This window comes from Acanthochromis polyacanthus, chromosome 8 (assembly GCF_021347895.1).
Source record: "Acanthochromis polyacanthus isolate Apoly-LR-REF ecotype Palm Island chromosome 8, KAUST_Apoly_ChrSc, whole genome shotgun sequence".
Classification (NCBI taxonomy): domain Eukaryota; kingdom Metazoa; phylum Chordata; class Actinopteri; family Pomacentridae; genus Acanthochromis; species Acanthochromis polyacanthus.
In genome coordinates this window covers 9,209,216-9,278,625 of record NC_067120.1, presented here as the reverse complement: position 1 = coordinate 9,278,625, position 69,410 = coordinate 9,209,216, and the positions used below count along the sequence as shown (strand labels likewise).

The 69,410-nt window shown below is 40.9% G+C and overlaps 6 protein-coding genes across 9 annotated transcripts in view; 2 read left to right on the top strand and 4 right to left on the bottom strand.

Annotated features, from left to right (window-relative positions):
• ppp6r2b (protein phosphatase 6, regulatory subunit 2b) overlaps positions 1-16,590 on the bottom strand; it is a 17,048-nt gene extending 458 nt beyond the window's left edge. The window contains exons 1-27 of one of the 4 annotated variants that reach the window (XM_051951427.1): positions 16,468-16,590; positions 16,182-16,386; positions 14,745-14,922; positions 14,454-14,609; positions 14,244-14,342; positions 13,827-14,013; positions 11,929-12,066; positions 11,764-11,829; positions 11,515-11,627; positions 11,314-11,427; positions 11,040-11,160; positions 10,505-10,666; positions 10,180-10,413; positions 10,008-10,072; positions 9,802-9,917; positions 9,595-9,680; positions 9,412-9,489; positions 9,224-9,321; positions 9,083-9,140; positions 8,750-8,871; positions 8,469-8,641; positions 8,219-8,375; positions 7,905-7,984; positions 6,544-6,754; positions 6,316-6,339; positions 5,405-5,551; positions 1-3,487 (exon numbers count right to left, since the gene is read on the bottom strand). The exon at positions 1-3,487 is cut by the window's left edge and continues 458 nt beyond it. In XM_051951427.1, coding sequence (XP_051807387.1) covers positions 3,454-3,487; positions 5,405-5,551; positions 6,316-6,339; positions 6,544-6,754; positions 7,905-7,984; positions 8,219-8,375; positions 8,469-8,641; positions 8,750-8,871; positions 9,083-9,140; positions 9,224-9,321; positions 9,412-9,489; positions 9,595-9,680; positions 9,802-9,917; positions 10,008-10,072; positions 10,180-10,413; positions 10,505-10,666; positions 11,040-11,160; positions 11,314-11,427; positions 11,515-11,627; positions 11,764-11,829; positions 11,929-12,066; positions 13,827-14,013; positions 14,244-14,342; positions 14,454-14,581 — 2,811 coding nt within the window. In that variant the 5' untranslated portion in view covers positions 14,582-14,609; positions 14,745-14,922; positions 16,182-16,386; positions 16,468-16,590 and the 3' untranslated portion in view covers positions 1-3,453. The other 3 variants (XM_051951429.1, XM_051951428.1, XM_051951430.1) reach the window with 3 other exon arrangements.
• Positions 16,591-17,739: 1,149 nt separating this feature from the next.
• On the top strand, positions 17,740-23,276 carry dnaja2b (DnaJ heat shock protein family (Hsp40) member A2b). The gene is made up of 9 exons (XM_022191945.2): positions 17,740-17,909; positions 19,095-19,154; positions 19,535-19,761; positions 19,841-19,921; positions 20,078-20,211; positions 20,316-20,512; positions 20,634-20,778; positions 21,383-21,510; positions 21,601-23,276. The coding sequence occupies exons 1-9, from the start codon at positions 17,832-17,834 to the stop codon at positions 21,787-21,789; spliced, it is 1,239 nt and encodes a 412-aa protein (XP_022047637.1). The 5' UTR covers positions 17,740-17,831; the 3' UTR covers positions 21,790-23,276.
• A 136-nt stretch (positions 23,277-23,412) lies between these two features.
• LOC110949738 (uncharacterized) lies at positions 23,413-31,733 on the bottom strand. The gene is made up of 20 exons (XM_051951426.1): positions 31,305-31,733; positions 30,383-30,499; positions 30,157-30,294; positions 29,963-30,055; positions 29,717-29,878; positions 29,538-29,626; positions 28,719-28,894; positions 28,449-28,587; positions 26,651-26,782; positions 26,376-26,495; positions 26,156-26,246; positions 25,862-25,991; positions 25,547-25,770; positions 25,155-25,455; positions 24,695-25,086; positions 24,318-24,608; positions 24,068-24,232; positions 23,871-23,975; positions 23,691-23,782; positions 23,413-23,616 (listed from the first exon to the last, which is right to left on the bottom strand). The coding sequence occupies exons 1-20, from the start codon at positions 31,332-31,334 to the stop codon at positions 23,541-23,543; spliced, it is 3,063 nt and encodes a 1,020-aa protein (XP_051807386.1). The 5' UTR covers positions 31,335-31,733; the 3' UTR covers positions 23,413-23,540.
• Positions 31,734-32,622: 889 nt separating this feature from the next.
• kcp (kielin cysteine rich BMP regulator) lies at positions 32,623-67,380 on the bottom strand. The gene is given in 46 exon segments (XM_022191946.2): positions 32,623-33,036; positions 33,039-33,128; positions 34,149-34,449; positions 34,560-34,724; positions 34,811-34,912; positions 34,994-35,105; positions 36,304-36,476; positions 36,729-36,871; positions 36,967-37,069; positions 37,543-37,631; positions 37,729-37,828; positions 37,952-38,034; positions 38,122-38,242; positions 38,924-39,006; positions 39,119-39,292; positions 39,364-39,495; positions 46,569-46,833; positions 46,955-47,134; positions 47,711-47,884; positions 47,959-48,035; positions 48,110-48,200; positions 48,280-48,362; positions 48,444-48,617; positions 48,758-48,928; positions 49,043-49,225; positions 50,309-50,402; positions 50,501-50,583; positions 50,667-50,840; positions 50,936-51,029; positions 51,106-51,212; positions 51,286-51,435; positions 52,408-52,501; positions 52,805-52,890; positions 53,028-53,127; positions 55,133-55,223; positions 55,314-55,399; positions 55,485-55,564; positions 55,646-55,739; positions 55,827-55,909; positions 56,949-57,042; positions 57,162-57,235; positions 64,119-64,293; positions 64,379-64,626; positions 65,270-65,342; positions 65,626-66,158; positions 66,662-67,380. Coding segments are annotated over 46 exon segments (6,195 nt in total). The 5' UTR covers positions 66,747-67,380; the 3' UTR covers positions 32,623-32,908.
• LOC127535218 (uncharacterized) lies at positions 59,354-64,025 on the bottom strand. The gene is made up of 6 exons (XM_051952548.1): positions 63,809-64,025; positions 63,246-63,272; positions 61,917-62,634; positions 61,482-61,801; positions 60,206-61,365; positions 59,354-59,793 (listed from the first exon to the last, which is right to left on the bottom strand). The coding sequence occupies exons 1-6, from the start codon at positions 63,953-63,955 to the stop codon at positions 59,601-59,603; spliced, it is 2,565 nt and encodes an 854-aa protein (XP_051808508.1). The 5' UTR covers positions 63,956-64,025; the 3' UTR covers positions 59,354-59,600.
• Positions 67,381-68,775: 1,395 nt separating the features above from the next.
• Positions 68,776-69,410, top strand: part of LOC110949745 (cadherin-related family member 5) — an 8,172-nt gene continuing 7,537 nt past the window's right edge. Inside the window, exon 1 of the mRNA XM_051952670.1 lies at positions 68,776-69,410. This exon is cut by the window's right edge and continues 116 nt beyond it. The gene's annotated coding sequence lies outside the window, so the exon portion shown is untranslated.

Sequence of the window (69,410 nt, the reverse complement as noted above, 5' to 3'; positions counted from 1 at the left end):
GAAGGAAACACACACACACACACACACATACACACACAATGGTAAGGGTCAGATGCAGTGCTTAGGTTTGGTGACGGAGGGGACGAAATATTCTGACCCTGTACACAACCCTGATGGAAAACAGCCCTATTTTTTCCTCTTCTAACCCTGACACGAAGCGATGCGAACTCTCTGTGCAGTTCCACTTCAAACAGCTCAAAGCCCTGAACAGATAAAAGCAAAAAAGGAAAAGGAAAAAAATAGGCTGTGATCTAAGATGAATCTTCAAAGTCTTTCTCTGACTTGTGTCATCCTCTCCTGCTGCTCATAGCTCTTTCACAGAACTTTAAAAGAAACAAAAAAAAGATGGTAAAGATCAAACAGAGATTGCTTGAGATAAATGTAGACCTGTAAGACCGCTGCAAGAAAGGAGGCTACTTCACAGATATGGAACCCAGTTGTACACTGGTGGGAAGACACACTTTGGCAGAAAGCATTGAAGAAGAAGAAGAAGTATTCTAAGTATCTACATGACTCACCCATTCAAGTCAAACATTCCCGCCTCTTTGAGAAGGGAATAACGTGGCGGCACTTTGCACCACCGAATACAAATCAAAAGTGCTTCTTGAAAAAGTGCGATTTAAAATAAATACAACAATCTATGTAAATCATTCCATAGGCATATACCGTATGCAATTAAAGTCAACTCCTGCCCTGAGAAAGAGAGAGACGAGGAGAAAGTTAAAGTAAAGCATGACTGTCTGGCACATGCAGACTTAAAGAACAACTCTGGTTTATTACAACTTGGGTCATTTCTACTGGATATGATTAGAAGGTATTGAACATGTTGATTGCTGATAACATGCAGTTTGATGAGGCAAGAGAATGAATCTAGTGATGTGTTGATGGTGGTTTCACTATCAAAATTGTTTTCAATATCGATTCAAGTGTGCAGTTTTTGACCTCTAGTACTACAATGGAACAGTTTTTTTTCCCTTTTAAACATGCACCAGCATTGGAGCACGCGCAAGAATGCCAGTAATGTGATATGTAATCATGCCAGCAGTCGCACGCATTCGGCTAATCAACAAAGTTTGATGAGAGAGAAAGAATTCGGCGCATGTGCCAGAGCTGCAGGATACGAACACAAACACGGCGTTTGGTTGAGTAACACTGCATGTAAACATAATTTTTGTTTGCTTACAAGAAAAATTCCACTGGGAACTTCTTGTTAGATTAACAGATTTATGATTTGATGAATAACCGGCCTGAAGACATTAATAAAAAAAAAGCCCTTTGCAATTTGTTAAAACCCGAGATGATGCTTTAAAACAGCAACAGTCCAAAACTCAAGGACTTAAAGGCTGGAAATTCTCACAACAGACAAACTAAAATTGATATATATGGTAGTTTTAGCTTGAAAAATGACTTTAATTGATCATTATAAATTGTTACCGAATATGTGTCTGTTGATTGACTACTGAAAAGTTTGGGGTCACCCAGGCAATTTCATGTTTTCCATGAAAACTCACACTTTTATTCATGTGCTAACATGACTGCAGAAGGGTTTTCTAACCATCAATTAGCCTTTTGACACGATTAGCTACACAGTGTAGCATTAGAACACAGGAGTGATGGTTGATGGAAATGTTCCTCTGTACCCCTATGGAGATATTCCATTAAAAATCAGCCGTTTCCAGCTAGAATAGTCATTTACCACATTAACAAGACTGTATTTCTGATTAATTTAATGTTATCTTCACTGTAAAAAAAGAAGCTTTTCTTACAAAAATAAGGACATTTCTATATCAGTGACCCCAAACTTTTGAACGGTAGTATATTCGACAGATTGATACAAATGATATGCACAAATGATATGACAAAAGGTCCAAGTCAAACCAGTGTATCATCTCTAACTGTGATGGGTGTTATTTTAATCATTACCTTCATTTCTTACCCTAATTTCACTTGATGAACTATCATTCTTCCCAAAGCGATGAATGAAAATGACGCCCAAGTTGTAATAAACAGCCTTTAAGTAAACATTACGGAAGACATACCGCAGACAACCGACTCAACAGTCACAACGTGCACACTCCTAAACCTCCGTGTCGGAAGCATGTAGCAAGGGAACAGGAACTGATGCTGGCCTTTTAACCCAAACAAAGACATCATTATTGCCTCATTTCAACAGTACAACACACATACGATACACACGTTGCAACCTGCAAAACAACCGCCTTTCTGTACGTTGGATTTATTCCAAAAATAGATATAATGTTTATATATATACTGTTTACATTTATATTACGTTTACATATTACCAAGAATAGCCACAACCTAATACAGGTTCAAATTTCACAATATTACATTTAAACAGCTCTGAGGGTGGTATGAACTGGTATGTGCACATCAAAGTCTTTTTTTTTTGCATGTGTTTGTAGATATGCTTTGTGTATACATGTGTGTACGGCACTGTGTGTGTGCGCGTGCGTGTGCGTTACACAGGTGTGCTTTCTTTGCCTCTGCATACTTCTCCTATGACCTGAGAATACACTCTGCACCTCAGACAGAGCTCAAACACATGCGCACACACACACACACATGGATGTACACACATGGATACAACAGCACACACGCCTCTACACTACATGAATCTGTCCGAGGAGGAAGTGGCACATGATCCTCCCAAATCTAATGCTCCAAATTAACAAGAGGGCATTTATGATCATAGAAAACAAATTTATACTTGATTGAGAAATGATTTATATTGGATGTAAGGGGGGAGAAAAAAAAAGCCAAATTATTGTCACTCACACGTTTTCACTAGTAAAATGTCTGCCTGGCACGTACACGGAAATGCTAAAGACAAAATGGTAGCTAGCTAGCTTCGCAAGCGTCTTGGCTTTCGTAATTTTGGCTAATTATGCGAATACAGTTTTCATTACTAAAGTGTAAACAGTCAAATGCTCTGCTAGAAAAATTCGCTGGGCTGTGATTTAATGCCCAGAGCGCAGACAGGCTCAAACAATCTCAAATTCTGAAGCTGAATTGAATAAAAACGTCTAATTTTAGATTTCAGTGTTTGCAACGGGCACTCAAACATACTGTGTCGCCTCTGCTCGTCTTAAGGGTCTTTACATTTCCTAAGTTCTATGAAAAAAATCCATATTTTACACAGCTGGGCTTTGGGGTTTCTGACACAATCAGATGTTCTATAAAACGTACATTTCTCTTTGAAGCGGTTCGGTGTTACTATGTCATGAAGGCGCAGTAGAGACATCAGTTGTACCCATGTGTAGATTTCTGATGTCCAACATAAATACTGTTTGATCTCAGTGCTGAGGATCTCCCACTCACTTACATGTCTTCAGACACAACAAAATTGGCATTGGAGGGCTGCTAACAGGAAGCAAAGGTGGCATGGCTGTGTGTTGTATGAACAGGTGTGAAGTGTGTGCCTGTACCGCACCATTAGGCCGGTCCGTTAGCTGACGACTGCGCCTCTCTGTAAAGTAAAAGTAGAAAGAGACAAAAATTCAGACATTTTTTCATTTTATCTGAGATCTCATAGGCTCAACCAAACCTAAAGAAGGAGAACTGAATTGGCACTAAAAAAAGTGTGTTTTTAATAAATCTACAGCAGCATGTCTTTTGAATAAGTAATTATTTAGTGGACACTAGCATCCAATAATCAGATCTTTGCAAGGAAAGGTGAGGAATTCTGTATGTTTATTGTGTTTATTTGCTATCAGTTTAATTTCAAACATGTTATTTTAGGTTTTTTGTTACCCATCTGTGTTCATAGTCAGATACATTTTGACTTGATGCAGCACTAAAGCACAGGTAATGACATTAACAACTGCCTTATCCCCCTTAGGTATGCCAATAGTCCATACCAGCAAGCTTCAATGCATAGAAAGTCTGCGGCACACCTAAATGGATTGCAGCCAATTCTAAAATTACAGGTTATACCTCTGCTTGGGAGGTTAGAAATGTCTGTAGGTTTTAGGGCTGGCCCGAATAGTGGTTTCTGGCCTCCGAATATTCGGGCCCTATTAAAGACGAATATCCGGATATTCGTTCCGCCCTGTAACGTCCGACCGGGGGGTGGGGCCGAATATTCGGATCCGTTCGTGTGGTTCGTGCGGCGGCAGCGGCGGCGGAGACGGCCCGAATAGTCGGATCCGTTCGTCTGGTCTCCCGGGTCCACATTTTGCCCTCATTTAGTCTTTAGTTAAACTGAGGAATTCCCAAACACCGGTCTTCAGCATCTTGTCTTGTGTTTATGCAACGAAGTGAAGCGTGGCTCCAGAGTCGGCAGCCACTCGGCCATTCGGGTGGTGTTTACTAACACGAATGGAGGAGCCGAAATGAGCCAAAGAACACGGCGGGATGAGCCGAAATGGGCCGAAGGCGCAGGGAAGAGACGAGCTCCGAATATTTTCGTCTGGGGGGAGGAGGGGGTGATCACATCGACATATGTGTATATGTTATAGACATATGTGTATATGTTTATGTGATCACAGGACGAGATGAGCCGATGTGGGCCGAAGGTGGAGGGAAGACAGTAATGCTGCATATTCTTTCCGCCCAGTGACGTCCAACGGAGGGAGGGGGGGGAGTGAATATTCAGATACCAAAATTAATATCCGGATAATGCTGTAGCGAACGAATATTCGGATATTCGGGATATTCGGGTCCAGCCCTAGTAGGTTTAATGATATTTTGCCTGACAACTGTTGCTGACACAAGTGCAGTCTTTTGCATGTAAGAGCTGATTAGTCTGTTGAAATATCCAGCAGAAGTTCATAATATACAGCTAGAAAAATGCAGTTTTTCACTTCAGTGTAACAGGAGTATTGTGTATGCCAGTAGGTGGAAAACATTCACACTGAGTTAACTAAATTATACCAACATGAGTTAATGATTAAAAGTAACATTAACAAGCAGACTGTTAAACTGGTTACAAATTCAGCTTGAATTGGTCAGAGCATCGCCTTAATTATCATTCAGAAAGTTTGAGTTTCAGAGCACAAGGGATTTAGTGATTTGGAGGCTGCTGATAAACTCGATTGCTTTATTTTCACCCTTTCTCTAACTGATGTTGGAAGGAGTAGAAGCATTAACAACATTTTCCTTGAGTAAAATTACTAATACCGCAGAGTAAAAGTTCTACATCTAGGTGAAGAATAAAATGTGGGAAATTTAACCACAGGCTAAAATTTCTAAAGAAATATTAATTCTTTTCCTAATTTGTTTTGTTTCTTCCTCTTAAAAATAATAAAATGAACCAATGAGAGCACAGTTAAAATACCTGATAAGCAGCATCCATTAAAGCAGTAATACTGTTAAAATCCTAGCAATACCCATCCCTAGAAAAGGGCTTCAATAGGAATGCATCACTGGTCTCATGTTTACTTACTGTGTGGCAGCAGCCGACTGGTTAGTTGGACTGGCGGTAATTGGATTGGAACAGTTTCCATGTTTCTTTCCTTTTTCACTTTCTTTATCGCTGCTTTTCCCCTTGTCTTTGATGGACAGTCCTTCTACTGGCACCTTATCCGCTTCGCTGAAAAAAAGAAGAAAAACTGTAACAAACTTGAAAAACAGCCAAGAGATTGTCAACTGAATTCATGTCATCAAGAAAAAATGTAGATGCTAGATTCTGCTGCTGGCTAAACCTCCCCACAGTTATCTGGTCTGGGCTCAGTCCACAGTGGTCAGCTCTTACAGCGACCTGTGCATCCACTGCTCTGTTTCTGCTAGAACACAATTTTGTTCTGGAGTCCAGAATAGGAGCTCTTTAATCACAGCATGCATGTTGGTGCGCTGTTAGTAACTTGCTAATGTACTGGTTTGTTAGAATGTTGATATGTTGGACTGGTTTGTTCATAGCATGCTATCTGACAGACTGTTAGTGGTGGGGGGGTGTTCTCAATGAAAACAAATCATACTGACTTGGTTCCTTTCAGTGAAAATAATTATCTGTTACATAACCACAATCATTAATCATACACTGCTGTCATCTTTTGGTGTAACTGAATTAGTAAGGGAACAAATATCTCTAAAATGCAAAGTGAACTGTGTCGTGATGTTTGGTAATTACAGGACATGTTGAGAACACGGGACAAACCTCACAGACATAAGTCCTGTAGGTCCTTTACACTAATTGAAGGTTAGTGTGTTTTTATGAATTACAACTATCCTGAATGAAAGGGTTTATTACTCCACTTTGCAACAAGCAAACAAAAAAAAAACATGTTTTGAAATCCTTCATACAACTTTAGGAAAGCATTCCACACTTCAGAGCACAGGACCTCAAGCACAACATACCGTCTGACTGCAGGTCTGAATACTCTGGAGTCAAGGGGAGATGAAAAAGGAGGGAACAGACAGGATGAGGATGATATCAGAAGAAAAACAGAGAAGGGGGAGGTACAATTGTACAGGAAAAAGTTTGGAGGGGCAAAGGAGGGCTCAGTAAAAGCATGTGAAACGTCAACAGTTTCACACTGCACCAGACAGGGCAGCTGCTCCTTAGTTGTGTGTGAGAATGTGTACCTGGTGAAGACTGCCCTCTCATTTTTGGCGTCCACTGTGAGCCGGATGGTCTCCTTGCCAGCACCTGTGGTGATGGTCTCTGTGGTGACCGTCTCGCTGGAGGTGGAGTCTGTCTTGCCTTCTTCCTCCTCGCTGTCTGAGCTGCTGGAGGACGAGCTGTCTGATGCCACCAGAGGAGCTTTTCTTGCCACGCACACACTCCACACACACGCTGTGCAGAGCGAAGGGGGAAGAAATACTACAGTGATGCACTGTTGTTGCATGAGTAAGCATTTCTGCTCTAGCGGCTTTATGTGCCTTACCGGGACATTACTTTGTGTTTTTCTAAGTCAAGGTCTGCCAACTAAAAGACCCCAGGTTTTAATCCTGAGCTATTTTTTCCCCCAAAACTGTCAGAATTTATCACAAATGATTTGTTATTACTTTTTAATCAACACTCTGAACCCCAAACTGCATCAGCAGGTTTGAAAGACAGGTTATCATTACAGAATCACTAAAATTACACCATCAGTGCTGGAAACTGTAACAATAGAAAGAGTTGATGGATTCATTGGACTTTCTGATCCTCCAAATACTCATGTGTTACGTGCAGTTACATGTGATATTTCATTAAGATGACTTTGTCCTGCAGGTCTCATATAAATCCCCCCCACCCCGCCCCCCCGCCCCATGTTTGCTGTGTAGCTCATTAATAACAAAAAATGTTTTGTTCTTTGGCAAAATTGGGAAGTCATTAGTGAATCAGCTGTGACCAACAGTCACATGACAAAAATTAAGAGACTTTGTCCTGAACTGCTGGCTGCGTTTACCCAGAACAGGGAGCAGATAAGTATAGAAACAAATTAAAAAGTAAGCAGTAACATATCTATAGTATGTAAAACCACCATTTTGTTCTAGCAGTGGCAACAACTGTGGGCACTTAGAACAATACTGTACATGCTGATTCCAGTGGGTTTTTTCAATTATTGTAAAAGTTTTAGTTCTAAAAAGTTTTAGTTATCATTCAATTGAATGATTTATGGCATTATAATGTTGTTTTACAGCACTGAAGACACTGATGAGTTCCTCCTACTTCTGTCCCTGGTTTTGCTGTTCCCATGGAGGTGCAGGACGTTTTTATTGCAATGACAAATGAGCCCACAGTGAGTGAATATTTTTTACGATGCACCCTTTTTATGCAGCTAAACGTACACAAATGTTCACATTTCGACCATGACAAATGGAGATAAGAGTATTGTACGGCAATAGTGGCTTTTACAGACTTGTATTAATTTTGACCATTTACTTCAGTTGTTCGTTTGGAAGCTAACAAATATTTCCATTTTGCATTATCTGTCACATTCCACTCTGTGGAAACTTACGGTTCTGGTTTGGTTTGGTGTTGTCTGATCCACTGAGGTCCGAGTCCACAGGAGAGCTGCATCTGGGGCCTGTTTCAGAGCTGAGGGACATAAAGCCACACAGATAAGAAAATCTGCAGAAAACACATTGCAGCTAATACATGACATGAGTTTGTATTCGCTATTGCCTTCATGTGTTATTTTATAATTACTGAAAGAATAATGCAAATGATGATTAGTATATAATATCACAACAGTTTTAGAAAAGTTAAGTTTTAAGATGCTTTCAGGCAACTTCCCAATAAGCACTTCATATTCAGACCACACAAACTCACCAACAGAAAGGCTGGAAGTCAGTGAACTTGGCCCACCCCTTCTCTTCGGCCTCTGTTGCAGCTGGCTGAGAGACTGGAGTGTCCCAGGCTGCAAAACCAACTCCTGCTGCAGGAGCCTTAGAGTTCACTTCTCCAAAGTCTGCTACCCAGTCAGTGCCTGAGAACAAACAGCACCACAAACCTGCTTTAGTCCAAGGTATGTGTGGAGCAAAAACATTTATACATTGCTAAATGATATAACATATCTCACTCTTAGTTGCCTCAGTCTGGTCCTGACTTGAGAAAGGATCCAGGTCATCTTTAGGGTCTTCTTCCTCAGAGTCTGAGTCTGCTGCTCTGTCAGAGACCTCAGTACCAGAAGTTGCTGTCATATCACAACTCTTATTGGCAGCTTGGCTTTGGGAGGTCCGTGACCCACCAAACCTTAAAAACAAACAAAATAATTTAATGTCGGATTGAGCAACATTATAAAACTTCAATTTTAACTCGTGATGTTGAAAGAGTGTCTCTGTTTCGGGGGCATGTGTCTACCTGTTCCGGGACTTGGTTTGTGTTGCATAGTTGATCTCTTTTTCCTCCCAGATGTCCTCTTCATCATCATCAAAGGGCTGAATCCTCTCCTTGGAACAAGCCTCAAACACAGCTGTGTTGGCCTGCAAAAAACAGGTGGCTAATTTAAATGTGGTCCCAGCCGCTCTCCTTGCTCTCTAAGTCAACCATTTGTCAAGTCAATATGGTTTTCTGCCCCCTTGTGGCTAAAAAATCATTAATTCATCTTTAAAAATTTGCAAAAACATTTACACCCTAAGGAAATACAGAAATAAAACTTCATGCAGATACGTAAAAACATCTAAATATACTCACGCTGTCCTGGCCTGCATCAATGTTGATATTGATCTCTGCAATCCGGTCAAACGTTGCCCTGCAGTAAGAGCAGGATTCAATTAGTCAGCACACAATTAAAAGAATACATTAGCACAGAGAGAAGAATGTCACGTAATTTACCCAATGCTGTCGTCATGATCGGTAAACTCCTCGTCATTGAATCCGAACTGATCCACAAAATTGGCCGTCATCTGCTGGATCTGATAGTCTGAGAAGGCCTAAAAACACACCAGAAATAAAATAGTTAGAATACAATACTTTATAGTAGAAGGCCAAAATATTTTGAATGTGTATTTATATCTGTAGACCTGTTGTATTGTCAGCTCTTTGGGGAAGGGGCTCTCCATATCATCCTCAGAGGAAGGACGAGGGTTTCCAGTGCCAATCTGAATACGGAAACACGAATGTAAATGCAGCTTTTTTTAGTCTGACTGTGTGTCTAATTTAAAACAGTGACTTGATACCACATATGTGCCTATGTGAGGGTTTACCAGGTCTATGGTGTTCTTCCTGTTGGTCTCTGACAGTGTCTGGTCCACAAAGGTTTCCCACCGTCCTCGGTAGTCCTCTGGCAGCTCTACATCAAAAAACACAAAAGAATAGCGTTATGAAAGCAATATTCAATCAGCCTGGCAAATATGAGAATTTTGCCTTTCGCAGAGCTTTCTTGGCACATGGGAATGGGTGAGCACACACACCTGTGATGAGGCTACTAATCTGGGTGTGAACCGGGCCTTTCTCCAGGTTGTGGACCACTGTGTTGGCAATCCTGGTCAGGTGTCCCATGTACCCTCTTCTCATACCACCTTCTGACCTGAACAAACAAGTATTGCACGTATGGAAATCCATAGTATTTTGCCCATTACGAATAACAAAACCACGTCAAGATCTTTAAGTTCCTTACTGCATTTTATCATTCTCTTCCCAAGCCTCCAGAATCCTCTGAACAAGGTGGCAGTGCTGAAATAACTTGGAGAAAAAGAGACAATGATATCAGTCATTCAGCTGTTTGAATTCACAAAAAGCACCACATTGGCCATTTCAGTGGACCAAATGGCACAAACATTGACACCTACATGAGTCACCATTAAATTATGTGCAGAGTTCTCAGAGGTGGCTGAAGGCTCAGACGTCAGAGTCTCAGTCAAATCCTGCTCTTGCGATGCATCTTGCTGAGGCTTGAATTTTTCATGGGAGCCCAAGCCAGGCTGAAGTCTCATTTCATGGGCACAGGGCCGGAGGATGGCAGCAACACAAAGCTCCACTTGGAGGTGCAGGAAGTTGTTCCATGTGTACTTGAAGAACAAGTCCTGAAAAGAAGGTGCGTTTTCCAAAGGGCATTTAACAACTGTTACTTTCTCAATACTGGACTTGGGAATGTTGTGTGTTTCACCATCTCACCAGAAGGAGGTCCATTGTATTGAGTCTGCAGAGCTCCTGTGCTACGACTGCGTGGCTAGCAGAGCTGGTATAAAGCAAAGAGGCCACTAGTCTGGCCACGTGCAGACGCGTATTCCCCAGTGGCTCCTCCAGCACACCCAAAGTAGTCAGCATTGGATCTCGCTAAGAATGCACAGATAAAGGGCTTAGAGGAGTTTGAAACAACACACGTTTTACTGTACAGCCGAGGTTTCTGAACTGCAGAGAACAAAACATAACTTCTGAAGAAAGGGGTTAGTGCTCATCAAAAATGAGAGCATGTTTCACATTCATAGCTTGTTCTCATTTTACACAAGCTTGCACTTGTAAGTTTAGCGGTAGGACAAGACCTTTCATAATTTTTGATGCTTTTCATGTTGTTGACTAAACCCCCAATGAATTACACTCTGGGATCTCTGACATTTCTACTGAACTCTTTCATTATATGTATTTATCATGTTTATGATATTATCTCTTACTACAACAGTTAGCAATGATTAGAAGTTTGTTTGTGTACCTTGGGTGGCTCCAGAAGTAGCTGGTGGAAGTGTATCAGGTGTGGCTGGATGGCCAGCAAAATACTGCTGTTAACAGTGTAACTTCTCTCAAATCCCTGAGCATCCATTACACCGTCCACCCTGTCATAAACACAGATGGAAAACACGTCTAAAACATTTAGCATATAGAGGAAACAAATTCACATGATAACAAGTTTGAGAAATAAAGGAGGTTTGTGAGCTAAAATCCAATAGGATACTATGTTTAAATATGATTGGAAGTCCATCACTTACACAGGCCTCCTGATTTCCAGTAAAGTAAGAAGAACTTGAATCCCATTGACGATACAGCTCTCAGTCCTCTCCCCTGAGAACATATTCTGCAGCAATTGCTCCACACACTCCTGTCTGTAGAAACACAGAGGAGGAGATCATTGCCTCTGCATCCTCTTAACAGAATGTGGACATCGGCGTATGCACATCTGCCTGACTTACGATTCAAGCACAGTCAGCAAAGGGTCAGGCTGTGACATCTCTTGGAGCTGGTTGGCCTGGTCTCTGCTCAAACGTATGATGTCACACAACGTTTGAGATGCATTTGACTGCCTCTGTGAGAACAAAAACAAACACACGTAGACATTCAGTCTTTTAAATTGTTTAGAATCTTTGACTGCAAATGGTTGTACATTTTATCACAACATTTGTTACGCGTATCAATATATAAATACTGAAAGTCTCCCCTACCTCTTCATCTCTCTCAGGGTGAATGAGCTCTATGAGTCTTTGGGCCAGTTTCTGGTCATTCAGCCACTGTTGACAAAAATATCACATTGTAACGCCACAGAAAATCAGCACAAAGAAGCAGCAGATTTGTGTAAAGTTTAAAATCTATTTCCATTTTTCTCTTACAGTAAGAGTCTCGAGTCGAAGAGGGGGTGGCTCCACACAGCTGATAAGGCGTAGGAGCACATCCATCATGGCTGACGTATCAATATGCTTCAGGACCAACGAAAGGAATCCCTCCTTCCTTCGCAGGAAAGTAATCACCTTCACAAATAGATCAGAGGAAACACCACTAGACAAAATAGAAAACTGAAAAATGGGACAAAGACATATAGCCTTGCTGTCAAGAATTGTCTCTAGGATTATTTCTTAAACTGAAAATATATTATGCTGAATAAGTGGGAAACGATTTCTTGAAACACATATTTCTGTTCACCTTCTGTATTTGTCAATGCTTTCGGCTACACAATCTGAGCTGCAGTCACCTGCAACCTTTTAGGGTGGCAGAACAAGGTCAAAAAGCAGATGTTGCAAAACCTGTGCACATATAAGCAAAAACATTCTTCTATATCTGCAGTTTATATGTACAGCACAAACATTTCCACAGCACAGTTGTAACAGTGCAGTATTTGAGACTTTTGACATCAACAGTACAAAAATATGAGTGATACTATTTATTAACAGCTGTGTCAGTTGGCTGCCTCTAGTAAGACAGATGTCCTGAGAGTTGCCTCACTGAAACTCTCAAAGGGCCACTTAGCAACTGCACCCCAACCCCAGTTTCCACCCTTAGACCTGAGCACTAAATCCCCACAGACGAAACTGACGTCACAGAAGTAGTGCTTGAGGGTGTGAGTTTGTGAGGGACTCGAAATGGTCTCAAAAGCAGAAATAGGACACACTATCCTGACAACACATGTAGCTTGAAAACAATGCTTCCGCATTTTAAAATATTTATTTGGACTAGTGGTTTACTCGTAGTTTGATCAGTAGCAGTGTTTATGCATATTAGCAAAAACAAACAAACAAAAAAATCAGGAAAGCCATGCACATCTGGAAATCCTCAGTGGACTTTTGACTGAAAACGTAAGCAGCTCTACAAATTTATAATAAATACCCACAGCAGTGAGAAGAAAGATATTACTTACAGATAACTGAGTAAATTTCAACAACCACGTTCATGTCACCAATTTTGCTATGAACTATGGACAAGTACCTTTGGAAAGTCTACAGATATGTGGGCTCACAGAGAGTGTGCATGATAAGTCGGCATCAGAAGCCTCATACATTTAACCAGTGGATAGTGGACCAACCCTATTACCTTGCACACTTAGCAGGAACAAGTCCACAAGTGTGGAGATAGGGATTGGGCCATTAAATCTGACAAATGCATTGGCTAAAACCAAGTGCTTACACAGACAGAGTATGCAACCTTATATAACTTGTATCCACGCACAATCATACATTTGTGTGCACAGTTCCAAACAAACGTCACCAGTGGAGGTTAACACAAAACAAACAAAAAAGATTTCTTGCTTGTTTTATGATGGAAATGTTGCTCTGACAGTGCTGGTATTATTCACAGCACGTTCAGTGCAGTCCTTTGTTTTTTAGCTCAGCTGCCTTGGACCAAAAACGGTGGTCAAGGTCAGGGAGTCACCAAAATCATTTCAAACATCCCCTCTGAAACAGTAATATGCATACTGAATATAAAAGCTGCCATTTTCAAGATTTGTTGGTCTGGGCTTGCAGGATAAGCAGTCCACCTTATCCTGAAATGATCAGTGAACGATGTAAAAACTATATGTATGTGCATGTCTTTCTGTGCCGCATGTTGGTGCTACAAGAGAAACAAAACTTTACAGGCATCTCAGGTGAAAGTATGTCTCACTGGGAGCTTTTTCCATTATCTTGCCATAAGCACCCTCAGACTTTGTGAATTAAATCAGAACAACACAAAAATGCAGCTGTCATCTTCCCTGAGATTGCCCTTTGATTTAGCAGAGTGAGTGCATGTGTATTACCTGCTCAGTCTTCCGCGTGATGAGGTTCCCAATTGTCTTGCTAAAGAAAGATGCCAGGAGGGGGTTAAGCGGAGATGGCTGCTCCAAGAAGGCATACAGAGTTTCCAGCAGAGGCTCCTCATTACCCAGCTTATCATTGATCACTCCCACATCACATGTCAGCAGCTCACATGCTATATTTGGATACCTGTAATGAATGAGAAGACACAATCTACAGTAAAAATGACACATAAACAAAATCACTACCTCATTTTCCACCCCAGAGAACATTTTTTAAACAAATCTGAATCCTCTCAAGTGCTAGACTCTACTGCTAAGTGACAGGTGAGAGATGTGTTGAAGTGCAGCACCAGCAAAACACGTATTTTTTCTGGATACAGTACACTACATCAGCATATTCTACACAAAAACACCTACTTGAAGCGCTTGGTTTCCTCTACACCAGCAGGGGGCTCTGTAGTAATCATATGAACCAGATCCTGCATGCACTGGTCCTGGCACAAGAACAGGAGAAGTCTACAGAAACCATGACGAGGAGGAAAGAAGCACCAGTTAGAAGGAGCAAAAGTGGATGAATACTGAAATATATTAATAATTTTAGCCCACGGCTGAAAGCAACAAACAAACCTCCTGTTTTGTGCCTTGCACTCCTGCAGCACATCTTCCTCATCCATGAGCTCAATGAGCGTGACATCCTCCTTGTCCAGCAAAGCCTCCAGATGTGAAGATGTGTGTAAATCAAACTTCCAAAACATGGCTGACGTCACCGTAACATACACTTAGCTGTTGACCAACCGAGAATTTGGCATGTAGATCAGTATCATGACTGTGTGTGTGCATGTACAAGTTATTGAATGACAGTTTTTTAAAATGTGTGCTGCATCACTCCCACAACACTGCCTGCATGGATGCTCTTACGTTCAGACAAGGAGTAGTATCCTCAGTTGGCTCTTGCTAAACATCCATTTGCCTTATAGATCCTGCCTGGCCTGCACATCAGCGAGCAACAGCAAAATTCATACAGTCAAGACACATACACACCCACTTTGTTCATACTACCACCACGCACACGAACCCCAGAGAGACTGCCTTCAACCTGGTAACGAGAAATAAAATAAGAAACAACAAATGTTACAAAATCATCTCCAGACAGATTTGCTCTGCCTTTCTGATGATCAGGAAGAAGAGTTAAATCCAGGCTAAGTGCAGAGGCTAGGCTGGAAAGAGGAGGAAGCAATGCATTTGTAATTGCGTTAGTGTTGTTCATCTGTTGCTATTGGCATTACCCAGATTGCTTTGAGGATGGACTTACACATCCAGCTGCAACAGCAAATAACAACTGGAGATAAGAATGATGTTGAGCAAAAAATCTGTCATCACAAGGGTTGCCACTTTAAGTAAAGATAACACTACTTAGGTTTTAGGGGTTACTAGCTAGGACATTTGTGTGACTACAAGCTTGCGATTAGACAGGGTGATTGATGATAGCTGGTGGACAGATTTAAGGAAGAGATCTTCACCTTACATCCTCCTGAACCAAATCAGACCACAGAAACAATGAAGGATCTGTCTTAATGAAACCAGACTACATCTTAATATACAATGCACTTGATTCCTATGGGATGATCCAACATATTTGCAAAGCGAAGTCAGCGGTCACAAAAAGGTAATGTATCGTTTTACAGCCTAAAATGAGGCTGGGACATAACTTGCTCAACAGAGAGCACCATTAAAATTGATTGCATAATAATAACGATCCCTGAGAGTGGTGCCCGAGTGTACACATCCCTTGAGCAAACATGCTGAGCGTAAACAGGTGTTATTAGGGATCTGACTTTAAAAATTCACTATTTTATCATAGATATTTAGGGATTTTTACAATTAATTCAACTGCACAACCATAGATAGCTTTAACACAGGCCTATCAGGCGTCCTGAGATGAGCTGGAAACGGTTACAGTTAGCTATTAGCGTATATTAGTAATTACAGGTTAATAGCCATATCAGAGTGAATTAATTAATGCTAGTTAGCTTAGTCCGTACGGGAACTTCACGTTAACTTATCTCATTTTTCAGCGTGTCTCCAGCGATAAACGACGGTGCCTTTCACTTACCTTGGCTGCAGATGGTAAAGCAGCCCGTTAGCAAAAAGCTTCACTCCCGGTGCTAACGGTATGAAACTATTTCAACACGGTACCGGAGACGTTTATAAAAGCTAAGATAGGTCGGCTATTTATGAGCTGCGGTGCTAGGCGGTGGGACACCGAGCGATAACTTCCGACCACTTGACAGCCAGGCTCAGGCTTCACGCTACGTTACACCTATTTCATCCCCCAAAAGACAAGCAACCCGTTACCTTTGATCCATCCTTTCATCAGTCGTCATCCGCAAGCTGAACCGCAACTCGGCGACTTTGGCTGTCAGGTCACCCGAAGGCCCATAGCAGCCCGTTCAGGACTGCGTTGTTAGCTTAACGGTGCTACCCTTTCCCGGTTGCAATGTCATTTACGCTGCCGTTACAACAGCGCCTGGCCCTGCCGAGGGGGAGCTGTGTTGACACGCTGCAAATTATTATTCAGCAGTCAGGTAGCAGCAACAACAACAATATATCTGTCAGATTTGGAAATCAAAATGGCGACTACCTTAAACGTAATCAAAAGTTCAGCTGTCCGTCAAGTGTGTAAATAGAGCTCCGTTTTTTGTTTGCTGTCACCCTGAAAATCTGCTGTCAGAAGCAGGAGAAAATACTGCAGCAGCATTTAACATTCACACCCATGCTCTCAATGAAATTACTTCTACATTAAAGTAAACAAACGCACCCTTAGAGTTTCAAATTGTGGCAAATGATGCAATAAGATGGGTAGATGAAATAAAAATTTACAGTTGAATTAAACTAGTGTAGGGACTGTCGACATTTTTCTGTCTGTAGTGTTTTGCTGAAAGGCCATTGGACCCTGAATATTAAATATTTTTATACCGAAATATAACAATATAAAACACTGCAGCATCTCATCAGAATTTTTGCCACTGTGTCAGGTTACAGGTATGCAAATACCACTTGGCAAAAAAACAAAGCAGTCAGGTCTTTGTAGGCCAGCTGTGGAAAATTTATTTTTTTTGACGATTTACTGAAACAAAATGCACTTCAAGTACCAAAAGTTACGTTCTTATAATAAATAATGCCCTCTTATGGGTTTGTGTCATTATTGTGGATGCAATAACAACAGTATGTTACTCATGCTGATGTTGTTTTTAAAGTCTTCCTATGTTTTCTTGTATGTTTTGACCTCTAAATAGAAACCACATTGTAGAAAATTAGAAAAGACTATATTTATGATAATAAAAAATAATTAAGTGTACTTTAAACATCAAAATTAAGCCACATTTAAAAAAAAAAAACAACTCCATTAATGCCACAAACGTGGACTAAAGAGCGATTTTTAATATTTTGCTCAGAAAATCTTATTCATATGAAAACTACACAATTGAAAGAAAATGGCCCAAGAGGAACTTTTATAGAATTTCTTACTTTAAATACAACGTGACTGCTTTTAAGACAATCTCTAACCTCTTCTCTTACACTCCACAAATGCAATGTGTCGTTTTTAGTAAACACAATTATTCTAAATATTTTTTTATTTTTTTTTTATTTACTAGGTGAGTCTAAAAGATAGCCTTAACTCCCCATTTTTGTTTGATTTAATTTAATTTATTTATTTTAGCTTTACATTGGCACTAATGTTTGGAGGTATTACACGCTCACATTGTGTATTAATTGGAAAATATTGAGGGAAAAAAATTACAAGTGTGCTTATTAATTGCGAACGGAACGTAAATAAATAAGTGGTGCAACTGTTTTGGGAATAATATGGTTGCCGTCTGTTTGTGAGTGGGTGTCTGCAGTATCTGGCAAATACACGGACAGTCCCAGCCGGTGAGTCTTGCGTCGGCTCGTCGCTCAGCTGAACCTCCGCAGAAGGTCTTTCTGTGGTAGCCGGTTAGCATCATGGCGAACGTTGTGGATACTAAGCTATACGACATCCTCGGAGTTTCACCGTCCGCCTCTGAAAATGAGCTGAAAAAGGTAAGGGCCCTGTGAAACGAAAGAGGAATTTCTTGGTGTTAAAACAGAATAAAACGAGAAAGACAGGTCACCAGTGTAACGTGGCCTAGAAACAAGCTAATGCACGGGCGCTAGCTTAGTTTACTGAACGCTAGCTTAAGATGTATAGCAGCTGCTAGCCTAGCCTAGCCTAGCCAATAAAATGAGCTACAGAACTGTGCCGCACTTTATCGCATTGCGTTTTTTAAAGACAATTCAAGCTGCACTTTGTTGACGCTAAATGGCTGATAACAGTTGTTATTTTTATCGTGTTTACACACATTGTAAGACTTGAGTTGGCCCTCACCGAAAACCAAGAAATACATTGGTGACCACGAGTGTGATTAGCTTGCCGGCTACTAATGCTACATGATACATTCCAGCAAATAGTCTCCACCGGTTCAGTACCGAGGCGACGTTAGCTAAATGAGTCACTGACCGAATTATGGCAACTCAATAATGCCATCTGTGTGTTTACTAGCCTCTGTTTAACATTAAATAATAATGAACTAGCCGTGTAAACTGTATTAATTTGCGTTAACGCCAAATGTAAAGTTGTGTGGTGGTTATAAGCTAACGATAATATCACTCTTCGTGTAGCTGTAGTAGCAAACATTCACATATTTTTACTTGGTGTTAATGCAAACATCCTTCAATGGCACATTTGTTTATAATCGGCAACACTGCGTCCCCTGCAAAAGATGCTTGGAACAGCCTTATATATGTTTGTGAGTGCTTGTGTGCTCGTATTCTGTACCATAAACCAACCAAATAAATAAGATAATCGTCAACCGTGACAACATATTTTTTTTAACCCGAAGCTCAGCAGGCCTGTTTGTGGCAATTAAAGAAGATGCCAGTCGTTTTCAAGACATATTTTGTGTCAAAATGTAAAGCTTTCATTGTTGTTTGTGAGGTCACGAGATCATAATAGTGACTGCTTTACTAGAAACTTAAATATATAATTATTGGGTTGCTGAGGTGTCAAAGACAGCCATGCATTTGCCTGTGTCCTGATGTTTTTGACAGCAGGCCCACAAGTCAAGCCCTTGGCTAGTAAGGACAGTAAATACACATTAGTCACTTGCAGGTAGACCCATTTAACACGGGTACCAGGGCTGAGGCCACTCGCATAGCTTTTTTCATGTTGATTTGGTTTTATTACAGGCCTACCGCAAATTGGCCAAAGAATACCATCCTGACAAGAACCCTGATGCAGGAGACAAGGTATGATGCACCAAAACACATCATGTTAGCAGCAGCAAGAGTATGATATCCACAGTGCCGAAAGCAGCAGCAGCAGCTCAACAATTGGGCTCAAGAAATCATGTCAACTTAATTTTTCATGATCACACATCCCCACTCTTTGAGGATCAGAACACAGATTATGAAATGGCTTTCCTCTCGAGAAAAGCAAATCCGCTTTTAATGTTTACCACCTTATGACTTAAAGCTTCTGATTTTCCAAGAACACAACACTAAAAGCTAGTCTTCTCCTTTTTTGTAGTTCCTTTCACTTTGTAAAAGGGGCTCTTTGTTGTGATGTGAGTGTCTTTGGAGCTTACACTGTGTCAAGCAACCTGATTGTTCTTCATTCATGTTTCCAGTTTAAAGAGATAAGCTTTGCCTATGAGGTTTTGACAAACCCAGAAAAGAAGGAGCTTTATGATCGCTATGGAGAACAAGGGCTACGGGAGGGAGGAGGCGGAGGGCCTGGCATGGATGATATCTTCTCTCACATTTTTGGTGGAGGACTGTTTGGGTTTATGGGTGGACAAGGCAGAGGACGCAATGGAGGGAGGAGAAGAGGAGATGATATGGTGCACCCTCTGAAGTAAGTGTTGTACATTGATGTAGCTTGTGTGCTTCATTGAATGGTTGACACACATTCTTACAACTGATTTTTCTCACAGAGTTTCTCTTGAAGACCTGTATAATGGCAAAACCACAAAACTGCAGCTCAGTAAGAATGTGCTCTGTGGCGCCTGTAATGGGTGAGTCTGCTTTTAGTGTTTCAGTTTCATGATTAAAAGCATATTTGTTTGTAGTTTCAAAGTCCAAATTGATCATGCTTTTTAATAGCAATAATTGTGTTGTGCATAGATAGAAATGTCTGATAACAATGCTAATTCTTGACTGTTGACTTTAAGTCAAGGGGGTAAGGCAGGAGCAGTGCAGAAGTGTGTGGTATGCAGAGGACGGGGTATGAGAATCATGATTAGACAGCTGGCCCCGGGGATGGTTCAACAAATGCAGTCAGTCTGTACAGACTGCAATGGAGAAGGTAATATGTCAGTAAACACTCACATACTGAAAAGCCTGGATAATGTACAATCACAAACAAAACAGCATGCTGAAGTCATGTAATCTGTGTGTGTGGTTTTGCAGGTGAAGTGATAAATGAGAAGGACCGCTGCAGAAAGTGTGAGGGTCATAAGGTGTGCAAGGAGACTAAGCTTCTGGAGGTGCACGTAGACAAAGGCATGAGACATGGACAGAAGATCACATTCTCGGGGGAAGCTGACCAAGCACCAGGCATTGAACCAGGTGATATCGTTCTGGTGCTACAAGAAAAAGAACACGAGGTAACCCAAAACAGATGGCACCTAATATTCATTTTAAAGCATTTTTTTTAGGAATGAATGCTGCGTTTACTTGAGAAATTTGGTGTGATGAAGTACAGTAACAAACTTCAATCTAAAACAGGAATTCCGCCGTGATGGCAGTGACCTTCACATGGTCCAGCGTATTGGCCTGGTTGAAGCTCTGTGTGGCTTCCAGATGACCGTCACACACCTGGATGGTCGTCAGCTGCTCGTCAAATACCCGCCTGGCAAAGTCATTGAGCCAGGTAGGCATCATTCATTGAATCACCTTCCTTACGTTCTTGTTTTTTTTTTTTTTGTATTGGTCCACTGTTTTGTGGACAGCACGTGAAATTTTTGCTTGGGAATTCATGTTTTCCTGCAGCTATTTTTGGAACAACAGAAGAAGAATGAGCTAAACTTTTGATGTAGAAGCAATTTTTGTTGTTACATGCCACTTTGTTGTTATAAAGATCTATAATTTTCTGGTAAATACTAAAAATATCTATAATACACTCTTATCAAGTAACAGAATTGTCAGATCTTAAGCATGCTCATATATGTTCATGGCACCTATAGCTTGAAAGTGTGAAATGTATCATTATATGAAAGAAAATGTAATCTTAAATTGTTATTGTAGCACTTCTGAACATGCGTAAAGAAAAGTGGTGTACTCATTTAAATATTAGCTTTGATTGCCTGACTATCGGACAATCAAAGTTGTCCGACAGATCAATAAAGTATCTATCTAATTCTGATATCCTGTGTCACATTATGCACAGCTTGTAAACTGCAATGCATATACAACAATGCTGTGTTGTAAAACTATAATTCCATCTGGTTCATTTTCCTCCCACGTGTGTGTGGCAGGCTGCATTCGAATGGTGAAAGGAGAGGGCATGCCTCAGTACAGAAATCCATTTGAGAAAGGAGACCTTTACGTTAAGTTTGACGTCCAGTTCCCCGAAAACAACTGGATTAGTCCTGAAAAACTGAATGTAAGTTTCAATCTATAATTGTCCTGATTTGCACACTGTTAATCTGGAGTGACTGAGGTGTCTTGACACGTTTTTCTTTCTTTCTTTCAGGAACTCGAGTGTTTGCTGCCTGCTCGTGCTGAAAATCCTGTAATCGCAGCAGATGCGGAGGAAGTTGACCTGACAGATTTTGACAGGAGTCAAGGTTCAGGAGGTGGAGCCAGAAGAGAGGCCTACAATGATAGTTCTGATGAGGAAGGGGGCCATCATGGTCCAGGGGTGCAGTGCGCACACCAATAGAAAGACTCATACATAGACTTGCACACATATAAAAGCATAAATACATGAACATACAGCCCTATCGCAAACACCATTCAAGACTTGCTGCACATACACGCGCACATTTCTCTTCTTCCATGATTCCCATGAAAAAGAGATACACAAATATTCACCCTCCTCAGTTCCATGGTGCCCATAAGTCAGAGAGATCCTGGACATGTGATGACCGTTTTGTGTTTATGGACAGTAGTGCTCATCAAAGACTCCAGCAAGAAGGTGGTCTCATACTCAGAGGTTCACTGACTGAACTTGACTTGGACCTCCCTGTTTTCATCCTAAGCTTTTACCTTTCACTGTGGGAAACACAAGTCTAGTGTATAAAATGCAAATATTGTTGACTATCTTGTAAAAGGTGTAGTTTAGTCAATCACACACAAGCGCATGCTGCTTCTTGCTGAAGATCTTGGCCATGTAGATCCAGGGTCCAGACACTACAGAGAAATCTGACACCACACCTGTTTCAATTTCAGTGTGTCACTGCTATTGAAGTGCCCTGCTGCCGTAAGAGCTAACCTGAATACATCCCCACAAGTGTGTCCTCTGTACAGAGAACCACACGTTAAGGCCACCTCATCCTCTACGGTGATTTGTCATATTTTGAAGATGGGATTTGCTGGTTCTGTTAAGTTCGTAGCTGTCATGCTTTTACAATATTAAAGCCCTGAGTATAGCACCTGCCAGTCAGGCATTATGTTGTTTTTTTTAGTCTGGATTTTGAGCTTTGTTGTCTTTGTTTGTGTGAATGTTAGTGTGTTTGAGACCACATAACTTGAAGTTGTGTACTCGTAATTACAGCTGAGGACACACTGTATTTTGTATGTATGTATTGCAGTGGCTCAGTGTGTGGGAGCTGCTGTGGAATGTTCTGGCTTCTTAGGGGTGGTAGGTATTCCTGCAGTGTGAGTGGACACATTATAAAGTTAGTTAAGGAGGAAAAAAATGAATGTTTATTTGCTGAGAATCCCCCCCTGTAGACAGTTACTTTCCCTTTGTTCACCAGGACTGATGGGTCCTCTTCTCCTGCAGGAAAACCACTGGGCCTGCACCAAACCCTCTGTAATATACATATCCCCCCATCGTAGTGTTGTTAGCCAAACCTATGTCCCTTGACATGTTACAGTACTCCCATCCCCACACACCTGTAAATACAGTTCCAGTCCATAGGTGCATTCAAAGTCTACAGCAGTGCCGTTTTGTAGTCCGAACATTTACTTTCACATGTGAATTGTGGCAAACGGAGCCAACATATGTTTTGTACACGTGTAGGAAAGTTAATGGGACCACTGTAGACCTTTAACATGCACCTCTGTGACTCATTGTGTGTGTAATTTAGGCCACAGGGGGATAATGTGTACACAGTTAATGGAGGTCATTGATAAATTACATTATTGTTAATGCTTATGGTTGTCAAGATGATAATTAAACTGTATAATAAACTACAAGTTTGAGATGTGTTTTGTTTCATGTTCACAGGGTGCATGCTATAGTTTCTTCATGTACACTTACAGTATATGACCACAAAAAATTAACACCACCAGTGATATAAAAGTTGCATAATTACACTTAAACACAAGCTAGTGTTTGGAAAAAAATGGTGGCTCAGTAAACTGTAAATGCGTAGGAAATCATACATGTGTTGTAGTATATGGTTGGATGTTGTACAGGATTTATGAAGTTATTATTTAGTATAACGAGTATAAGCTGCTGTTTTCTCAATCTTCTCCGTCCTCTGTTTCTCTGCTATGGAGGGCAACTGGACCAAGGAGTTCCTTAAATCCTGCAGTATTCCTAAAGGATAAGAGAGGATGTAGATGTCAAGCCTGTTAGTGTTTTCCATCTATGTTTGAAGGAGTAGCATTTACCTGTCTCTTTTTGACTGCATGATATAAGAGCGCTCTCTTCTGAGCTGCTCCAGTCGCTCTCTGACAACAGTCTTTTGCTGGTTCTTGTCTTCCTAAAACGACACGATGCCCCATGGTGATATTACCAAACATTTGAGATAAAGCTACCCAGAGTGTCTTAAACATATTTACTGTAGTTACCATTGGTAGATCTTGTGTGACATGTCTTAATCTGTCAGTGTGTTTCAGGCCGAGCAGGTCTTCCTCTGCCTTTCTGTTCTGGATGATTGACAGACGCTCCTGAACCTAAAAAAACAAATCTTATTAGACAACGTCAGTTTTAATTTCCATTGTTTAGAAGCTCTTTCAGTGCATTTTCGTCCACTTCTCTCACTCACCCTCAGCAGTTGTCTCTCTCTGTCTCTCTGCTGCTTCTGTTCAACCTTTCTTTGCATGTCCACCAGATTACGCATCGTCCTCTCCCTCTCCATTGCAGACACTGGTTCTCTCACTCGCTCTCTGTCCATTAAAGTGGATTCTCTCACTTCCTTCTTGCAGTCTACCTGGAACAGAGGGAAAAAAAGCTTGTTTAATGTCTGAGATAAATGAGTAATGTTCCGTTAATCTTTTTCTTAAAGAGACTCTTACTGTTGCATCTGGAGAATATTTCTGGTCTTCATGGTGATCAGGTTCAGGCCCTGTCAGGTCCCACAGCTCAGACTCTGCTGAAGTAGGACACGTTTCCACCTCAGTCACTGTGTCGTTGGATTCTCCAGAGCAGAGGTCATCAGCATGTGGGTCGGTTTCAGCGGAATCAGCCAAAAACTGTTCTGTGGCCTGCAGACTCTCTGTGACCAAAGCTTGTGTTTGCAGGTTACATTCACATGCAGCTTCTTCTTCGTCTGCTTGATCAGCTGTTAGTCTCTTATTCAAGGTTAACTAATGAGAATAGAAAAGGTGAAGAAATCAGATGAATGACACAGTGACAGTGTTTTATGGTCTGCTACAAATTCATTCAACATTACCTGTTCTACTGTGCGGCTTTGCTCATCTCCAGTCTGAGCTTCACAGTGACCAGGAGAACCAGAGTGTAACACAGAGGGTTTAAGATCTTCTCTGTCTTTCTCTTGAACTGTTTCCTTACATTGTGCTGGCTGGACTCGGGTCGTCAAACTGCTCTCAGCATCCTGACTCGCAGCTTCTGCCTCATAGTCTGTGTCATCCTCTGGTGGTTTGCTCCAAGCTAGAGTGATCAGAGAGCCTTGCTTCTCGTAGCTCTGGGGAGTCTTTGTTTCACTGTCCTCTTCTTCTGTCTGGTCTCCTCCCTCTGCAGCGAGGCCCTCGTGAATGTTACTTTTTGCATCCGACACACACAAGATCTCCAAGTAGGGCAGGTCCTCCATGATTGCACCACAACCTGGAGGAGTGCAAAGCATATTATAACTGCAGCTATGGGTATATATTTCCTATTTATGAATACAATACCTGAGCAGACATCCTGCTTGTCAGTCCCATCTGCGTTTTGGACTTCATTGCTGGCTCCTTTGATCGAATTGTCGGTCTGAACTTCAGCTGATCCACCATTGGTGTTTTGGACCTCAACTTGTCCCGTGAAAGGTGACTGAGCTATGATTTGCTCACTGTTGCTGTTTTCAATCAAGTTTGGATATTGAATCAGCATAGTAAGAGGTGCATCTGAAGTAAGGAGGTGGAGCAGGTTGGTGAAGCGCTGTGCTTGGATTTCAGATTCATATCTTTCTCGCAGAGCTTGGACACGCTGAGCATTCTAACAGACACAAGATGTATCTTTATTTAAAAAGTGTCCTTTTAAACACATTTGTATGTACTCCTGCAGAGAACTGGATATCTTGACTAACCTTATCCATCAGTGCTTGTAGTAAAGCAGATGCTTGGACCTCCTGAAGCTCCATCAGATGGGTCAGGAGGAGCATCGTGCAATCCTCTAAGTGAAGTTGGGACCATTCTCCTTGGATCTGCAATTCAGGCTGGGATTGTGTGTCGCTGCCTGTCTGCAGGTCAACATGAATTTCCCTTAGTCTTTTTATACAGCCATTTCTGAAAGCAGCCTCCATATGAGTCTCTATACAAGAAACAGGAAAGAAGATGATTTAATATACAAGTGAAAGGAAAACAAAAGAAACCCCATTCTGACAAAAACCAAACAGATTTACCCTCTTTTGGAGGCTCTGTGCAGCCTGGCCCCTGCAAATCCTCTGGGGAGATCCTGTGTACCAACCTGACCAGGTGCTTCCTCTCCTGCTCCTGAGTCAGCACCAGCAGCTGCAGCACGACCTGCTGGGACTGGGCCAAAGTTTATGCTGTTACCAATAAAAAGACTGTAGTGCTCTCTTTTTTAGAAGTTTAACCCAAAATATTAGGTAAGGTATACAGTTCAAGAGTAATATTGTGACATAAAGCAGTGCCGGCACCTCGGAATCAGTGGCCTACAATCAGATTTACATTACCTGCTGTTCTGTCGTGAAGTCCTCCTCTTCTTCTTCATCGTGCAGCCACAAAGCGACCTGCTCTGCCCTGCATGGACTGTTCACCTGAGGCCTATAGGACAGACAACATGCAGCTGAAACGATGTGTAAAAAGGGCATGAAGCCAGACCTGGTGACAGTGAATGCATGTTCATTTTCAGTGTTTCATTATTATTTTTGTTGTTAGTGTTTATTGTCTTACCATGAATCCCAGGACTGCCGGGCAGCTAGAAGAGCACTGTAAGACTTTTTTTCTCTCTGAGCTTTAAGAGTTGCCAACCTGATGCGCAGACACAGCAGCCGCAGGCTCTCCTCATGCAGCCTGTAAGGCAAAAGATTAATGGATCACAGTCTCATGATTACAAACTACGTGTCCCTAATCTAGAATGAAAATATGTCTGCAAAAAATTCCACCACAAGTCAAATGTGTAGATGTATACATTTGTGTTACTCTAAATAGGTTATGTGTTCATTCACCTCTCACCCAGGACTGCAAGTGTGTCCTGCTCTTGTTGTCGAAATGTGTGTAAGTCATTCAGGAATGAAACAGCAGACCAGGACTGTATCTTGGACTCAGCACAGCTTCTAGAAGATGCACTCAGATCGGCCCTGCAGGATCAGTTTTATACATGTTTTTTCTGGTGACGCATCAAGTTGAAGTTCTTAGTTGTTTTAATGTTTCCTTGAATTGAGAGAAATGGTGCACATCAATGAAAACAAAGTCTGATCATGCAGTAAATACATCCCATAATCCACAGAATTCATACTGGTTTTCAGGAAAGGTATGAGGAACAGAAATTTGAAGTTGTGTAAGTTTGGCTCAGGTTTGTTGTGATGTCGCAAAATCATCTCACAAATCACCGTCTTTCTCTTTACTATAGATAGGGCAGACGCTTCACTTTCTCCAGTCTGCTGCTTTGGGGTTTTTAGATATTTGTCTTTTATGTCCTATACTGTGAGCTTTCTCCTGACTGTCAACTTGTGACTCAGATTATTTGCGCAAAGATGATTGGATATGTAGAATACATGTTGCACAAACATGGATATGGGGTTGTCTTTGTACTCGCTGAGGCTTACAGTTTCCTAAAATGTTCTCATATGAAATTCATGGTGGCTCCTGAGATAAAACATGTTTAGAATTAACTGGTAGACATTTTTCCACATGGTGACTTGTTTTTTTTAACATTCTAAACTTGCCAACAACACCAAATACACATTTTTTGGTGTTTATGCAAATCCCTAACAGAAGGAGGTCCATATGGCTGCTCAGGTCAGGGGTCCACTCTAATGGACCACTCTCACCACCGCGCAGTTCAGTTCAGTATTTTTTTTGCGTCTTGTACTCAGGGGCAGATCCAGATTGATTTTAGGGGGGGGGGGCAATCTCGCCTAGGAGAATTGGCAATTCTCCTAGTAGAGATTGTGATTGGCATCTCTACTAGGAGAATTGCCAATTCTACTGAATTGCCATCTCTACTGTGACATATCTATCTACTGATTCATATCTATGCACACTAGTCTGGTCCGATGCAGTCTTGATGATGACGTTTCAGGAGTATGTGAGAACGCAAGTACGGACAGTTAAGGTACTAAGAAACGGCCACAGTCTTCTTACTGCAAAGGTACAAAGCTGCTTGTCCTCTCCTCTGGCATCAGGAAAGTCTTCAAAGCTTCTTCAAATCCAAACAAAATGCAGTCAAAAGATCAAACTAACGCCATTGGTGCATTCAGGTGCAGTTAGACAACATAGTTGCGTTCATGAGCGTGGGAAATCGGAGTATCAGTAATGTAAATTTCCAACGAAAATTTTGGGGGGACACACAGGGTGGCCAATCAGATCATAGGGGGGCCACTGTCCCCCATGCCCCCACAGAAGATCCGCCACTGCTTGTACTGGCTCAATTAATTTTTGTTGTGGATATATGTTTGGTTGTGTGTATGCTTTGTACTGTGTTGAGCTAAAGAGTAAAAATCCTTCCCTCCTATCACATCACAACCATCGGCCTCATTCGGGTCTAGCAATGTACCAGTAATGACCCTTATTTTTATTATTTAGTTTGTCCCTTTAGTATATTTTAATGACTGGTCTGTACTTACACTTACATGGTTAAATTTTTTTGAGAAATCTTGCCTTGTTTTTTTCACTTGTGTCTCTGATTTTGTATTTTATTGGTTTCATGCATTGCAAAGTTCAAATGTCCAAGTAAAGTTAAGAAGAAAAAAAAAGCAAAACACAAATGACTGATGTGGGACAAACTCTGTGCATGTGTGTTACTTGTATATCCTGAATGCTCCTGGAAGTTCAGCCAATCGGAGCATGTCAGCTGACTCCAAAGCTTCTTCTGCATGATCCTCCAGCTTCTCCACTTCCTTGTCTTGTTGCCATGGCAGCAGCGTCTCCCAGACACTTTCAGCTGTGCAGTGGCCAAAAAATGAAATGAAAAATAAAAATTAACCAGGTTCTATAATGCTGAGCAAGCTGCACTTAAAGTTATGACATTGTTCTTTAATGTTGTGATGAGAAGTCAGAGTGACATTTTCTTACTGTGGTGCTCCTGAAGCATTTCTGTACACAGCAAGTACATCACCACATCGTACTTCACTTTCACTAAGAGGAGGATGTCTGACAGGGAGATACACCCCCATGCCTGACCTCGGACCCTGAACCTTTGGCCCTGCCAGGGAAAGGGTAGGATGCTTTGTACACCCTCTGATGCCAACCTGAGGAGAAGTATAGACTCATCAACACAATTATAGTAAAAATAAGCACTTCAGGGTAGAGAGATGGCTTGTGACATTGCAAAAAGAAGTGTTTAAAATACTAAAATCATTAAATTTTTCTCACATACGTTAAAAAGCACAACTGTCATTTTTGTAATTACAAATTAAAAGTTGTATTAATTTTCAATGCAACGCTGCTCAAATCAGTGGGTTTGGTGCTGCAGCCTTAGTTTGATACGATCAGCGGCTTCTAGGTGACGCTGGCTGATGAATTTTTGTATAACAGAATACTACTTTTCCAACAGTTTTTTTTTCTTTTCTACATAATTCCATCATTGTCACTTCTGCTACAGGAGCTGCTGTTCACTGAAATTGGATTGCTTTATTGTAAATATATCAAATTCCCTTAAAAATACATGACTTATCATGCATGCAGCATTGTATTATTGAGGGTGGGTAATGTAAAAAGCAATTCTAACGTCTGTTTATACTGTTTCCTTTAGTAGTGTCATGCACTATAATTGAATATTTCCTTATGTGATCCTAATGCAGTATGCATTAGGATCACAGAAAGAGAATACTCAATTAAAGTTCTTGTATCTGTAAATTGAGCAACTTTTCATCTTGAATTAAACACACTCACCTAACCCAGCACTGCCTGGCTGCTTTCCCGAGTCTTCTCACAGTTGTCACTCTCCCACAGGGCTCTTTTTTCCCTAGCAGTCCCCCCATCTGTGCAGGGAAAATAAAACATTCCAAATAATGATGAACAGAGTAACTTCCTCCATGCAAGAGAAAATCTGCTACACTGTAAGTACAAACCTTAGGACTGTCCGCTTCAGTCATGCACATCTTTAAGAATCCTGAATCTGACTTGTACGCATTTTTCAAAGAAGTGGGGTCTGTGCTCTCATGCAGGGAATCCATCATGTGATGAAAAGTGTTGAGATTTCCAGTGTTGAGTAGCTGCAGGTCCCAGTATAGCTGGAGATAACAGTATTTACTCTTAGTATCACTTGCTTTCTTAGAATATCATACATTTTACTAGAAAAGAACATTAAATTCTACCATTTCCTTCCTCTCCCTCTCTTTTTCCATTTCTAATAGAACATCCAGAACATTTTCACCAACACAGGACCAGCTATTGTCGTCTCCTGCAATCTGAAACGCACACAGCTACGTAATATTATTCTTATATGACATAAAGACTTGGGAGTTGATTTGATAGTCAGTTTTATTACCAAATATGCCTGAGTTGTTACCTTCTTCATGGCTGAATGTGCTTCATTGGTGTTGGAGGGAACATGAAACACTTTGCGGTGGAGAAGACTCACATCTTCGATGGAAAACTCTGCTCCAACGGATATGCCCAAAGATTGGTAAAGACCAGCAATACAGTCCTGAAGCAAAGCATAAGGGTGCTGCTTTTAGCTCACACGTGCTCATGGAAAACAAATGCATTTCTCAAGCCACATCAAAACATCCTACCTGCTCCATGTTTTCACCACTGCAGACTGATGAATTATACAGTACATTACTATGGTTACAGCAGTGCTCTGGACAACAACCGGATCGGATTACAGAGCAATAAAAGTGAACGTGTGTCTGTCAGAGGGAAACAAAGATGAGTGAAATGTGATAGAGGCTTCATAGAGTTTGTGTGAAAAGTGCTCTTTAGGATTTAAATTCTAGTGAAAGTTGGCAGCTACTAGCTTATACAGTTATGGTCAAAAGTTTACATACACTTGTAAAGAACATAATGTCATGGCTCTCTTGAATTTCCAGTTATTTCTACAACTCTGATCTTTATCTGATAGAGTGATTGGAACAGATACTTCTTTGTCACGAAAACATTCATGAAATTTTGTTCTTTTATGACTTTATTATGGGTTAACAGAAAAAGCAACCAAATCTGCTGGGTCAAAAATATACATACAACAATGCTAATATTTGGTTACACGTCTCTTGGCCATTTTCCCTTCAATTTGGTGCTTTTGGTAGCCATCCACAAACTTCTGACAAGCTTCTGGTTGAATCTTTGACCACTCATCTTAACAGAATTGGTGCAGTTCAGTTAAATTTGTTGCCTTTCTGACATGCACTTGTTTCTTCAGCATTGTCCACATGTTTTCAATGGGGTTTAAGTCAGGACTTTGGGAAGGCTATTCTAAAACCTTATTCTAGCCGAATTTAGCCATTCCATTACAACTTTTGATGCGCCCAAAACCCAACGTTCGGGCTGATGACTTTAGGTTACCTTAAAGAATTTGAAGGTAATCCTCCTTCTTCATTATCCCATTTACTCTCTGTAAAGCACCAGTTCCAATGGCTGCAAAACAGCCCCACAGCATTATACTACCACCACCATGCTTGACGGTAGGCATGGTGTTGTTGGGGTTAAAGGCCTTACCTTTTCTCCTTCAAACATATTGCTGGGCATTGTGCCCAAACAGCTCGATTTTTGTTTCGTCTGACCACAGAACTTTCCTCCAGAAGGTCTTATCTTTGTCCATGTGATCAGCAGCAAACTTCAATCGAGCCTTAAGGTGCCGCTTTTGGAGCAAGGACTTCCTTCTTGCACGGCAGCCTCTCAGTCCATGGCAATGCAAAACACACTTGACCATGGACACTGACACCTGTGTTCCAGCAGCTTCTAATTCTTGGCAAATCTGCTTTTTGGTGGTTCTCGGTTGACTCTTCACCCCCCTGACCAATTTTCTCTCAGCAGCAGGTGATAGCTTGCATTTTCTTCCTGATCGTGACTGTGACAAAACAGTGCCATGCACTTTATACTTACAGTTGTTTGCATTGTTGCTTTTGGGACATGCAGCTGCTTTGAAATGGCTCCAAGTGACTTTCCTGACTTGTTCAAGTCAATCATTCACTTTTCAGATCTGTGCTGAGCTCCTCTGACCTTCCCATTGTAGCGTTTGTGGGCATTTGTATCCAATGAGCCCGATTTAAATGGTCTCAGAGAAGTCACCAGCTGTAGTCATTCATAATCACTCACAAGAAGTTAAGAGGCCATGCTATGAAGCTCATTTCATTGACACAACTTTCTAAGTCACCAAAATTGCTAATTCATGTTGCTGTATGTATATTTTTGACCCAGCAGATTTGGTCACTTTTTCTGTTAACCCATAATAAAGTCATAAAAGAACCAAACTTCATGAATGTTTTTTGTGACAAAGAAGTATCTGTTCCAGTCACTATCAGAGAAAAATCAGAGTTGTAGAAATAAGTGGAAACTCAAGAGAGCCATGACATTATGTTCTTTACAAGTGTATAAACCTTTGACCACAACTGTAAGTTGTACTGTATGCTGCCTGTATACCATATAATCATGTAAGACTCACTGATGTGAAAACAGTAGTGTTCAACTGATTCCCTCATCATTTCTAAGTAAATTTTGATGTTAAACCATTATGAAGAAAACAAATATATCAGACTATTCTTTTAGTTTGATTTATAAACAGTTGAGTGCAGTTTCCCTGAAAAAAAGCAAAATATTGGAGCTCAAATAAATATTATTCCTTAATTTTTACTATTGTATGCTATAATTTAAAGTTATTTAATCTCTTTGCATGTTCAGCTGAGGTGATGTACATTTTGGTAATTCAACACTATTTCTGCCTTATTTAACTGATGCTCCTTTTAGAAATGAATGTTACCAAGATCATAATGAATAATTTCTCCGTCATTGTACAGAAAATGAAAACACACGAGAATTAGTGACAGTTTGCTTTATTTGTAAAATGGAGAAGGAAAAGAGGAGTACCTGAGATTAAGTGATTTACTGCATATACAGTCAGACAGTGCACAGTGATGAAATGTTAAAACACAAAATACAGTATTTCTTTTGAGTCGATATATAGAATCCGCAGGTTTTGGACGTTTTTCTAGATATTTTTCCATTTCGAATCTTGCAATGCAGTAACAGGAGGCTGATGCGAGGGGCAGTGCACGTATGTGTGAATAAGTGAGGGTTCACTTGCTCACTGAGTAGTTCAAGCATCATGTAGAGTTGCCGTGAACGATCTTGGGGCACTTCTCTGGCTGTATGCAGTAGTTGTTGTGAAGAACCAGGCCGGCGGGACACTGGCAGCCCGGGACGCAGGGCTTGAAGCAGTGGCTCTCGATCACCCGAGCGGCACGTCGACGTTGAAGCAGGTCACAGGACACGGAGGGCCGCACTCATCAAACACAAAGCCCCTCTCCACTGGACACCCAACAGCTGTGGAAGACAGAAGCAAAGACAGAACAATGAGATGGACGCTGAGAACTGCTGTAACCTCAAGGGTTTGCCTTATACTGACATTTACTGATGCCAAGTGGGAGTTAGCAGGGGGCTGATAACAATAAGGTCACATTTTACAAGTGAGGAGTGACCTTTTAGTTCTGTTTTACAAGTAGCACTATGAAACAAGTAAAAAACAATATTATTATAACAATATATTTTACTGCAGGAGCTCACAGACATAATATGGACACCTTTATCTTTCTTATTGAGTCACGTGAGATATTAGATGTTTAAAGGCCTAGAATAGTTAACCTTCCTGTTGTCCTCATTTATGGGCACCAAAAAATATTGTTTTCTTGTCTGACCCCCCCCCCCCCCAAAAAAAAAAAAAAAAAAACAGCAAAAAAAAATTTCCCCCAATTTCTGAAATTTGCAAAACCTTCAAGAAGAAAAAATCAGCAATTCCTTAAAAGTTTCTCTTAAAAATCCCCCAAATTTGGCAAGACATTTCTTTTAAATATTTTCAAAAAATGAGTAAAAATCTTCAAAAAAAATTCCTAAAAAAATATCTAGTGATTACATTTATATCAGTAAGACTTCTAATATTTTCTTTAAGAACATTCACAAAAAAAATCAACCAAAATCCAGTGAAATTCACTGGATTTTGGTTGATTTTTTTTGTGAATGTTCTTAAAGAAAAATTCTTAACATTTCTTTTTTTTCCAGCAAAATATGTTAAAAAATTTCCCAAAATGTTGAAAATGTGGACATCAGACGTTTCACTGTTAATGTATTTTTTCCACATTTTCAAACTTTTAAACGGGTCAATTTTGACCCGCAGGACAACAGGAGGGTTAAATCAAGTTGGTTTTCATGATTACATTGCATATTTCTGACAAAAAAAACCCACAATTAAAGTTAATTTTAAATAAAAGCACCAAAAGCAGTGTAGAAAAACTCCATATCTACTATAAAAAATATCTGCAAGGCCTTCATGCTGTCTGTTTTACTCACCACACAGCGATGAGCTCCTCCACTTCAGGATGACTCCAGCCTGTCTGCACTGGCTGGCGTACGCCTCCAGAGTGTCACACAGACACTCCTCAGCATTGGACCCACAAGCACAGAGGTCATATACACAAGCTCCATACCACGGTTCAGGAGGCACCACGCGATGACAGGCCTTAAAGGCAGCAGACTTCAGGATTTTACAGCGATTGTTGGCCGCCTTCTTGGCCTGGTAACCTGCGTCCTTACAGGGGTCCACATTCTCACCCGGACGGCAGGATGACAAGGAATGGCTGCCATTTTTGACCTTAAATGACAGGGTTATCTGATATGAATGCTGTCAAACCATTTGTCTTTGTATAGTTATTGTTAATTATTTTATTTGTCTATTTTATTACTTCTGTGCATTTGTTTTACCCTCCAGCTGTTGCCAAACTCAGACTCTGACATGCTGAGTCGTCCACTGGGCATTCGGAGGTCATCCTGGTAGTAGTTATTGAAGTTTCCACAAAGACCACATGTCTGGCCCTTATAGGAGCCTGGAACGCTCACTTCCACATGTGAACGAGGACTCCAAAGCACCTACAGGTGAACAAGTTCATGTATTAGTGTGTTTAGAAAATGGTCCAAATTGTGAAAACTTGAATAGGCAAAAAAACAAACTGTACCTTCAGCCCAATGTTAGTGTTGAGTAAAATAGTGTTGGTTTGCCGTTCGATATAGATGTGTGGTTCTCTGAGGAACGGCAAAGTGACAACGTTGTCGTTCACCTGAAGGGTGCAAAAGAGGCTGAGTGGGTGTGCAGCACAAACATAGGAGTATAAAATCATTTGTAGTATTTGCATACAAACCTTGACAACCCAGTCCTGCAGCAGCTGCACTGTGATGTCTCCTACAAACACAGTCACCTCTTTAGTCCAGGACACGCCTTTACGGCCACGATCGTCATTTGTGGCATGAATACTGTACAAACAAAGAGAAGTTACTGAGCATTATTTGTTCTTTAAACTTTTTAGACACTTTTTTTAAATAAAAAAAACTCTTGAAAAGTCACATAAATACTGAATGTTTGCACATGAAACAATGAAATCATTTTAGAATTGATCCAAAAAATTCTGATTCTATTTTGCGTAACACAAAACTGGTTGCATTCTGGTTAATGGTTGATCCACAAAACAAAACCTGAAGGTTTCATTTCTAATATGCCAAAAAGTGGCATATTAGGACCTCAAACATGAACTGTTATGGCGTCATAAATTCATATATCTTATTTAAAAGGGAAAGACAATACAAAAGATAATTTTACATCCAATTAATTTTGCACAAACTTCGACATCTGTTCAATATCCATAATTGGTGGTAAGAGCAGCAGAGCGTTTGATTGGGACCACAGTACCCCTCCTCAGAGACATCTACACTGGCAGACTTCTGGGAAAAGCCAGGTTAATCACCAGAGACCCCTTACACCCCGAACACTCTTTTCTCTCCCCTCCCCTCAGGTAGATGTTACAGGATACTTAAAGCTAATACCAACAGACTCAAAAACAGCTTCTATCCCCAAATGTCTTCTCCCTACCCTCTGAATGACAATATGACATGCCAAGTGCACTATTCATGTTTAAATGTATTCACATTATGTGCAATTATCAAGCGTAGAGCAGGTCTCTAACCAAAAACTGTTTCCACACTGTATATTTGCTCTTATATTTTGGTTGGATATATTTTTAGTCTGTGTTAAGATTGCTTTTGTGTGTTAAAATTCTAAAAGCTTGCAGATAAACAGTATAAGATCTTGAGTGATTTCCCCTGACCCATGTTCACTGTAAAATAAGAAAGTGAGTCCACACTATAGTGATGCTAAAAACTTGTGGAAATGCAGGTTGACAAAAGCCAAGTTTCCTACTGCAAACCAGCCAGCCTGTTTCAAGGTCTATAAAAAGAACCATGCAGCCTTAAAAGTTCCATAAGTTGATAGTAGTTGAACCCAAGAGGATTTTTTCCTTGTTAGATCCTTTATTTTGAAGGATTTTTAAAAGAGAAGGAGGAGGTGATGTATTTTCTTCATATTTCAGAAGAACAAAACGACGATTAGAAAAGTAGTGCACTAAACATGTCCATTAACATTCAACACTTGCTTGGGTAACCATGGTGACCCACTCACCTGAAGTCACCTCCTTCACAGTCCTTAGCCAGGACGTACGTGCACGTCCCCTGGAAGTGCAGCATGCGGCCATCGAAGGTTCGGTAATGAGGGTCGCCAAAGGCAATGCAGGTGGCTGGACGAGGAAGGCAGTGAGGACAACACAAACCTGGGAATACTGCTGGCATCTCATCCTGACAGCAAACACAAACACACAAACTGTATTACGCTGACTGTAACTACATTAAACTCAGAATACTCACTGTAAGTTAAATATATATCTCCTGTGTCAGTATTATCTTTCAGGAACCATCCTTAGTGTAAACATTGATGACAAGTGTCTGGTTCTCTACAGACTGCGGGGTTAAAACAGTGAGGCATCATGGGAACATTTCAGACTATGATGAAATACAGAGAAAGCGAGTGTGTGTGCTTGTTGAACTGACTGTTGCACAGGTGAGGGGAGGGCAGCGTTCACTGCGACAGTGTACGTCTCCAGTCACACATGTACAGCTGGTACACTCATCCACCTCCCACTGTTCATTAGAGTGATACACTGTCCCCTGGTACAGGCACGACGCCTCTGGGTCTACAACACACACACACACACATTAAACTTGTTAGACATAACTTTCAGCTAGCGCTACAGCTGTGGCAGCTCATTTCATCTGCTGACTGTGATACCTTGACATTCAGGGCAGCATTTCCCCGGAGGCTTCACTTGTTTTTGGCCACTGAGACAAACCACAGGTGGACACTCTTCAACGCTGCATTCAATGTAGCCCATCTGAAGAAGCATTCAGAAAAAATAAGATTATTTACAAGGTAGAAGATCTGAATACATGCAAAGTCTATCAACAATCTCAGGTCTAGTTTAGGAAATACGTTATCTTATATTAGGTCTTACTGTTATGCCTTTATTTAGGAACAACTTCAGTTTTTCCTTAAAGACACCTCACCAATCAGGTTCTGATCTACATCGTCAAGCTGCAGCCATGCTAAAATAGCTGAGGTCCTGTTATTTCACTTCTGCTTCTCTCTACACCGTTTCTTGAGTTTTAAAATTGAGTTTAAAATCATAGCTATCCTTAGAGCTTAAATAAGTCAGAATAAGATCATTAATACATTTTTCTTGTGATTTATAGACATTCATTCAGATTGAAACACCTTTTCTTGTGTTGATCTACCATATTATGATGTAAAGCAAAATAATTTATGGTAAAAATGCCATAATGATTAGTGCATTTCTGTCCGACTCACCTTACAGGTGCAGGTGATACAATCATCATTGCTGTCTGTCCAGCTGGTGCCGTTGATCATACGCTGGTTCTGGCTCTCAATCACACAATCTACAAGAGATATCGTAAGGAGGGATATTTATTAAATGCGAGTGCCGTTGGGTCACATGGTAGGTTGTGATGTGATTATTTATGGTGTAAATCTCACGTTTACAAACGGGACAGCAGCTGTCTGGAGGGGTGAACTGTTCATTAGGAGGGCAAGAGAGCGGAGGGCAATTTTGGTGTAAGCAGGTCCAGGTCAGATCCTGAGTTAGACAGAGAAACAGTGTCACTGCAGGGAGTTAGGTAGTGGACCAACAATTCAGCAGAAAGAAATCAGTAATTAATGAATGTTCAACAGTATTCCTGAGGTGTTCTTGCTATTCTACCTTGCACTGGCAGGTAAAACAGGGGTCATTGGTTGCCAGCACCTCATTGCCAGTCAGCTTAGCAGTGCAGTTAGTCAGAGGCTCTAAACATAAACACATACACACAAATGTCACAGAGCGCAGCCAGAGTGCAGCGATAATACGTGGTGTAAGTGCAGTTTAGTACTGACGTGCACAGACAGGACAGCAGGAGTCTGGTCCAGAGAACAAGATGTTGCTCTTAGGACAGTCTACCAAACTGGGACACTGCTTTCGGTAACACTTCAGGTGCTGCTTTCCATCCGGCATCACCTGAGATAAGAACAGATTGGATTACAACTGCTGCTGTGGGAAATATTAAAACTTCCATCCATCCATCCATTCTCTATACACCGCTTTATCCTCACTAGGGTCACGGGGGGGTGCTGGAGCCCATCTCAGCTGACTCAGGCGAAGGCAGGGGACACCCTGGACAGGTCGCCAGTCTGTCATATTAAAACTTTTGTACCTCAAAATTATTCTGAGACGAGCCACTATAGTTAAAATCTCTTTTATTGAAAAGAAGATCTTAGTTGTTTTTATATCTGTATTGGAAAAAAAAAAACATGGCGCATTTTAGCAACATGCATGAGATTCCATGATCAAAACTTTTCCAAAATCCCCCTATAATCTGTCTTGTTCTTCCTTTTTCTTCAGGGCATCTTCTTCCATACATTGTCATATTGCCACCTCTTCTACATCTGTTGCTAAATCGAGCCAAGGAATTTTCAACCATTTCACTGATCAATTAAACAAAAGGGCAAACCATTTTTAAAAATTGCATTATGCAGGAACTTTGTCTCATGTTTTACATATAAATGTAAATTCTACACAGAGAATCGGAACTTTTAGAATGTAAAAAGACATTAAAAACATAACTAAACATAACATTAAATATCAGTCATCTATCACCACTATTAGATCATATTCAGGGGCCTGGTTTTAATGGCATACCTCACATGTGCAGATCTGACAGGGGTCATTGGATGGATGGAAACTGTCTCCTGGGCTGTACACTCTGCCCTCAAAAACACAATCTACACAGAAATAACATCTAAGATTACCAAACATTACAAGGAAAGGCTGTAAATATATAAAACCAACTGACAGCTTTAGAACCTTCAGAGGGGATTATAAAGACCTGCTTACCAGCACACACCGGGCAGCACTCCCCAGGCACACTGATGAAGTTGACGCACGGAGACAAGCAGCGTACTTCAGAGCAAGTGGTCACTCCGTCCACACACATGCAGTTCATACAGGGAGTGGAGTCTGCAAACCAGCTGCTGCCCTCTGCACGCTCCTCTCCTCCATAAATACAACCTGAGAAGGAAACGTCAACCACTGACAACCTGTTTCCTCTGTGACTGTAATTTGCTGATGGTCTATTTTACCTCTACAGCGAGGACAGCAGGTGCCCGGATCCGTCACCTGGTGTGTACAGTTCAGCTTGGGACAGGGGTTTGGACTCATGGCCAACGACTGTCCGTCAGGGAACTCCTGTCCATCCTGCATACACGCTGAGTCTAGAAGCAGACAAGAAACAAAGACAGACGGACAACAGAAGAGGACAAAGAGTGAATTTAAAATGTCTTTTTTGCTCCTCATAAAGAATGTGATTAGTACCAAGATTTAAATCAGTGTGGCAGATAACAATTTTGGGTTTTGCTATTTGATATATGTTACGACATACATTCTTAGAACAGAAAAGATGCAGGAGCTCAAATAATCGTTTATCATTATGATTATTTTTGTTTTCTTGGCATTTTTCTGATTAACAGTGAACACATCAAGAGTTTACACTGTATACTAATGCAGGACAACTTTTTCTGATGCAAGTAGTGAATAAATATAGAGTTACATCTTACTGTGCTCTGAGTTGTTCACCAGTGTCAATGATAATTGTAAAAAAACGAGACTCAGTATTGTCTGCATGACTTACTGCATAGTTAGAGCATATTTAGAGAATATAAATGCCCAAAACCATATGACCTCAAATATGTTTTCTGTCTCGTGCACAAAAAATGTAGACTTTTTGGTTTTAATGGAGAAATGGGACAAATTTATATTAAATCTCTAAACCTCAAGCAGTTTCTGGGTGTTTTTGCCCATTAGATTTTTACTCCGCCAAGGAACGCAGCGGAGTTATGTGACGATCAGTGTTCATTTGTCTGAATCTGGACAAAAAAACGACATCCAAAAATGGACAAAAAGCGTCATAGTTTATTATCCCGTCCGAAAATGGACAAAAACGTCATAGTTTAATATGTCGTCCAAAAATGGACAAAAAACGTTGTAGTTTAGTATGTCGTCCAAAAATGGACAAAAAAATGTCGTATTTAAAATGTCGTCTGAGAATGAACAAGAAAGGTCATTTTTTTTGTCCGAAGATGGAAAAAAACGTCATAGTTCAGTATGTTGTCCAAAAATGGACAAAAATCGTCATAGTTTAGTATGTCGGTCCGAAAATGGACAAACAACGTCATAGTTTATATGTAGTCCAAAAATGGACAAAAAATGTGGTAGATTAAAATGTCTACCAAGAATAGACAAAAAACGTCATAGTTTAGTATGTCGTCTGAAAATGGACAAAAACGCCATAATTTAGTATGTCGTTCAAAAATGGACAAACACGTCACAGTTTAGTATACCGTCCGAAAATGGACAAAAAACGTCATAGTTTAGTATGTCGTCCAAAAATGGACAAAAACATCACAGTTTAGTATGCCGTCCAAAAATGGACAAAAATGTCATAGTTTAGTATGTCGTCCAAAAATGGACAAAAACAGTTATAGTTTAGTATGTCGTACGAAAATGGACAAAAACGTCATAGTTTAGTATGCCGTCCGAAAATGGACAAAAAATGTTATAGTTTAGTATGTCATCTGAAAATGGACAAAAAACGACATAGTTTCGTATGTCGTCCGGAAATGGACAAAAACGTCATAGTTCAGTGTGTTGTCCAAAAATGGACAAAAAATGTGGTAAATTAAAATGTCTACCGAAAATAGACAAAAAACGTCATAGTTTAGTATGTCGTCAGACAATAGACAAAAAACATCATAGTTTAATATGTCGTCCGAAAATGGACAAAAAATGTCAGTTCAGTGTGTTGTCCGAAAATGGATAAAAATCGTCATAGTTTAGTATATTGTCCAAAAACAGACAAAGACAAGCCTGTATCGCTCAGTGGGTTGAGCAGGCGAACCATGTATATGCGTTTCTGACACGGTGGCCCGGGTTCAATTCCTGTTCTCGGCCCTTTGCTGCATGTCTTCCCGCAACTCTTCTCCCCATTTCCTGTTTCTCTATCTCTCCTACCCAATAAAGCCTAAAAAGAACAAAAAATGTGGTAAATTAAAATGTCTACCGAAAATAGACATGAAACATCATAGTTTAGCATGTCATCCTAAAATGGACAAAAACGTCATCGTTTAGTATGCCGTCTGAAAATGGAAAAAAACGTAATAGTTCAGTATCCTGTCTGAAAATGGACAAAAAAAAGTCGGAGTTTAAAATGTCGTCTGAAAATGAACAAGAAACGACCTTTTTTTGTCCGAAAATGGACAAAAACGTCATAGTTCAGTGTGTTGTCCGAAAGTGGACAAAATTTGTTATAGTTTAGTATGACATCTGAAAATGGACAAAAAAATAGGGTGCCTGTATAGCTCAGTGGGTTAAGCAGGCAAACCACATATAGGGGCTGGTATCCGACGCAGTGGCTTGGGTTCGATTCCCGCTCGCGGCCCTTTGCTGCATGTCTTCCCGCAACTCTTCTCCCCATTTCCTGTTTCTCTATCTCTCCTACCCAATAAAGCCTAGAAAAGGCAAATTAAAATGTCATAGTTTAGTATGTCGTCCAAAAATGGACAAAAACGTCATAGTTTAGTATGTTGTCCGAAAATGGACAAAAAACATCAGTTTAGTATGTCATCTGAAAACGGACAAAAAAGTGTCATAGTTTAGTATCCTGTCCAAAAATGGACAAAAACGTCATAGTTTAGTATGTCATCCAAAAATGGACAAAAAATGTCTTGGTTTAAAATGTCATCTGAAAATGAACAAGAAACATCCTTTTTTTTGTCCGGAAATGGTCAAAAACGTCATAGTTAGTATGTTGTCCAAAAATGGACAAAAAATGTGGTAAATTAAAATGTCTACCGAAAAAAGACAAAAAACGTCATAGTTTAGTATGTCGTCAGACAATAGACAAAAAACATCATAGTTTAATATGTCGTCCGAAAATGGACAAAAAATGTCAGTTCAGTGTGTTGTCCGAAAATGGATAAAAATCGTCTTAGTTTAGTATATTGTCCAAAAACAGACAAAGACAAGACTGTATAGCTCAGTGGGTTAAGCAGGCGAACCATGTATATGCGTTTCTGACACGGTGGCTGGGGTTCGATTCCCGTTCTCGGCCCTTTGCTGCATGTCTACCCCCAACTCTTCTCCCCATCTCCTGTTTCTCTATCTCTCCTACCCAATAAAGCCTCGAAAAGAACAAAAAATGTGGTAAATTAAAATGTCTACCGAAAATAGACACGAAACATCATAGTTTAGCATGTCATCCCAAAATGGACAAAAACGTAATGGTTTAGTATCCTGTCTGAAAATGGACAAAAAAAGTCGTAGTTTAAAATGTCGTCTGAAAATGAACAAGAAGCGACCTTTTTTTGTCCGAAAATGGACAAAAACGTCATAGTTCAGTGTGTTGTCCGAAAGTGGACAAAATTTGTTATAGTTTAGTATGATGTCTGAAAATGGACAAACAATGTCATAGTTTAGTATGTCGTCAGAAAATAGACAAAAAAGTCATAGTTTAGTATGTCGCCCGAAAACGGACAAAAACATCATAGTTTAGTATGTCCTCCGAAAATGGACAAAAAACATCGTAGTTTACTATGTTGTCCAAAAATGAACAAAAAAAACGGGGTGCCTGTATAGCCCAGTGGGTTAAGCAGGCAAACCACACATAGGGCCTGGTATCCAACGCAGCGGCTCGGGTTCAATTCCCGCTCGCGGCCCTTTGCTGCATGTCTTCCCATAACTCTTCTCCCCATTTCCTGTTTCTCTATCTCTCCTATCCAATAAAGGCTACAAAAAGGCAAAAAAATGTAGTAGATTAAAATGTCTACTGAAAATAGACAAAAAATGTCATAGTTTAGTATGTTGTCTGAAAATGGACAAAAACATCATAGTTTAATAGGTCGTCCGAAAATGGACAAAAATGTCATAGTTTAGTATCCTGTCCGAAAATAGACAAAAAAAGTCATAGTTTAGTATGTCGTCCAAAAATGGACAAAAACGTCATAGTTTAGTATCTTGTCCGAAAATGGACAAAAACGTCATAGTTTAGTATCTTGTCCGAAAATGGACAAAAACGTCATAGTTTAGTATGTCGTCCAAAAATGGACAAAAACGTCATAGTTTCGTATGTCGTCCAAAAATGGACAAAAACGTCATAGTTTCATATGTCGTCCAAAAATGGACAAAAAAATGTGGTGGATTAAAATGTCTACCAAAAATGGACAAAAAAAACGTTATTTTTTGTCCGAAAATGGAAAAAAAAACGTCATAGTTTAGTATGTCGTCAGAAAATAGACAAAAAACATGATTTTTTGTCCGAAAATGGACATAAACGTCATAGTTTAGTATGTCGTCAGAAAATAGACAAAAAACGTGATTTTTTGTCCGAAAATGGACAAAAACGTCATAGTTTAGTATGTCGTCCGAAAATGGACAAAAATCATCGTAGTTTAGTATGTCGTCCAAAAATGGACAAAAAAATGTCGTAGTTTGAAATGTCGTCTGAAAATGAACAAGAAACAACCTTTTGTTGTCCGAAAATGGACATAAACGTCATAGTTCAGTATGTTGTCTCAAAGTGGACAAAATTCGTCATAGTTTAGTATATCTGAAAATGGACAAACAATGTCATAGTTTCGTATGTCGTCCAAAAATGGACAAAAAAATGTGGTGGATTAAAATGTCTACCGAAAATGGACAAAAAAAATGTTATTTTTTGTCCGAAAATGGACAAAAAACGTCATAGTTTAGTATGTCATCAGAAAATAGACAAAAAAACGTCATAGTTTAGTATGTCGTCAGAAAGTAGACAAAAAACGTGATTTTTTGTCCGAAAATGGACAAAAACGTCATAGTTTAGTATGTCGTCAGAAAATAGACAAAAAACATCATAGTTTAGTATGTCGTCAGAAAATAGACAAAAAACGTGATTTTTTGTCCGAAAATGGACAAAAACATCATAGTTTAGTATGTCGTCAGAAAATAGACAAAAAAACATCGTAGTTTAGTATGTCGTCCATAAACAGACAAAAAAATGGGGTGCCTGTATAGCTCAGTGGGTTAAGCAGGCAAACCACGTATAGGGGCTGGTCTCCAACGCAGCGGCGTGGGTTCGATTCCTGCTCGTGGCCCTTTCCTGCATGTCTTCTCCCCATTTACTGGTACATAGTTTAATATCCCGTCCGAAAATGGACAAAAACGTCATAGTTTAGTATGTCATCCAAAAATGGACAAAAATGTGGTAGATGAAAATGGACGAAAAAACTTGATCTTTTGTCCGAAAATGGACAAAAAATGTCATAGTTTTGGTGACTGTAGTTGTTTAGATCAGTTTCAGCAGCTGCTGAGTATGTCGTCCAAAAATAGATAAATGTCATAGTTTAGTATGCTGTCCGAAAATGGACAAAAACATCATAGTTTAATAGGTCATCCGAAAATGGACAAAAACGTGATAGTTTAATAGGTCATCCGAAAATGGACAAAAATGTCATAGTTTAGTATGTCGTCCAAAATTGGACAAAAATGTCATAGTTTAGTATGTTGTCTGAAAATGAACAAAAACATCAATTTTTTGCCCAAAACGGAGAAAAATGTCTTAGTTTAGTCCGTCGTCCAAAATGTGGAAAACACGTAATGGTTTAGTATTTCGTCCAAAATATCACTTAAACTTCACAGTTTAGTATGTAGTCCAAAATGTCACTAAAAAGTCATAGTTTAGTATGTCGTCCAAAATGTGGAAAAAATCATAGTTTGTTGTCCAACAAGCGAAAAGAACATGCCCAGGTAGCTCAACTGGTTGAGAAGGTGACTCAAACAGGACTGTGTTAGAGAGACAGGTTTGATTGCAGCTCGTGGCCTTATACTGCAGGTCATCCCTGCTTTCCTGTCTTTTTTACTGATCTATTGAATAAACCCAACATAAGGGCCCAAAAAACAACTTACAAAAAACTGTCAGTTTAGTATGTCGTCCAAAATGTAACTAAAATATCAGTTTAGTATGTTGTTCAAAATAATAAATGCTGCATTTCTTCAAAAATATGCTGCATTTCTGACAATGTCCTTTGGAGGAATTAACAGCCCTGGCGGAGTACTGCGCTTTCCGAGTGCCTTTCTTGTTACTTAATGTATGCTCATTTTTCACGACAATATACAGTCTTTAGAAACAGCACAACCATGGTTAGAAGAAGGCACAACTCAAAAATGCCTTCACTGCAGTATGACACAGACATGTCATAAATTATAAAAAAGAAAAAAATGTTTAATTTCTCTCAAAATTTGAATTACAAAACTGCTCGGTACAAACACAGCCTTCAATTCAGATGAAAACTCACTGAATTTTTGTCACCTGACTGTTGGCCGCAGCTAAGTCATGGATGTACTGAGAGCACAGATTTATTTTTATTTTTTTAACAGAATCTAGACAGTGCAAATTATTATTATTATCCATCCATCCATTCTCTATACACCGCTTTATCCTCACGAGGGTCGCTGGAGCTTATCCCAGCTGACTCGGGCGAAGGCAAGGGACACCCTGGACAGGTCGCCAGTCTGTCTCAGGGCTACATATACAGACAAACGATGACTCTCGCATTCACACCTATGGGCAATTTAGAGTTATCAATTAACCTCAGCACATTTTTAGACTGCCCTGCGACAGACTGGCGACCTGTCCAGGGTGTCCCCTGCCTTCGCCCGAGTCAGCTGAGATAGGCTCCAGCCCCCAACCCTAGTAAGGATAAAGCGGTGTATATAGAGAATGGATATTTTTGGACTGTGGGAGGAAGCTGGAGTGCCTGGAGAAAACCCACGCATGCACAGGGAGAACATGCAAACTCCATGCAGAAAGATCACGGGAAAGCCGGGACGCGAACCAGGGATCTTCTTGCTCCAAGGTGAAAGTGCTAACCACTACCTCACTGTGCAGCCCATTATTATTATTAATATTATTGCCATTTTTAAAAAAGACACAAAAATTTATGAGATTTTGATGAACTATCATAATTTTAAGGTTAGATCTGGTTATATTTTCTGATAGAATGGTACATTATTGACAAATAGTTCAACGTCCATTGGGAAGTTTTAGTTTTTACAATTTCTGGCTCTGACAAATAGTGTATTTTTAGCGAATTTAAAAATGACATTTCTTTCAAACTGGCTAACAGATTTTGGAGTTGAGAGAATTAAAAACAGGAATCAAAAATCTGCTGCAGTTATATCTGGGTAATCATAGTACAGAAATTAGTAGAAATCTGTAATCCAAACTTATTATTAATGCAAAAAGTTCAAGAAGTACCAGGGCACTCAGGACAGCACTGTCCCGGCCTGACAACAGGTTGACCGCAGGGCATTTGCGGGCAAACATGGGGCACACAGGTAGCAGTGCCTCTGACACAGGTGCAGCGCTGGCAGGGGTTGGATGACGGCATGAAGGTTTGACCATGAGAATGCACAACTCCCTCATAGAGACAGGAGTCACAAACCGGACAGCAGGAATCTGAAGGGACGGGATGTGAGCACTGGACTGGACAAGATCTCCTCTGACAGTTCACCACCCCATTCTGATGGGAGAGAAGAGGATGGAGTGGAAGTGGAAATAGAGAAAAAGATGGAAGGATTTAATATGTCTGTTTTTTTGTTATATTATTGTTTATTTTTTCCCCTGAGTAAGACTTGACTGACCATACAGGAGCATGAAGAGCAGGGATCAGTGGGTGAAGTGAAGGTGGAGCGCGATTGATACTCCCTACCATGATACAAACACATCCCTGTGCATACAGGGCAGCACTCCCCTGGAGGGGTCACTGGACGCTCACAGGCAGGGTTTGGACAACGCATATGGGAACACTGAACACCACCGTTCTGTACACACAAACACACAAGACACAATCAAGGATGCAAGAATGACGGCAAGGCTGGGGTGGTGGGATTAAAGTAAATAAGCGCCCTGAAAATCTAGTTTTTGAGTCTCAATTATGGCCTATGAGCTTGAAAGATGAATGTCTCCGCAAATATACTACTGGCATTCTGTGCTGTCATTTCATTATAGCTGTAAAATTTAACCAAAACTATGATTTTTAGCAGTTTCTTGGTAATGCAATTAATTTTTGGAAAACATACCAAACAAAAGGTTTGACAGTGGAAAAGACAGGTTATGCTGCAGGTCAGGTGTTTGTGCACATTTTGACACATTTTCATTTTCCATCAGAGTCCTTTGTAGTTAAAGTTGTCATCTCTTATTAAGAATCAAGCTGCAAACTTTTCCATCCTACAAGGGGCAGGTATTTGATACTCAACTCATTTTTGTTGGATTGTTTCTTTAATATAAACCTGTAATCTCATTTTTTAGTAAAAATAATCTGTGTTCCAGTGTCTTTGACAAACAGGTCAAATCTACAGTGAATACAGATGAAAATACTGTATTGTGCATTAAAGTACCTGACAGAAGCAGTGCTGGCAGTGGTCTGAAGGATGTGGGAATTGCTCTCCATTGTAACAGTCTCGTCCTTGAAAGTTACATCTGTCACACACTCCACATGCACAGCCATCCCCAGCTGGATGTGAGCACGAAACCGGAGGGCATCTTCTCTGCGCACAAACCACCTCACCTCTCTGTAAAAAAGGTTGGGGAGAGTGAGGACGTACAGCAGCTGGGAGAATGCAGCAAGTTTAACTAATGCACTTACTATGCATGTGCAGTCCTGGCATGCTCCTCCGGGAAGCATCTGTCCGTCAGCGTAAGCCACACCTTGGAACTGGCAACCTACACACACAGTGAAGCTCAGTTACTTACTGACTAAATGTAACATGAGCTGTGTTATGTTGGAAGCTGGATACCATCACAGACGTGGCAGCCACACTGGTTGGCGGTCGGATGAGGGCAAGGAGCTGGTGGACACTGCTTCCTCACGCATCGCACTGAACCGCTCTGTAAGGGAAAAAAGTTTCAAGTGTCGCCCAAAACAAACAACTGGCATGACTGTACAGGCTATATGTGCTCATGCTACCTGGCAGGTACATTCAGAGCAGGGGTTTCCTGGGTCAGGGATGGACTGTCCACTGACGAGGACGGCACCATTGTAGAAACAGCCTGATAAATGAAGACCGGTTTATTTTAACATTCTGTAATAATGAGCATTCAAAAATCAGAACAGTTTTTGACTATACGTACGATCACATTCTCCACAGCATTGCCTGGGTGGTTTGTAAGGGTGACTGCAGTCTCCATTGCAGGGCATCTGGGTGCAGGTGACGTCCCCTCGGTAACAGTAGCAAACACTACAGGGGTCTTTGTTATCAGCAAACTCAGTGCCGTCATGATATTCTTTACCATCAAACATACAGCCTACACAAAGAAAAAAAAACACTAAGATTGATTTTTTTTTTTTTTTGTGAAAAACATGATTAAAAAATCTTTACAGTTGGGTCAGTGACAGTAGCTGGAAAGATACTTCAGGAAAGAAATTGCTCTTAGTTTTTTCTGACCATCACAGGACATGCAGCATTGTCTCTGGACCGGGTGGTTGCAGTTGGAGGGTGGACAGCGTTTACTCTCACACTGGACGGAGCCGTCACGACAAGCACACACAGCGCACGGGTCTGATGGGACGCCCCACGTCTCCCCATTAGCTCGCTCTCGACCCTCATATGAGCAGCCTGCAACACAGTCATGGAGAATCTTGAGAATAAATGTGTGGACTGAATTAACAACATCAAATATCAAAATGTCTTTGTTCTTAAGGTGAGGTGCTTAGACGTATGAACTTGTACCTTCGCAGGTCCGGCAGCAGTCTTGTGTGATGGGGTGAGAACATCGAGCGAAGGGGCAGGGCTTCCGCTGACACTGAACCTTCCCGTTGTCGCAGACACATGATTGGCAGCTGTCAGACGGGCGGGAGAAACGCTCCATGTGTCGAAAGGTTCTTTTTTCATACACACAGTCTGCTGGAGGAACTGTAGGAACAACAGTGGAAAAGAATCAACAAAAGCCTGCGCATTTCAACTTTTTAGTCCATGCTCTGACTGATAATGTGCTGTCATTAGCCAAGAAACAAAGAAAACACCAAAAATATATTACTAATTGATGTTACGTCAAATAAAGGCAATGAGATTAGGATTAAGGTGTCATTGAAGAAGTTTGAGGAATGTGAAGTTTGTTGAAAGTATTCATAATTACAAAGAAGAAATGCATACATTCTTGATTTTCAGGATCTTGCATGAGGGTGAATGTTCAATGCGATTCTTTCTGAGTAATTGGGTCAATATATAATTGTGGGACTTTTTCTAACATAGTTGACAGGCATCATAGTTGAAATTTTTGCTGTTTTCAGGTCTTAAAATCAACATGGCCACCTACAACCAAACACCACATGGCATTTTTAGACAAAGATTCTTCTAAATATTATAAGATATTGTAGTAAACCTGTTGACATGCGATAAATTCACACTTGACTCACAGACTATATTAAATAACTAAAAAAGCCTTGGAGTCTTTTCTTCAGGAGGAAATGACATCATGTGGAGCAGGTCATGTGATCTGGAATTAACACTTCCCTGAGAGGTGTTTTTGTAATGGGGAACTTAGTTGAAAGTGGTTTCACAGATACAATTTGTTATTTTCCACATAAAATTTGATATATTGTCAAAAAGAAATATCTGTCATGATTATCTCAACTTAACAAAAAGAAAGCAATCAAAGCAATTTATGAATAAACTCCTTTTATTATTGTTTATCTAATTTGAAGGTGGTTGTTATTAAATTCGGATGGTAATTTAGCTGACATTTTAGTGATATCCAGCCATTTTTTCTTAAATAAGTGATTGTTTCCATAATAAATAACTATGGAATTTGTAAAGACATGTTAACGAACATAAAAAAAAAACATTAGTTGTTCTTTATTTTTAATAAAAATGTATGCAAGACATATCCCATGGACTTCAAAAGTCCATCAATCATATATTGACCCATTTATAGATATTTATTCTACTGAGCTCAACCCTCAGAGTTTTACTATTTTTTTTCTTGCACATCCTTACCAGGACACCGGGGGCAGCAGTCTCCCTTCACCACATTAGGCTTGGAGCATTTTGTTGGTGGACATCTCCTCGTCAAACACTGGACATTTCCATTCTATAGCAAACAAGACATACATAGAAATGAAAACCTGTGCCAAGAACACCCCAGGTGATCTGGACAGAGCTAGACAGATTAGGTGTGAGTGGTTTTACCAGGCAGGTGCATGTCCTGCATGGGTCAGTAGGATGAGGAAACTCCTGTCCATTGGGATACTCCTTCCCCGCGTAGCTGCAGCCTGATAAGAGCAGGGATATTGTGTAGCTGTGTAACTGTAATATATGTCATCACATTCCTCATTGCAGATTTATACATTCTCACCGTTACAGTTGTTCCGACAGCATGCTCCAGGTAAAGGTGCATTACAGCGAGGCTGAGGACACTGCTGTTGATGGCAGTCGATCCTTCCGCTCTCACACCTACACTCCTCACATCTACTCACGGGATTGGGAAAAGCCTCTCCGTTCACAAACACACGGTTTTCAAAGTTGCAATCTGGCAACAATGAAAAACGTGTTAGAGTAACCACCTTAAGATCACACAAATATACATAAGCAACACAATGTCGACACATGAACAAAGACGAGTACCTGGACATCTGGGGCAGCACTCTCCAGATGGGGTGTGGGGGTTGGTACAGTTGAGCGCAGGGCAAGGTCGTCTCTCACACTGAACACTGCCATGCTGAGGGGAAAGGTGAAGCTGTGTCAGCAGGTGTGAGGGTGGAACGTAATGCATTTGTGAAGACAGACACACTCACCTGACAGGAGCAGACGTGGCAGGGCTGGTCAGGGGTTGTAAAACTCTGGCCGTTGGTATAGATCCGGTGGTTGTAAGTGCAGCTTTCACATTCGGCACAACAGGAGCCTAGGGGACAGAAAGAAACAAGTTACAGTCATCTGTACACAAACTGCACATCTGTACACTCACACAGTCTTACCAGTAGTCTTGGTGGGATGCTGGCAGTTGGTGGGGGGGCAGCGAGTCTGTGAACATACGGTTTTTCCGTTCACACAGGTGCAGCTGGAACAGGGACCTTCAGGGCGCCAGCTGGAACCTTCTTCATATTCAACCCCCTCCACAACACACGCTGCAATGACAAAGGAGGGCTTTCAGATTTCATACTATATGCACTGATGAGCTGCACCTATGTGTGTGTGTGTGTGTGTGTGTGTGTGTGTGTGTGTGTGTGTGTGTGTGTGTGTGTGTGTGTGTGTGTACTTCAAAAAGTTCTCAGCCTCACATGGAAACAGGGGGTGCAACTCTGTACACTACAAAGCCTTCTATTGTTACAACTTGGCTCCCAAAAGTCGCAACAAAACCAAGAGACAGCAATGGTGTGGTGACTAAAAACGGTTTATTGCCACACAAAAACAACCAAATGGGCATTCAAAACCCAGAATCATGCTGCTAGAGCTCCACATGGCAGCAGCTCCTGTCAGAGAGCCCGTTTGAATGGAAGTGGGCCAGATGAAGTGCAGCTGAGCCACTCGATCGTGAGTGTGGCTCAATCAGGTGACGACTGGAACAGACACAGCTGGTGTCCAGGTGGAGGGTCGTCACATTATATACAAATAATATTTTTATTTTACAATTTCTCAGATTTAGATTTCCATATTTATTTTCTTACTGTCTTGTTGTTGCTGAGTATCGTAACTCCATTCAAATTCCTTGTGTGTATGAGTTTACTTGGCAAAAAAAGGTTTTCTGATTCTGATTCAATCACTGTCCATAAAAACAAACAGTTCATCATTTTTTCTTAAAAGTCACAGGTGGCAAAAACAGCCAAATGTGGATTTGAACTTCTAAAATCCCACCTGTGTGATCGCCATTTTCAGAGTCATGATGAAGTCATACATGCTGTTGTGTATCTGGAGGGTCAAGATCCGACTTTCTCCCATGTAGTCAGAATGAAGCTTTAGAATCAGTGGAGCAAATACATTGAAGTCACAGGAGACAGTGTTGAAAAATAATGCAAGCGCAATCTCTCTCCTGTGGCGTTTCTTTCATGAGACCGAGAACTTTTTTGAAGAACCCTCATGTGTGTATTTGTTGTTGTTACCTGTGCAGACTGGACAACAGCGATGTGGGTCTGAAACAGGGTTGGCGCACTGGACGGGAGGACACTTCTGATCACGGCAAGCTACGTTCCCACCCTAAAACAGAGACACACATTTGGCACAGAATGCAACTATAGTTTGTTTACAGCAGCACAAAAGATTTCTAAAAGATATCTGTACCCCCATGACTTGCTTTGAAAAAGTGTGCTTTCATCCTTTACACTATACAGACTTAGAAAAAGAAAACACACTGTTTTGACTGTTTTGATACATGAATGCAGAGTCGAGCCTTCTTATGTGGGAGAAGCCATAAAACACACGCTCTGCTTTGTTTGCTCACCTTTGAAAACATGTTTTGAACAAGATTCAGCACTTTGTGTTTACTGCCTTGCAACTTGCCTTACACCTGCACTGCAGGCAGGGACCGCTCCCAGCAGGGACGAACACTTTTCCATCAGGATACACCCTTCTGTCGTACTCACACTCTGCGGGAACAAACAAAAACTCTTGGTTGTTTTTGCTTGACTTTAAACAACAAGTTAAAATGACAGACACCATGCAACAAGCAAAACAAACTTGACCCAAATAGAAGGAAATTTTATTTATATATTTCTACACATACCGTTGCATGTGGGGCAACATTCTCCTTTGCGCTTAGCTGGATGACTGCATGGTGGTGGTGGACATGATGTATCCATGCGTTCACAAGACACTTCACCAGCCTGACAGATAGAGACCAGAAGGGACTGAATGGGTCAGAAATAAAACTCAAATCTATGAGCTACAGTGTTGCCAGAGCTACCTCATGGACAGACAGCAGTATGTGGCAATGACAAATGTCAATTCAGAATTTATGAAAGTTGCTACAGGTGTGTGACAAGTCTCAATCCTGGGATCTGTAGCTCTGCGCCATTTATACAGTATATAGATGACTCCTCTGTATTTGTTTGTCATGCACACACAATATTGTGCTACATGACAGATGCTGTAAATTATGAGTTACAGGCTGCACTTAATGAGCATAAATCCTCTATACAGCTAAAACTAAATACATAACCCTCACTGGAGCCAGAAATATTGTCAGGTCAAGTCAAGTCGCTGTTTTTAAATAGCACAACATTTAACCTCTTAATGCTGATCGTCGCAAATTTGCAGCATACCGCTTTCATTCAGACTGCAGCTGAGATAGCGCATCCATTTCCCCAATGCCAGTTTGTGCATATTCAGTATGTACCTCAGAACTATTTGCAAGCACTGGTTTCTCGCAAATTATTCTAGCCTATATATGATGTTATTACAGGGAGTCCCAAAAATATATATACACACTTTAAATAATTGTAAACTAGGTTTTTATTATAATTCATTTAATTTTCAATATGTAAAATAATTTACAAACATCATTCTATTGTTTTGTCACCGCCTGTTCTCAAACTGATGTCTGTTCTGGTCCAGACACTGCCGACAATGAAAAGCGATGGAATAGCACACATCATGAAACAATTCCCTTGGTATTTGCAGGTCTCATTGCGTAGACTTTGTCTTTTAGCTATCCTCATAAAAAGAAGTCTAACAAAGGAAGAAAGAGTACTGGAAACGTTTCAGCGAAGTCCAAGAAAGTCTGTGCGGCAAGCAAGTCATGGGGTAGGCATTTCAAAATCATCTGTTCATCGCATCATGAAACGTTGTCAATGGAAAAGTTACTTTCCAAGATTAGTCCATGCTCGTAATGACGATGATCCAGACCAAAGAGTACGGTATTGCGAGTGGTACTTGGAACGATGTACCGAAAATGCACACTTTCCCACAAAGATTGTGTGGAGTGATGAGGCCACATTCAAATTAAATGGTTCAATTAACTAGACTTCTTTTATGGGGATACCTAAAAGACAAAGTCTACGCAATGAGACCTGCAGCAGTCACGTGAATGCACGCAAATACCAAGGGAAAAGCAAAAATCTTAAACCTTACAAAAATTACATAAAGCTATATAAAATATTACTTTACCTCCCAATAATACATAATAAGGCGTGAGGGTATTGTCAGTTATGAAGATTAAACTAATTAATTTGCTAATGACAACCTGATCATCACTATCACAATTCACACAAATACTGAAATAGAATAGCAACTCTTAAGCTCTTGGACACTGTTTATAATTCTATATTATGATTTCCTATGCTATAGTAGTTATAACTGTGAGTTGCGTATGAAGCTGAATGGTTCTTACACTTTGTAAGACGTGACAGATGCGAAGTTTGATATATTTTGTGTTTTTTTTACGCTCCCAGTTTTGTTATGTCTTCACATGTAGGCTCTTATCGCATACAGATGAGATTAGATCACTTTCCAGATTCTGTCTGGTTTTCCTGATCTTAGATTTCTTTGGAAGGTTTTACTTTCAGTTTTATCATTAAGGCAATACAGGTTGTTACTTTGATCTTATTTTACATCCACATATTCCTGCTTTAGTTGATTTATTTGTTTTAAATCTAACATGCTCTAATTAACATTGCCTTCCAATACTGTATGTGATATTCATGTTTCTTTTTCCAGGAATAACAATACAGCTTAGTTTTCACATGTGACCCCATTTACTCCTGAAAGTACAATAGGTTTTGACAGGTTTTCTTTAACCAGGGGGGCCATTAACACATCATAAGTCTGGTCACATGAACATCACATAAGAAAAAAAAAAGAAAACGAAAACCTATGCCAGATTTAACTCACAGTGCAGCGGCATTGGAGGCAGGGGTCTGTCCTGGACTGGAACTTCTGTCCATTCATGTACACGGTGGACTCATATTGACACTGCTCGCATCTAAAGGTTGTAAAAACACGTGGAACTGTAAAAACTACACAAAACAAAAAGAGTTCGAAAAATTTAAAATAAGGTTTAAAGGCTTGTTACCGTGGGCAACAGTCTTCAGGACGATGCACTGGGTTACGACAAGGCACGGGAGGACAGGGAACAGGTGAACACGCCACATCTCCTTTCTTGGAGAGAAAAAACACCAATGTGTTTCCAAATAAAACTGTGCAAAAAATATATATACACATGAAAAAATGATAATGCACCTACCACACATGTGCACGCCTGACAGCGGTCTGTAGCAGGAACCACAGCTCCATCAGGGAAGTTCTGTCCTTTCACACCACAACCTACAAAACACACACATACACACACACACTGTGTCTCTTCAGTCGACTAAAAGCACACACCGTTAGGAGAAACAAACCCACCTCCACAAACTGGACAGCAGGATTTGGATGGAGGAGTGGCGGGGTTTTTACAAGGGGTGTCGCAGCGCTCCCTCTCACAGCGAACACGACCCTCCTGTTGACAGGAGAGACGAGTGTCATTAGGGGTGAAGGTGAGAAAGTAGGTGGGAATTTAAGCAGACACAGTCGCGAACAAACTCACCAAACACTGGCAGACTTCACAAGGATTCTGTGCTGGCCTCCACGTGGCTCCGTGATCATACCTGACGCCAAAATGGTGGCAACCTGCAAACACGTTCAGTTTACTTTATAGTTCTGGTGCTTCCAGTGGTCAGAAGTTCAAACAGACACGAAAGTCAATCGAAAATAAATAAATAAATAAATAAATAAATAAATAAATAAATTTGCATGTTTCAGTCTCGTCTATTTGCAACTCAGTGACCCATTTGTGTCTCCTGCTGTCCTGGGATAGTTTGGTGGCTGTTGTGCAATGAAATTTATAATAGCTGTTTAACTCACAACTGACAGTGTAGAGTCTCAGTCTTGTATTAGAATTTCTGTGAAGACGTGGAGAAATTCCAGGCCAGATTAACCCCTCGGTCAAAGTTGACACATGATGATTAAACATATTCTTTTTTTTTTTTTTTTTTTACAAAGAGGAATGCTCAGCAAGCAAATCATGATGAAAAACATAACTAGAATGTGTTTGAGCTAATTACAATTTTTAAAAAAGATCAAAGGAAAAACTGAATTGAAAACAAAGAAAAATTTAAGCAAAACATTATGAAAGAACATCCACATTGGCTGGTGTTGCTTTAAATTGTTTCTGTAGAACATATTTCAGTATAATATCTCTTTGTATTGTCTTTGATTTGTGCTTAAACTAAGATTGACTTGACCTGTGTGGAACAAATCTGTGAGTATACCCCGTGATACATGCTATATGTTCACCCAGCAGTATGTTTTATACAAGGAGATCACTACAACTGACATATTCTGATAATAGTCTACAATAAATTACTGTAAAACAATAATAATATTATAGTTATTGAGCTGTTGTGCAGTCACATGCAATGATTGTCTGCCTAAACCATCTTCAGAGACAGTGGGGTCGCAAGTCTCTGGTGTTGTCATTTCTGGGGTTGGGGGCAAAAAAGTTAATGCTCCTATATACATTCTGTACCATGGTAATATTTTGAACATCTCCCACATGCGCAGCAGTGCAAGAAAATTAATGCATACTATCAATTCATATTTAACTGAGTAAATAATGTTTTCTTTCTATGTATTGTTGTATTTTTTTTGTTTGTTTTTGCGTCTTTACCTCTGCATTGCTGGCAGCAGCGTCCTGGTACGTTCTCCGTCACTGTGCAGTCCAGTGCAGGGCATGGCCGGGGAGAGCACTCCCTCTGACCACCCTGTTATCAGACAGGAGAAACAAAAGACAGAGCATGGTGATGGAACCGGAAAAAACAAAATTCAGAATTAATAGTTGAGTAAGAATGCTCATTATTGTGCCTGTATTTCAAATACTCACCTTACATGTACATGTCTGACAGCCATCTGCGGTGTTCTGGGACACACTTTGAACTGTACCATCCGGCTCACACCCTGAAGATGAGTAGAAATCTTTAGTACACACGCACATTTTTGAGCAAATTTCAGCTGTTGACATGTACACTATTATGTAAGCAAGAGAAGAAGAGTGTGGAAATATTGCTGGTCTTGGCCCTTTCTGTCTGTCCCCACAGGTTTTCCTCACCTTTTCTCTAAACCACTGGAGAACATCTGGCTGTGCTCTCTTTCCAGTAATGACAGAACAGCCTGGCTCTGATGCAACACACATGCTTGCTTTCACGCACACATTTTATGGACTGTAACCATAACCAGAAGTGTTTGCAGTTTTCATGACTACCAAAGGCAAGCCTTACAAGTCTATTAACACTGAAAGATTTACTGCAGGACAGGGAGGGTGAAGAAGACTGGACAGGATGAATGTTTTCTCAGTCATTTCCTACAAAAGATCAGATCATCACTCTAATGACTTCCTGTGGCTAACTAAACTATTCTGATATAAATTTAGAAAAATGTTTACAATTAAATACGTACCAAATGCTGTGGAGCAAAGTCGCTGCAGTTTTTCATCAAAATTGTTTACAGTGCTCATCAAATATTAGTTTTGCTTAGCTTGGACATTTCAGCAGATAATTATTTTAATGACGACTCTCCAAAGGACAGAGACAATGCGTTTATGTGCGAGAGAGGGCAATAATCACAGAGTGAGAGAGTGACTAGTGAGGCTGCCTACTGTGCCAGCAGCCAACAGGCATTTCCTCTAGCAAGGCAAGCATGCATGAGATCAAAGTGTGTGGGAGTGTGAGTCTGCGAGTGTGTATCAACTGGGTGCCATTGGAGTCTTTCAGCCTACATGCAGAAGCAATTAAGAGAAAGATGGCAGAGATAGTGACAGAGGGAACACTCAGTGGGGTGACAAATGGGACAGTGTTGGGGCACATGTGTATTACATTAATTCCCAAAATGTGAACAACAAGCAGAGTTTACATAACTTTGTGGGAACCTGGAATTAACTTGTGAAGTCAGAAAGAAGAGAAGCAGCTTAATGAGGCCAGTCCCACATACTATATTTGTCTCATCGCACAGTGATGTGTGGTTTTCCACAGTTACCTCAAGTGCGCTAACTAGAACAATGTGATGTGACAGTCGAGAACCCATGGTATAGTATGGCAAATGATCATAATGCAAATACAAAAGCAAAAACATGTAAAACTAGCAGGACTGTTCCTCAGAGGATGATAAATTATACAGTTATCAAGTTGTTGAATGTATTAGTTGCATGTTTGGACATCTAGCAGTCATAATTCCTTTAAAGTTGTGTTTCTGGTTATCCAACAAAATTAGGACCAATATTCACTCCTTGTTTTGTTTCTGCACCAGCAACAGTCAGTTGTTTGTCCAGATGTTCATCTAATTCTTCTGAATGTGATATCTCCTGAATGCACGGAGGGAACTTTTTCAAATTTGACACAAATGTTAAAAAAACAGAATGTGGAAAAACATGACGAAGGGATGACACTTTATATCTGAACGATCAAAAGTCAAGTCTGGACAGACAGGGATGTAAACTATTCCTTGACTGGTTGGTGAAGGCTTACAAAAACAAGGAAGTAATTCTAGTCTGTCTTGATTGTCTCCTTTTCCCTGCAGGAAAATATGGCTCTTGTACACTTAATTGCTACATCATTTTGACAAATTAGTTGCTAACTCTGTGCATTGTCTGGTGCAGCACAGGTAGAAAACATTGCTCTTTTCCCTATGCAAACATGTTGCTTCTGCAAATAGAACCAGGTGTGAGATGGAATCCAAAGCAATAATCTTTAAAGTAAAAAAGTCATCTAAAATGCTTCATAGAGCTAACTAATAATTCTCTATCTCATCACCAGAAGTGATATCCTTCACCATACACACATTTCTGTGCTCTGTCACTGATAGCAAATGTATTAGAAAGGCTTAAAAGTCTTTATACTGACCTCTGGTGGTGTCTATCTTAGTACATTTTTTGGCTTATTTGTTCTGAACAATCCCTGATAATAATACATGATGGATAAGAATGAAAACATGTAGTGTATGCCGTTTATACTGATTGAACCAACATCGTAGATAGGCGATAAATCAAACTGTGCAAAGTTTGTAGGACTGTAATTCTGGAGGTTCATGGTGGATCATCTTTTACTGAGGTAAACTTTTTCATATCACATTGTAACTTTTTAACATTGACAATGACAATTTTGTCAAATTCACTTCCAGTGGCAGTCCTTTTAAAAGTTATCCTCCTCCTGAAGTGCTTCCTGTTTTGTCTGAGCTCATAATGTAGGTACAACAGCACCAGCTGGTGATTCATCCTCCTTTTATGTCTGTAACTTATGTTTTTTTACTTCTTTTTCAGGCAGTCCAGTGGTTACCAGTCATGGCATATCACATGGTTTCCAGTTGCTGGATCATGCCACTCTATGAAACAAGAGCCACAATTGTGCATGTGGCAGACAGCCTCTGGGTAACCACGGCAACGGGCATCTTGGCAGAGGTCGGGGCAGGTGACAGGTGCTGAGCCAAGGGGACAGCCGCTGAACCAGTGGAGCTTGAAACAAAACCTACAGACAGTGTTTCAAAGAAAAGTAGATTATAACTGTGGTTGAAATGCTAAAAACTGATTTGGAAATTATTTAACTTGTTATTCATGATATTGTCACATTAACCCCCAAAACCAGCTGAGATGTCTTAACTTCTGAATTCCAACAAAATATTTTAGTTTCAACAATCTCTTCTTATTTACTTAACTTGGCATTTGGGTGGTCATGTGACTCAGTTACTTTGAAACTTTACAACTTGAGAACAATTTGCTGCATGGATCTGAAACCACAAGGCTTCATTTTAAGTTATTTAGAAACACATATCAACTTTTAGAAAACTTAGCAGCAATCAAGTTAAGGTCTTGATCTACTTCAAATGATGCCTGGTCTGGCTTTGAGGGGTTATTGCCCTTTCTTCTTGTGATGATGATACCTGTGATCCGGTGTGACTGGAAGCCATATAGAGTTCCCATTTTGAATAGTTGCCTTAACCGTATCAACATTTTCTGGCTTGTATGGTTCCTCCTGGTCCTGCTCTAGCAGACCATTCAGGTTCTTGGCTGGACCAAAAGTCATCCAGTCCTGTGTGGCCCAGTGTTGGGGCAGGGAGGTGATGTGAGGGCACGTACGGGTGATGCGGGTTAAAGCTTTGTCGCTGGATGACATCAACTGTTGCTGTGTGTGGAAGTAGATCCGAAGGTAGTGCGGTCCATTGAAAAACCAATTGCAGCTGTCCTTGTCATAACCATCTGTTCGAAAGCCGAATGCATCAAACCCTCCACGATCCAAGCCAAATGGATCAAACCCATACCTACTGTAGCCTCTGTCGCTGAAGAGTTTGGACATTGTGTTATCTCTGTGTGTCTTTCTATAAGTCCTGTCTCCATTATGCTTTTCTGTCCTTTTGTCCACAAACACCCCATCTCTATGCATTCCAAACCAAGTGACATTAGAACGGCTGAACCCATAGCGGTTGAAACCAAACACGTCATATCCATCCCTGTCAATGAAGTCCAGGTTAAAACCATCTTTGCCATAACCCCACCTGTCCCAACCACTCCAGTCAAAACCATTGTGGTCATATCCATGTTGGTCAAAACCACGGCTGTCAAAGACCCTGGTGACAGAACTATTAGAGTTGTGCTTGTCAGAGCTCCGCATTTGATATTTCGGACTTCCTTGAGGGTGTGTTTGAAAAGATGTCACATTGCAAGGTGCACCAATGGTTATGGGCACATACACAGTACAAGGCTGCTGCTGGAAAGCAATCACGTCATCAGGGGTAACATCAAAAGGGCTCATCTTCACATACCTCCGACTTACAGGGTAGAGGATGTCCCTCTTATAGTGGTCATCTCTAAAAGTTTGTCTTTTTGATGAAATCTGATGTTTTTCTTGCCACTGTTGCCACAACTTGTCCATGAATGCCATGTGTGACAGGTACAAAGGGTCATAAGCAGCCAGAGGTGAAGCCATGTGACCCCCGACCCAAAGCCTGAAGAGCCCTGAGAAGGTTTGCAGAGACTGGGAGAACACTTGGAAGTCTGCCTGGTTTATAGTCCTTTGTAAGGTCACTGCTTCTGGCAGCCATATCTAAAGGGAGCAGCAAGAATCAATTACGAAAACCTGGTCAGTAATACAGCTCAAAGCACAATTATGTGTGAGAAGTGCAGTATTGTGTAACTATTAATAAAATCTGTCTGACAAACCGAGGAGTTGAAACTTCGTTTGAGACAAGGGATCCAGTGAAAATGGGACACCAAGCCCTGGAAAGGGTGATGTGGGACGCAGCCTGAGTCTGGCTCACCATCTCCTCCAAACAATCCAGCCTGCCATGCAGCTGAAGACTCCATTGACCCAGAATCCACTGTCCATTCAAAATAAGGAATTGCTAGTTTGCATGAAGACAGTGATTGCAGCTCATATTCCACTAATCGCAGGAAGTAGCGGTGCCAAGGGAGGAAGAAGGCATGATCACCAGCTGTAGGGGAGAACTCTGCTCTCAGGAGCGCAAAGCTCTTCCACAATGCTAAATTTGAATGGAAACACACAAACAGACAAAAGTAAATCCATAAAAATAAATATATGTATACCCATACTTTCAAAAAGGTGATGAGAGAATACATTTCAGTTCACATGCTCACCTGGCCTGGCGGAGAGTTTCCTGATCGCACGTTGGTACAACCGCCGTTCCCTCAATGTAAGATCTCTAATTTCTTTACGCTGCACCAGGTGTCTGCACATACAGTTATTTCTGCCACTCTGTGTGCAAATCGGGTCTCCACAGCCTTGCCTGAACCTTTCTCTGTATCTCCTCAGCTTGCGTTGGGAGAAGCGTCCACAACCACCACCATATCTCATGTCAGAGCATTTCACTCCAGGAGAGTAGCTTACTACTTGTGGCTCTCCAGCTTGGTCCTTGACCAAAGCTTGACACTGTGCTACAGTGAGGTAATCACAGATGTAAGTAAAACCTGGATCCTTTCGACAATCTGTCGTTTTGCGGCTTCCTTTCAAATCCTCCTGCTCAGTATGGTTGAACTCTGCATTGCTGTACCACATTTCATCCTCCAAATCAAGCTTGCCATTTCCAAAAGGAGTCCTGTTCACATAGGAGATGTTATATTCATCCTGAATGTAATGCAGCTGACTGGTGGGATGAGCCTTCCTTGGTTTGCGGAGGCAGCATGCCCCTAACATGCACTGGTCCCTACAGGCATTAAAGGAGGGGAAGTTGTTGCTGCTGTTTCCAGTGCAGTAGAGGAAATCTTCACAGAGACCAGTAGTCGGATTGAAGGCCCAGCGGCGGCGAAATGACCGCACTCCTTCACAGCTGTTCTCTGGTTTGGGTAGCCAACATGCCTAGAAGTCGGGAGGGGGAACATAGGGCCTCTTACCCAGCCTTCAACCCCAAAGCAATGTCCATAGCCAGAACTGACAAAAGACAACAGTAAAGCAAAGCACTGCTATTGGGCTCACCCAATGTAGCAGGCCGAGCAATGCTATACAGCTAAAACAACGATCACATTACAGGCAATCACATGTAAAGAACTATCAGCTACTTTAAAGGAACATTCTGATGGTTTGAGAAATACATTCATTTACTATTTTGCTAATAATTAGATAATAAGATCAATAGCACGCTCAAATCTGGTAATTAAATATGGAGATGTAAAATTTAGCACAATGAACAGAAATAAATGGAAACAGTTAGCTTCCACAGTCCAGGGGTGAAAAAATCCACTGACCAGCAAACTGGTATAAATTTTTGCATATAAATGTGTTTCCCAAAATGTCGAACTGTTCCTTTATCATTCACTACTGTGGTAGCACAGGGCCTTTGGTAAACAGCAAAGACGAGGCAAATGCATAGCTAAAAAGAAAACGCTATTTTTAAGAAACTCTAAGAAACTACAGTAACACAACACTCAGCAGAGGGAGGTTTCAAACCTTACTGCTCATTTGTGACCCACCTCAAACATTTGAAAAGTTCTGGGGACCTGTCAGGTAACCAAACATTCAATAAGAACATATTGCAGATGCAAATGTGAAAGCACATGAAAACACACACCGAAACAGTACAAGACTCAGAATTTATAGCCATGCTAAAGTCTAAGAGCAGCTCTACTTCTGCTAAATGTAAATCAATGATATGTAATAACAATAGCCTGTGAACTGATAAACAGTGACACTGTTAACAGGTTGATGTTTAGCAGGTATGTTTATAATGTTCACAGGCTTACTTTGCATGTAATCATTTATTAATTAGCAGATCATGACTGGAATGTTTAGCCAATATTTAGTCCTAAACCAAAGTAGTGCGGAAATTTAGATACTTTAAGCATCACCAAGGTAATCATCTATAAAGTACACTAGATAGATATTTTTTGTCAAGCCCACTGCCAGCTAGCTACCATGGCTAATAAGGTCTCCAAATGACACACACTTTCACAATATGGATGGCAAAGATTTTGTTCTTTTATAAATGTTGTATGAATCTACTCTAGTCCACTACTCCAGACTGGCTCAACAATACCTTTCTGTGCTGTCTCTGACACACTGGTCCCTTGGCGTTGGGGGGACAGGAGCAGTGAAACTCAGCGGGGTCTGAGGCCAAGACGAAACATGTGCCTCCATTTTGACAGGGGTTAGACAGACAAGGGTCTGGAAGAGAGACGGCCATCTGCAAACTAGCTACTCAACACCAGTTGAAAGTGTGTTAATGTTATGGTGCAAGAGAGCATGCAAAAATAAGATTGACTTTCATGTGAGCAGCAAAGAAAAAGGACAGAGAGCAAACAAATGGAAAAAAGACAGATATGGAAAAAAGACAGAAACCGAGTCACCGTCAGTTTGGATGTTTGCTTGGCATGTCACTCTTCCAGATGTGCATGAACACAACGTGTTGATGTCAGTCTGCCAGCGCTGGCCATCCACCATTTCACGTCCCTCATATACACATCGCTGCCTCACGCACTCACATCCTTCCAGCTGTTTTACGCGGGACTGTAGATCTAGATTCTGTTACAAAAAAAAGAAAAACAATATTTCCTGTCATGTTTCATCATATCACATTTCATGAAAAGTCATATAATATAGTCGTTACCTGAGCTTTCACCATGTCGAGCATACCAGCCATATCCTCGAGCCTCCTCTCCATCTTCCTCAGCCTGTCCTCTCTCTGTGCCTGAGAATCAGACTTCACCCCTTGAGGAGATTCCGGGGGCCCCAGTACTGTTCCTCTCTGCAACTGATCACTCTCAATGTCCTGGAGATGATTGTTGGGTTGGTCTTGCAGCCTTTGATGGATGTCAGTCCCAGAGGCTGGACTAAGTGTGTCCTGAGAGGGAGTACCTAGAACACATAACAGGCATATGGTGGGACAAGAGGGCAGCAATAGATTTCTGAATCATTTCTGAATGAATAAGATGGAAACTTTGGAGTTTAAACAAACATCCGTGGAAAACACCGTCAGAATTAGGACCCACACTGAGGAATGACAAACAAACTATTTGGGGGACTTTCTGCCTGGGGGACCCAAAGCACCACCACGGTGGTCCCATTGCTGAGTATGAACTCACTATGGGAATGACAGAAGTGTCTTACCGTTTGGGATTCAAGACAGAGTAGCTAAATACGGTACTACCACTGATTTACGAGTTTTTACAGCTGCTCATGACAAGAGAGCTCATCGCTGACAGAAATTCCTTTCATGTCTTGCAGTGCAACAGTACTGTAATGAATTAGCAACAATGGAGAGAACAAATGAAGCAAAAAGGGGAATTGCACTACAGTCTCGGCATGCGGCAACAGCCCCACAGCATGTTATTATAAACAGTCTTAACAATAAAACCACTGACAACTGAAAGAAATAACAATTACAGCTCTCCAGATCACACAAACATGTGTTTGGGAGGGAATCTGCATACACATTACTCCCTGTCCAAACAGAGAAAGTGAATTACATTCAATATCGATGAAGATAATCTGTCTTTACCTGTAATGTTGCCACAGGTCCACGGACGCTGTTGATATGCTTTCAGTGAAATTTCAGCAATCTGGAAATATCCCTGAATTTACAAAAAAACAAAAAACATGCAATAGAGGCAGGAGTGATGCACATATTTTGCTGCTGTCTTTCTAACTTTTCATTCATTTTGTGATCATACAATGAGCTTCAATCATTTCCTTTTGTTTTCAGCGACAATTGTGTTTTCAGTGCAAGCAGATACTCTAAATACAAAAGTCAAATCACTGCTGATCCTTAAAAAAAAACTCTTAAAAATACTAATCTGTCATGTAGTTCTTGCTGTATTTGAATGTACATAGGTGTGGAGAATGGTCAAGACTCACGCTAAATTTGCTGTCTTTCTTCCCGGGTGTACTGGCAAGACTGATGACAACATCTTGAGGCAGTTTCAGGTTGATCCTGTTCTCACGTTTTATTGGCAAAACAGCTGCTTCTTGACAGTCCACAAAAAATGTCAGTCTATCAGGCTCCAGGCTCACAGCCAGCTGTACCCACTCCTCCCTGGAGAAGGGATTTCTCCCCGGGAAGTGAACACTGGTGAGGCCCTGTGCTCGTCCTTCGACCTGGTAGTCCAAACGCAGAGACTGATTGAGGTTGGAGGAGACGATTTGGAGAATGGGCAAGGATGCAGAGGAGAGGGAAAAAACAGTGGCACTGGATCCCGACATCTGATGACCCACCAAATGCACCCCTATGCTGCCCTGAAGGTTGGAGTACAAGAAGTGGGAATATTCACGAGGAAGGGTCAGGTAGGGAGCTCTGGGACGTATTTTATACACTGTGCTGCTGGAACTCTGCAGTCTGGTCACGCCGTTTACATGGTGGGACATGTTTAGAGCTGCCAGGAGGTCAATCACTGGGAAAGAAGAAAAGACAGACAGTCAGAAACGAAACATACACATCCATGAAGCATGAGGTTAGAGGTTGCCAGTGTGGTTTCTGGGTTTAATGACTGTGGTTCTGTATGAGAGGCAATCAGAATGAAGCCATTCATCAGCCGGTCACACATGGCTGCCTCACTGACCTCAAAGCAGCATGATACAGTCAGTCTGATCTGTCTGCCTCTCAGCTAACACAATACATCATCTCACACTCATTTAACCGTGGAGATTCACTGCTAAAAGCTCAAACTGAGAGTTACAATAAAAGTTTGTTTTGGAATAAATTCACAGTGCAAAATATAAGTTTTATTTTTTTCCTTCAACTCAAATAAATTTCAAATATTTAACTTTGTACTACAGATATTTGGCAGTTATGTCTATATATTGGAGTTAAAACACGAGCTACATTTGAAAAGACAAAACTGCAAACCAAACAATCAGTGACCCATCTGACAGAGCACACTTCTTGGAATCTCACCATTCTCGTGATTTGGACTAGAATTTCCGTGCACAAAAGGCGCAATGAAGCCCCAAACCAAATATATCACCAGCAGCGCGGCCATCCTCAGTTTCTCCAAACTCCAGAAGCAAGAAAAAAAAGTTAAACCCTGGAGCAAAAAGCCAGCCACCTTACGCAAAAAGCATCGTGCTCCTTGCTCTTTTAATCCGATGTGGTGCCATGGAGCATGCAATGTATGATCAAGATTTCAGCGCTCCTCCGTGAGCAGATCTCTCCAAAGAGCGCGCAGGGGAAACATGAAACATCTGGATGCGGGCAGGGCGTCACTTCTCTGCAGTCACACACTTTACATCCCCCCCCCCCCCACTTTCACTTCATTATCACAAAGACAGATCGCTGCTGAAAGAGTATGATGATAACATTTATAAACATTATCTGGATATCACAGATTTCTGATATGAGAGGGAAGAAGACGAAAAAGATAAACGATAAAAGATAAAAAGATAAAATAAGAAAACAAGCAAAAACAAGTTCAGGTGTTCCGCGCGTCTGAGCGTCGCCAGCTCTTATCAGCCTCGGTCTGACCCAGAAGAGTATCTGTAAGTAAAAGCTTTTTTTCTTTCCTTTTTTGTAAAAAAAAAAAAAAGAGCTCTCCACCCAGGCCTCAGTGCTCAGTGGTGTTGATTCTCGAAGACCCCCGTTTTGGTAATCAGCTAAAACCTGGTCTGGAGACTGGAGGGGAGCCATGCGGCAGCACAAGCAGCCAAAATATATGAGGGGCTTTATGTGTGTGTACAGAGAGACAAAGAGGCAGAGAGAAGAGAGGGTGGGGGTAAACATAAGTAGTCATGTTTCACTGCTTTGGAAAAAGTCCCAGTTCGCATCCCACTGTGCTCAGTTTTGTCTCTGGGACTCTTGGCTTTTCCTTCATGCTGTTGTCTTTTGTTTATTATCTCAAACCTGTCTCAGAATGCCCTCATAAGGTCTATGTCTGAAGTAGCCGCACAAAAAGGCAGACATATGCCCCCATGTCTTGATTAAGTATTATGTTGGGTTAAAGACACCCAGGTGTTAGTTAATGAGTGTAGCAGATTGGAGATTCCCTCGTCCCTCTGGAGTCAGATTGTTTTCCACATCCAGTCTACAAATTTAAAGCTGATTTGAAACTTAATAAAAGTCTTTCCAACCTTATCCATGACTCATGTCAGTTAGTCTGTAATAATCACAATTAGAAATGTTCCCCAGAGGGATCTTTTGGCACGGTGCTTCCAGGATGAGAGCGTTCACTGACTGAAAACTTTGTTAAACCAGATACAAGTGCAGCAACTTTTGACCAAGAACTTCAGTTATCAGTGGCATCAAACTTTCTGAATGTGGTAATTTACTGTTAAATCCCCCAAATCCCAAAATGCCTCCCAGAGGAACACAAATAGGAAAACAATGTTGCGCTCACGCCCACTCTGCACCCAGTAGGACTGTTCTCAATGTGTGTAGAAGTGGATTAGTGGCGCAGACAGTCAAGCAATCGAGCAACTTATAGGAAGAGAATGGGTGACTTGCTCCAGAGGAATCTGCAGACTTCAGGTAAATTTCAGCTCAGTTTTAATGACTGCTATTTCAGATAACATCATTAGGAAAAAAGGCATTCTGGAAAAACAGATGTTCAGATGATGTAGCTGTTAAGCCAAGTGTTGTCTACCAACCACCTCCTATCTTTTTACCCGTATCTCTGCTGACATCCAGTGGTCATGTCCAAACACAGCAGACAGATGTAAATCTCCCATTTAGGCAGTCTAGTGGAGATAAATCAAATATTCTTGCCTGAAGCTTATTTGGGAAAGATGACAAAATATAAGAATATGATGTGAGAAATGTGTGCTCCCAGCATGCAGGATACAGACTGTTTTCCTTTTCCCCCTCCCCTGAGGCAAAACTATACACTTCTGCTCTCCTTTCTAACAACAGAAACCTCCAACAAGCCTAAACACCAGCCAAAACATGTCTGATGGAGCCAGATGACAGATTTTAATCACAGAAACCCTAAAGATACGTTCACTCCTTTGCTCTACCTGGATCTTTTGTGTGCGTGTGTGTGTGTGTGTGTGTGTGTGTGTGTGTGTGTGTGTGTGTGTGTGTGTGTGTGTGTGTGTATGTGTGTGTGTGCATGCACGCCTCTACATGCTGGGACAAGAGTGCAAAAGGATGTGGGTTAATCTTCAGTAGGCGAATGGCCGACATTTGATAGCTAATCCCTTGTCAGGCCCCATTAGCCGTCACATACAGCTAATTGTAAAATCCAAGAGGGACAGGCTGTGTGGTGAAAATAGATGCTCAGATTCTTTTAACAAGCTTTACACTATACAATACCCTGAAATGTGCATTTAAAGCATCATAGAAGCTACCAGGAACCAAAGAAAATGGCATTTCTTGATATGATCTTCCATGCAACATCCACAGCAGGAGCTAAAGCTGACTGGGTTGTCTCTGACTGTTGAGCTTCTGTCGGATGACAAACTTCCTGTAAAGGTCAGGGCATTGAAGGTCAAGTGTCTTTGTACCAGACAAATCTCTCAAATTCACTTGTGACCAGGTAAACCACGCCCTTGAGGCTTTAGCCTGTGAGCTTATCCAAGGACCCAGACCATAAGCTGCTGTGTGCTTTTTAATGTTTGTGTGTGCGCCGGGGTCATTGTGTTGGTGTGTGTAGATGTGTGTGAAGCCGTGTTATCTATTTGTTTGTTTATTCCTGGAGGTGTCGATCTGCGTT

Excerpts from the sequence above, each read along its gene's own strand:
- dnaja2b (XM_022191945.2), top strand. The coding sequence starts at position 17,832 with ATGGCGAACGTTGTGGATACTAAGCTATACGACATCCTCGGAGTTTCA. Across the intron at positions 17,910-19,094 it reads CTGAAAATGAGCTGAAAAAG|GCCTACCGCAAATTGGCCAA; the intron begins GTAAGGGCCCTG and ends GTTTTATTACAG. Across the intron at positions 19,922-20,077 it reads CTCTGTGGCGCCTGTAATGG|TCAAGGGGGTAAGGCAGGAG; the intron begins GTGAGTCTGCTT and ends GTTGACTTTAAG.
- LOC110949738 (XM_051951426.1), bottom strand. The coding sequence starts at position 31,334 with ATGCCCAGCAATATGTTTGAAGGAGAAAAG. Across the intron at positions 28,895-29,537 it reads GCCAGGCAGTGCTGGGTTAG|GTTGGCATCAGAGGGTGTAC; the intron begins GTGAGTGTGTTT and ends ACTTCTCCTCAG. Across the intron at positions 25,087-25,154 it reads CAAGCAGGATGTCTGCTCAG|GTTGTGGTGCAATCATGGAG; the intron begins GTATTGTATTCA and ends GCACTCCTCCAG.
- LOC127535218 (XM_051952548.1), bottom strand. The coding sequence starts at position 63,955 with ATGGCCGTCTCTCTTCCAGACCCTTGTCTGTCTAACCCCTGTCAAAAT. Across the intron at positions 61,802-61,916 it reads GAAACTCTCCGCCAGGCCAG|CATTGTGGAAGAGCTTTGCG; the intron begins GTGAGCATGTGA and ends ATTCAAATTTAG. Across the intron at positions 61,366-61,481 it reads AACGAAGTTTCAACTCCTCG|ATATGGCTGCCAGAAGCAGT; the intron begins GTTTGTCAGACA and ends TGCTCCCTTTAG.